This window comes from Mercenaria mercenaria, chromosome 16, assembly GCF_021730395.1.
Source record: "Mercenaria mercenaria strain notata chromosome 16, MADL_Memer_1, whole genome shotgun sequence".
Classification (NCBI taxonomy): domain Eukaryota; kingdom Metazoa; phylum Mollusca; class Bivalvia; order Venerida; family Veneridae; genus Mercenaria; species Mercenaria mercenaria.
This window is the reverse complement of record NC_069376.1, coordinates 60,856,009-60,928,097: the sequence shown is the minus strand read 5'-3', so window position 1 is coordinate 60,928,097 and position 72,089 is coordinate 60,856,009. Positions and strand designations below refer to the sequence as shown.

Here is a 72,089-nt window from a genome sequence, read left to right as displayed (position 1 = left end):
CATGAACACATTTTTTGAGCGTATTGAAACTAGTTATTGGATTTCAGAATAGGTCACATGATCAAAACAAGTGTCGGTTTTAGAATCGATCACGTGATCAAATCAAGCGTCTTTATTATTCTTACGCATAAGAAGAGCTATTATAATTTATATTTATAATGCAGTTTAGTTTTCTTCACATACTGTTGTTAATATAAAATGTGTAGATCTATTTAATCATGTCTGGATCAAAAATATAATTGCAAAATGCAATATGAAAGTTACGTTTGGTAAATACTCTGGAACTTGTTTTCTGTGTTGTCAGGTTGGTCATAAGCTCGACAAGAAAGTTGAAAGACGGTTTGTTAACTCTGGGGTCATTGCCCCCAATAAAGAAACCGGAAGCGAAAATTGTGTCCGCATATTATTTTGCAGGGTGCCGAAATTACATATATTGTGAAACAGAGCACCAGGAATCCTCCGGGCATTTTATCAGTCGGAGAATAATATTCCCGAAATAGCCGCGAATACTTGCGAGGCCTTAACTTTACAGCTTCAGAGCATTTCAGGTAAAGCAGGGGTCTCGATATCAATCCCCGCACCACAAACCAAACTGGCAAACATTCAGATAAAGAAAAAATTAGTCAATAAGTTTATATTTTGTTGAATGACCAGGACAAAAACCTGACAGATTCTTATTAAAGAGGTTATTTGAGTGAAAATACAAAAAAAAAAAAGACGTATACAAATTACTCTTTCCAGTGATTGAAACAAAGTACCGGTAACTGTTTAAGGTATTGGCTATTTCGTCATCAGAAACAGAATAAGAAGTTCTTTATCTTGAAGTGGTGGTATTTTGTCTAACTTGGTTGAATTTCCTTTAATAAACAGTTTTACTAGTCTTGTAATGTTATTTTATACGGTATTTCTGATTGTGACATCGCAAAACTGCAACGCATTCAAAATATGTGTGCGAAGTTAGTTCTGAATCGTAGAAGAAGAGACAGTTCTAAGCAGGCACTCTACGATTTGCACTGGCTGCCGATCGTCCCTTTCAACAAGCGAAAAACTTTTAGTGATAGAAGCTTTAGTACTATAGGGCCAAAGTTGTGGAACAATTTGCCGTTGAACATCAGACAAAGTTCTTCAATTGACTGCTTTAGGAAAAGGTTGAAAACGCATTTCTTCAGAGACTACTTTGCATTATTCTAAGTTTTGACTGAGTTTTAAACAATGATGCTGGTGACAGTGATAGAAATTTAATGTTTGTCTGTGATAATTGTATGTTAGTAATATTTTAAAATATAGTATTATCATTGACTTTAAATTAATAATTGCTATTTTGATTCCTTTTAATTAATCTTATTTAAAATATTTTATATTTAATATTTTATTTCAACTTGTATTGTAAAACGCCATTGAATATGTTTTAAATGTAGAAATAGGCGTTTAAGCAAATAAACCAGTTTCAGTTTCAGTTTTTCTTCAATACTGTGAAGGATTTGTATTATTTAAATCATTTATAGTTAGAGTGATAATACAAAAAATCGTTCAGATAACTCTACATCACTTTGCATGTTAATTGTTTGAAACCATACGCTAAATTTTTTATCGAGACCCCAGCGTCAAAATCAACATGGCGTCTGAAATTCAAAATGGCCACCAAGATGGCCGCCAATTTTCTTAGACTTGATTAAAATGATTATTAAGTAATATTTTATGTTGGCAGTAAGCAGAATGGGTTTTGATAATGAAATATTTATATCTAATTTTCGAAAATTTAAGATTTTAAAAGCCTATATTCAAAATGGTCGACACAATTCAAGATGGCCGACATAATTTGGCCAAAACTTTTGATTTTCAAAATATCTAAAATATTTTGCCCACGTTTCATTTTTCGTTGAAAATCTTATTGAATAAAGTTCAAAAACATAGACTATAGAGCCCTTATTTCACTTAAACGCTAGATGTAGCTTGACTGACAGTTTTCCAAGTTCAAAATGGCTGCCAAGCTTCTTCGTCAGATGTTTTACTTATTGAACATCCATTGGTTTCGTTTATATTTTATGCCCATTTGCATTGGCGAGATGGTGTAATTATTAAATTTTACTGTGAAAACTTATCTCATTCAATGGGTATATTTTCATAATCCACTGTCATCAAAAATGAAAAGGGTGCTCAAATGAAGAAAAAGAGACGGAAAGAAAAATTTCCGTTCATTATCAAAGAACCAAGCAGGTTGCATTTTGGCTTTTTAGTCAATGTGATATATTATGAATTCCTACATTATGAAATGTGTATCACAATGCAAATCAACAAGATATTGACAATAACCCTTTAAATTCAAGAAATTCATTGAAAATGATCCCAATTTTACATGTAAATATAATATTGTTCCACTGTTTTCCATTTCTTTAGATAATGACAATATTAAACACAATGTAAACATAATATTCACTTACTTAAAGACTGAATAGCAAGGCTGATTTACAGAGAAAAGGCATGTTGATATGTGGACCAAATTTCTTAAACCATTATCATTTTATGTCAGTATTAAATGCATTCTCATGCAATGTTGTTATATTTTCTGGTCCTTTGATCTACCCTTCCTCTTTTAGCAAGTTTTATCAACTATCGTCTACACTATGCGGTGTGTGTGGTGGGGGTTGGGGGGGGGGGGGGGGGCAGTTAAGTACAAAGTCGTCATCGGCGAGGTGCAATTAGCGCCGAAATGGGATTTTGGCCCTCATCCCTTTAGAGGGAGGGGGGTCAGAGGGATCTCCCCACAATGAATTATTTTATATACAGGTATGAAGTTGTGGCCTCTTGTGCATTTTCTGGTCTAAAGTTTGATATACGCAGGAGGGAGTAGCCTCCTCATTTTAGCCGGTTCAGGGAGAAATGGCGGCCTCTGATGCATTTTTTGGTCTAAATTTTGCGGTACTGTTGGGGGTGTTCCATCACTTTTAAGGGGGGTAAAGAGGCTCCCTCCCTGGAAAATGCGGAAATATTGGTATTAAATGATGGTCTCTGAATCATATTTTGGGTCTAAATTGTGAGAAGTATTATTTCTTTGCCAAAATAGTCTGGTGCAATTTTGATAAGTATTATAGGTAACTTGTTAGAAACTTTGGAGTAGCGTGCGTCACGAGCCCCCTCGGCTTGGCCCTGGATCCGGGCCTCAGTTACTCCTATAGACCTTATTAGATGTTTCAAAATAATGTATTTATCTTCTGTTTTATATTTATCAAGCAAATATATATTTCTGACATCATGATTTCTGTTACTTCTTGAAAGTTTGATGGAATTTGATGACAGTTTAAACTAAAAACATATTCAGTAGTAAGCTTTGAAAAGTGCTTTTTCCAATGTATTAGGGTTAGTAAGGTTAGTGTTTTCACCTTTGACATTGATCTTGAAGCACAGTACGTATCATTTATAATGCTTAAGGTTTTGGTAAGATTTCTTGGAATTCCTTGAAATTGTCAGTAGTCATAACTTTGTGTTCTGGACGATTAGAATAAATAATTAACATACATATTTTCCTGTTCTTCCAATTTGGACCATGACATAATTATATGATTCTTTACATGATATGTTTTATTAAATGCATGAATGACTACATAAATTTTTGATATCATGACTTGACTAATGATAGTGATGTGTGTTTGACAAATATTTTGACAAAGAATTACGTAGACTTTCGTCATAAATCCAAAACAAAACAAAAATATATACAAAAAATTCTCTTCTAAAATTAATTTCATTTATTTACAAAATTTAAAGAGTGTGTACATTTTATTGACAGCGCTATTGAAATCAGAAATAGGTAAGGTTTGGAAACACAGGAAAAAGTATCTTAGTGCCATTTTAATTTCTGTCATGTTATGTATTTTCGAAGAGTTTTTTGACATCTTGTTTTTTTAAAGTTTTAATAGGCTAAAAATTGTACAAAATTATGTATCGTTATACAATTTCTGTGAAGACAATTGCATATTGTAGAAATTCTGTATGTATTACATATTGACATAACCAGTCAGTGAACTTATTTACACAAATGTGCCCCAGCAGATACTTAAATTATATATTTGTGCGTTTGAATTCCAGTGGAACTACACCTGTTTTTGGTTGCCCCACCTCATCTTTTACTTGTTACTCTTACAAGAAAATTTAAATTGCAGACAATAGATAAAAAGTGAAAGTATAATTACTTTACAATTTTCAGTGTGGTATATTTCTAAATAAATTTTTATGAAAAAGGTCATGCAATTTTGGATCACCCCTTACACATAATTATATGACTATTAGAAACATTTGCATTGGCTGGCAACTTATAAATTTCGTCTCACTATTTTGTCATTCCTCAATAAAATGATATCATTAAAATAGTATTTTCCTACATATGTTTTCAAAATAAAATCAGATATAAAGGTAACGTATTTAAAAGTGTTGTTAGATAAGAAAAACAGCAATACTTGACAAGTACGTTTGTATATTTCATACCTACAGCATTAATTTTAACTAAATGCACAGTAACTTATTTTCGAAATATCTTATAAATATAATGATACAGTAGAATAAGTGTAGTGAAATGGTAACGTAAAATAAGTTGCATATAGTCTTTCCCCAAACTAAACCAATAACAAAGAAATATAATTATGATATTAAAAAGTTTTGTTTATGTTTTGCAGCAAAATTTATAGTGATTTATATTTAAAATCTGCCTAAATTTAAAATCTTTCAAAAAGTTTAAAATAATAAAAAAAGTTTAATGAAAAGGTAACGTAACTTGAGTAAAGTATGCTACATATCGATTTTTTCTTAAATGATGTGTTTAAGAAATATTGTCATATCGTGCAGTTCACATAATCACAAATTCATTCGTATTATTCTTAAAATGATATACAAGTAATGTACATGTTGAATGAATTTACAGAGGGTCAATTTACCTCACCCACCTTAGACTAAGCCTCGCCTTTATTCCATTATAATGCCAAAAATGTTTGTATTACAGGTAAAACCAGTAAAACATAAATCAAATTAGACTATAAAACAATTTTAGTAATACTTGGTTGCTTAATCTTCTGTAAAAAATAGATTCAATGTGTTGATAAAAAACAATGACAATTTTCCTCTCATTTTACAATTATACATGCGCATATCTAAAACAAAAATTGATATTTCCGGCAAAAACCTTATTTGGGTATATAGCCCAACACGTTTGCAATACAAATCAATAAAGAAACAAGAAATAACCTAACTTACCATATTCAAACAAACTTTTTACAAAATTTGTGCAATTGTCATAAAGCTTGGTAGCCATGTGGCGGCCATCTTGAATTTTGGCCGCCATATTGATTTTAAGGTTGGGGTCTCGATCAAATATTAAAGGCAATATGTCAAACTATAATCATGCAAAGCGGTTTGCTTGTAGAATTAACTGAACGATTCGGCCAATTTTGAGCTCTAAGCACTCAACTATTAGTGAAAACTCTGTGTTATTAAAATATTAGTTGGGCATGCTTTTTCGTATTATTTACTTTATTTTTACTCGTTAAAGTTATCCTAGTCTGAAATTGTATCAGATTGCACAGCCTTTTGTTTAAGTCCGTCGCGTTTTCTTGACGTTCTGCGTATTTCAGATTTGTATCATGGCTTATCATTACGTAGGTGGATGATTTTTCCATGTCAAGAAATTAACTGATAAAAGATGCAAAATCTTCATCGACATGAACATGCCTGTTGACCGTATAGTATGGTTTTGGTTATCAAAATCTGTATTTTTGCCGCTTAAAAGGTGCACTAAATTTTAAATTATTTAAAATAATATTTCATATGTGTATATGTGACAGAATATTCACTTATAAGGCGGTCTGTTTTAAATATAACAGATTCATATGTAAAGATGTTGTTTGAGATGGCTATTGGGTCAATTAAAGTACCTGAATGGTCACTTACACGAGTTAGCTCTTCTGTAATATTTGTCATATTGTTCAGGTTAAGAATATCTTTAGATATTCTATGAAGCGAATTTATCTGGTCCTCATTTATATCTCCGACTAATAAGGTATTTGTTCCCTGAAGCCTTTTCAATACAAATATTTAGTTCATCCCAGACGTCCACTGTAATGTGTGGTGGCCTTATAGACTGTACATATAAAAACGATCTACGTTTATCTTAAATTTCAATCCATACTGATTCTTGGAGAAAATTCTTTAAGTCTAATAGTCTTTGAGGTCTTAAATAAGACGAAGCATAGACAGGAAATCCACCTGAATGTGCAGTGATTCCTTTCCTGAATACATATTGTAATATGTCTGTCTCTGTTAAAACACGCTTACGCTAGAATGACGTCACGTTAACGTGCGGTGACGTCAAAGTTTTCATTGCGACCAAGAAAGAGCCCTACTATATTTTATCTAATGCTTTAGATTAGATGCATATTAGAATTGAAATAATTTAACAATATTTATACACTCGGGCGGTAATACGTCGTACAAATTACTTAAAGCACTCTTATGCTATAAATTATTTCTTAATTCAAAACCGTCAGGAGATAAAGAGCTATTGTTTACTTCTGTAGTTAAATGTGTTTTAGTAAAGCTTGGAATGTCATAATCCATGATTGTTTCTTTGATGCAGTTCATTCTGTTGTTAATACTGCGAATGTTTTGATGTTCTATTGAAAGGCAATGGTCCGTATATTTACAGGGCCTGGATTGAGTTCATTATTACCTGACAACTATAATACTCTTAGTAAAGCAACCAGACATTAAGACCTTATTATGTGAATTGTGCACAGGTGATTGAACATTAATAAATTTGTTATTTTGATAAATACTTTCGAAAGAATTTATGGAGCTATAGAGCACAATAGCTTAAATCACATCGCACTGAATATCACATCGCACTGAATATAACGGACAATCGATGAAATACTAAACTTATTAATATATTTAATATATTTAACCAGTTTGTTTTTCAACTGTATAAAGACGCCGGTAACAATTAAGGTTGGATATGAAATAAAACAAAAAAATTTCGCAACTTTCTGTCTACAACTGCAATAAAGCCTTAATTTCACTCTCCATGAAGCTATGTTATTACATTACCTATTTGGTAAAAGTTTTATATCACTGATTAAACTAAGGGCTGTTGTATTAAATGCTTCGGGTAATACCCCAGGGATACGACAGAAGAAGGAACTATTTGTCATTTGGAGACAAACTAATAAAGAAATAAACAGAAAAATAACTGAGCATAAACAAATGCTGGGTGTACAGAAAAAAATGAAACATTGGAAGATCATTTCCAGGATATGTTAAATAGAATAGCAACAGTCAATTGTAGATTTGTGTCTGAAAATATATAACTTTATAAGAGAAATGCAAAACTGGAATTACCAAGGGCATGATCTCGGTCATTCACGTGATCCTACACATAGCAGACGTCATAGTAGACATTTGCGAATTAAGTCTACGTGGACTGTGAACACCTAAGACGATCCATTTTTCAAGGGGACCGTCTCAACATGATTATTTTTATTTATGTGGGGTAGGAAACATTTCTATAATGACGGTAAGGGCTTATTATGTCACCGCACAGGATAAGATTTGGATTTGTCTGTCCGTCCGTCTGTTTGTCAGAGAAATGCTTTGTTATACATATCGCAAAAAGTACGTCAAAACATTTTCCTGAAATGTTATTCAATATTATAAGTTGCGCATCTGCGACGAAGTTGAAAAGATGAACTAGTCTGATCGCAATGTATCCGTATTCCATCGTCGTCGTCGTCCGACATGAAAAACATCTAAACTAGGTCAGCTGGGATCAAAATGTAGGTCAGCAGGTAAAACATTGTGAAAGCTGTCGAAAACGTAATATCTTGCGTCTCCATTCCTTTGTTGTTAATATACGCCCAAAGGGACGTATTTTGTTCTACCCCAGGTGTTCATCTCCGGCCGTCTGTATGTTTGTCTGTCTGTCTGTCTCTCTGTGTGACCGTCTGTCCGTTAGCAATTTCTAGTCGACTCCGCTCTGTAACTCGTGAACCCCTAGAAGGATTTCAAAAAAACTTGATACAAATGTTCTCCACATCAGGACGACGTGCAGAGCGCCTTTATCAGGTGGCTCGCTTTAGGGTCAATGTCACACTTAGAGGTCAAAGGTCATATAACTTTGTTTCGAGTGCGATGTGTAACTCTTGAACTGCTTGAAGGATCTCTTCTACACACAAGGGATGCACAGACATCTACGGTTCTTGAAAGTCGTCCATGTTGTACCACAGAAAAGTGGTCTCGGTTTTTCCCTACGGCCAATAATTAAAAAAGGTTACAAAATAGCCTTCTTATAGTAACATAAAAAGGAAGTAATTCAACAAAAAATATTGTAAGTGAACAAAAAGGGATATTCCAAATAAAAACAAGAGCACCGCAATGCAAAGCAACATAAACACAAAACCAAGTCATGTGACCTTTGACCCCTAAGTGTGACCTTGACCTTAAAGCGAGCTACCTGATACAGGCGCTCTGCACGTCGTCTTGATGTGGAGAACATTTGTATCAAGTTTGTTTGAAATCCTTCAAGGGGTTCACGAGTGACAGAGCGGAGTCGACACGAAATTGCTAACGGACAGACGGACACACAGACAGACAGACGGCAAGATGAACACCTGTGGTATAACAAAATACGTCCCTTCGGGCGTACAATAACAACAAAGGAATGGAGACGCATGATATTACGTTTTCTACAGTTTTCACAATGTTTTACCTGCTGACCAACACTTTGATCCCAGCTGACCTAGTTTAGATTTTTTTCATGTCGGACGTCGACGACGATGGTATTCGGATACATTGCGATCAGACTAACTATTCTTTTCAACTTTGTCGCATATGCGCAACTTATGATATTAAAGAAAATTTCAAGAAAGTGTTATGACGTTAAATCAAATACTTTTTGCGATATGTATAACAAAGCATTTCTCTGACAAACAGACGGACGGACAGACAAATCCAAATCTTATCCTGTGCGATGACATAATAAGCCAGACCTTACCATCATTATATGAATGTTTTCCTACTACACATAAATAAAAATAATCATGCTGAGAAGGTCCCCTTCAAAAATCGATCGTCTTATTTGTTCACAGTCCACGTAGACTTAATTCGCAAATGTCTAGTAATCCCTTAAACGATACAGACTTAACAATAACCGCAAGCGGGATACCAGTCAATGATGGAGAGGACCTTATTACCATTTGCTACACTGGGAGAAGACGTATCGTAAACTACCTATAAGATTTGTGAATAGACTACCATTGATAAAAATCAGCTTCTAAAATGTTGAAGAAAGATTTCTAGTGCTCAGGAACAAACTGAATTTGAAAAATACTGTTAACTATAAAAATGTGTACCTTAAACGTTGTAAGTCACATACTGAAAGGCTAATAGAACTAAATGCTGGTGCAGTGTTGAGAGAATTGCCACAAGGACGCTCATATAGAGTAAACAGATGTATAATCCAGCGTGAAAGGCAATAAGAACACACTGCTGGCAACCAGCATAACGACAAGGAAAAGGAAACATCCGGTCCAAATAGGTATTTGAACGTTTGTGGATGGACATGGGACAACAGTGAACTTAGGTCGAAAATTATTCAATGTATTGATTCGGTTATTATTTCTCTGAGCGAAACACATTTGAGAGACCAGCAAAACTTGGATGTTGAATGTTACACTTGGTTTGGATTTAATCGGGTAGACATTCATAGAAATGCACCGAAAGGATCTGGCGGTGTCGGATTACTAGTTAAAAAGTGGCTTTCATCAGAATATGAAATAAGCATATCAGACAAATCATATGATGGAATATTAGTATTAAACTTTGTTCATAAATCGAGTGAATATAACTTTGTAGTCGCGTCATGTTATTTACCGCCAGAAAATTCTACTCGAGGCCGTGACGCACAAGGATTCTTTGCGCATTTGTTATCCCAAATTTACTTAAACAGCGATAGTGACGCAATATTCGTAACTGGTGATTTTAATTTACGAATTGGATCTTTGTCGGATTTTGTCAGTGAAATTGATTCCATACCAGAGAGACAAGTTTTGGACAAATCTGTAAACCAACATGGCCACACATTCGTAGAATGTCTTAGTGATGCAAAATGTTGTGTGCTTAATGGAAGATTTAACGCTGCAGACGATAAATTTACTTCCGTTTCACGTAAAGGTACATCCGTGGTCGATTATATATGTGTTCTTCACGATATATTTCAGTGTTGTACTCAAGGTACAGACTATACAGTCTATTATAGGGGCCTCCGTGGCCGAGTGGTTAAGGTCTCTGACTTCAAATCACTTGCCCCTCATCGATGTGGGTTCGAACCTCATTCAGGGCGTTGAATTCTTCATGTGAGGAAGCCATCCAGCTGGCTTACGGAAGGTCGGTGGTTCTACCCAGGTGCCCGCTCGTGAAATAATGCACGGAGGGGCACCTGGGGTATTCCTCCACCATCAAAGCTGGAAAGTCGCCATATGACCTAAAATGTGTCGGTGCGACGTTAAACCCAACAAAAAAATGATAATGTCCTACAAGGATTACTAGGTATAAGATCAAGCCCGCCAGACCACTGTGAAATTATAACGGAATTTAAATTGACAATGTACGCCCAAGAAAACAATTGTAGCGGCAACAGCGATCAAGAGATTAAATCACCTAAATACAATTTGAATAGCATACCGCAATACCTTCATGAGCAGTGAATTAACTAGAATAGCTCTTACAAATATCAGCTCAAGTACAGAAATAAGCAGGGAAACACAGTTAGACATCGATACTATTAATGAAAAACTGTGCGATTGTATTATCACACGAATGAATTATTATGTTCCAAAATATAATTCGTCGACGAGAAGAAGAAAGAAATATAAATAGAGGAAACCCTACTAGGACGAAAACCTGGCTAACCTGTGGAATGATATGATTCGTTTTTACAGTGCAAAGGCAATAGACACATCAAAACTACATTGCGTAAGCAATACATTACCGCTAGAAACTTGACATTACACACGACGGAACGTCAGTACAGAACAGCTGTTGCAATGGACATTGAGGATATGTCTTTTACTAATCCGCGAGACTTCTGGGACAAGATACGACGACTGGGCCCAGGGCAAAATAAATCAATACCGATACAGATCGTAAATGAACACGGGCATACTGTCTCAGACGAAACATTGGTCTTTGAGCGGTGGAAAAATGACTTTGAAAAGTTGTATAATCACGAGAAAAACAGTAACTTCGCTCAGTGAGATATCAACTACTGTTATGAGTGCAAAATAAAAATCTCCTCTGGGACTGACGCGATACCTTATGCTGTGCTGAAATTCCAAATAGTTATAAGTGTCCTTCAACAGCCGTTACAAGTGTCCTTCAACAGTTGTTCCAGCTGATCTTCGATACTAGAATTATTCCTTCGCTATGGAGAAAATCGGGTATTTGCCCCATCCTGAAAGACCCTAACAGTGACAACAGATTACTTCTAAATTACAGGGGAATAAGTTTATTATCGTGCTTAAGTAAACTGTATAGTTCATTTCTTAATAAAAGAATTACAAAATATTTGAACGACAGTGAGCTTTAAGCCGATGAACAAAATGGGTTTAGGTCAAACATATCCTGTGAGGACCATGTTTTCACGCTTGACAGTATAATCAGGAACAATAACTCTGTATTTACAGCCTTCATTGATTTACGTAAATGTTTCGATTTCATCGACAGAGATATGGTGCTCTACAAACTCCTCCTAATGGAATTGATGGAAAAGTATATCAGTCTATTAAAACATCTACAGCAAATCTGCTCTTCTTGTATAAGAATAAATGGAAAACTTACTGTGCGGTTCCAGTGTAAAACGGGCGTAAAACAGGGAGATAACTTGTCCCCTACAATATTCTCAATTTTCGTCAATAACCTTGTGAAAGAAATAAATGACCTTGACCCTGGAGTCAATGTTGGTAATACATCGGTATCCATGCTTCTATACGCAGACGATATCGTTCTCATTGCAAAATCAGAACAAGATCTACAACGGTTGTTATTTATAATGCGTTCTTGGCGCAAAAGATGGCGTGTCCTAGTGAACACTGATAAATCAAAAGTTGTACATTTCAGAAAAGGCCGCTCCGCTAGATGCGATTTCAAATTTACTTTAGGGATTAACACCTTAGAATTAGTCGACAGATATAAAATACTTAGGTGTACTGATGCACGAAAAGCAGGATTTAGATATAACTGCTGTCAAAAAGTGCTGGTCGAGCTCTTGGTGGCATGACATCAAAACTCCATTATCTGAAACAGTTTGATTTTAAAACTTATCAGAAACTCTACTTCTCATGTGTAACAACAGTTTCAGACTATTGTGCTTCAGTCTGGGGATTTAAACAATACCAGTCAGCCGACACTATTCATAATCGTGCAATGCGTTACTTTCTGGGGGTTCACAGATTTACACCAACTTTAGCAGTTATTGGCGAGACCGGATGGCTACCAAGCAGGTACAGACGGTGGCTAATTATGATACGGTACTGGAATCGTTTAGTTCAACTTGACAATTCACGGCTAACCAAGCGTGTATTCATGGCGGATTATAGATCAGTCAATACAAATACCTGGTGTTCGGAAATAAAAATGATATTATCCAGTCTCAATTTAATGCCTCATTATAATAACTAGACAGCGGTAAATATGAATGAAACGCGTGATAAAATGACCGAGTACCTTTCCTCCATTTGGGCACAAGATTGTGAAAACGTTTGAAATTAAGAACATATATAACATTTAAAACTGAATTTAGATGTGAAAATTACCTTTCACTGCACTTAAAAAGACACAAGAGATCTATGTTCGCTCAATTCAGGTGTGGAATTCTTCCACTTAGAGTGGAGACTGGTCGATATGTCGGAGAACCCGCAAATGAAAGACTATGTATAATATGTAACAGCGGTGAAGTTGAAGATGAGAGACATTTCTTTCTAGTATGTCCGTTAACTTATATGATGCTACCAAAAGCGTTTTGTTTAGGGATATTATAACAAGTGTAGAATATATTAACCATGATGATAAATTCAAATATTTGATAAATAATCACTTAAGGAAAAGTGCAAAGTTTGTTGTTTGAGCTTTCATGATAAGAAAAAGCGTGCTATATAAGTAGATTTCTGTTACCCTGATTTATACATAAGGCTTATTTTGTAATATTAGCATAACGCACTTGTTTTGATACATTCCAGTTAACAGAATTATGAAATGCATTTACATATTCTTGTTATGTTGCCTTGTTATTATTTGATATATTAAGAAGATGATATAGTATGATATCATGTTACTAGATCTAAATACTTAAATATTTTTGTGTAAATCATATATAAAGACATACAAACAACAACATTTATACCATGGTTTCTTTAACTGATATCATAACATTATCATATCAAATATATATGAATAACGGAATAGCTTAACAAATATTTAAGCACTTTAAATTTAACATGTCCATGTTCACTATTGTATTCTTTAAGTGTGTGTATCCGTGAAATATTGTTAAATAGTTCTGAAAGGTGACATATAGGCCCATTGGGCCGGGTGTTTACAATTTGTATTATTTTATATGTATATATCGATGCCATATACATGTCACTATAATAAAAGATTATCTTATTTTATCTTATAAGCACTTATAATACAGCACTAATTTTAGGCAATTACTTGACAGTTGTATATTCTATGCAGTCATATAGATCTAAAGATAAATAGAAAATACTCTCAACAAGGTAAATGCTATGATTAAGGATGGCCTTAAGTTAAGGGGAATTGAATGTGAGAAAGCAGACAGAAGGAAAAACCGTGATTCCAGAAAACCCGGAGTAGTTATTGCTAGATTTAAATCGCACGAGGACAAGCGCAAAGTGATGATGGCAAAGAAGTTGCTTAGGGATTCTCGTCAGTTTAGTGAGGTATTTATCAGTCATGACAAGTCACTGCAAGAGAGAACTATGGCAGACAACTTTCGCACAATACTTAATGTCATTCGAAATAAAGATCTCGAGGTTAGGGGGGACACGAGTGGTACGATCTGCTAGAAATAATCACAGTGATAAAGATAACATTTCAGCAATGACAGGCGTGAAGACGTGTCTAGTAGGGAAAATATAAATAATAATGACAGACGGGGTGGGGCCTTTGGTATGAGAAGTGAAAACAGAATGAACAGTAATGACAGGCAGAGAGATAATGTCTCGGAAAGTCGGCATGATGACTTCTCTTTTCAGGATGGAAATGACTGGCAAAGTGCCAGATATGGTAGAGACAACAACCGTGATAGAAACCGAGGACGTGGCAACACAGAGACCAACGACAGAGGCGGCAATAGTTGCGAGCTGGGTTTTGGAATGTTAGAGGGTAGAATGTTAACCCAGTTTCTGACAATTTCAACTTGCGTTACTCTTGTATTTTAGATAAGTATTTTGACATTTTAGCACCTGCAGAAACTCATTTGTGTAATGATGAAACATTAAACATTGATGGTTTTGTTTGGTATGATTTAAATCGGAAAATTATTCATAAGAATGCAAAAAGGGCTCTGGTGGGGTTGGATTTTTAATTAGAAGAGAACTTTTAAACAGTTATGATGTGTCTATTGATAATGTTCATGAAGGTATTTTATGGTTAAAATTACAGCATAAGTTTACCTAGTACACTCTTATGCCTTGTGTTTGCTATTTACCACCAGAGAATTCTACACGCCAGTTTGATGTTAATTCTTATGATGATCATTTGTTGTCTGGTGTATACCAATACCAAACCTCTGGTTCTATATACATCTGTGGTGATTTTAATAGTAGGACTGGAGAGCTAGATGATTTTATTGCTGGTATAAATATGTGTATGTTGAATGGACGTGGTACTACTAATGAACAAAATTTTACATCTGTATCAGTAAATGGTTGCTGAGTAGTTGATTATTGTATCGTACCACATGAATATTTATGTAATTTTACAGATTTTGATGTTAATTTGACGTCCGATTTGATTACATCTATAGGAAGTATTGCTAACCTAGCTCCTACTAGTACTCCAGACCATTCTTTATTAGCATGGAATATTGTTGTAAATTTAAACTGGGATGACAACGAACAGTCTGTTGATAGTGACAATAACGAACATAGCCATGTTAAATTTGATTTTTAAAACATGCCAAGTAATTTTCTTAGCGATCAGTCTGTTTTGCAGGATGTAAATGATCTTATCTTTAGACTTGAAAATAATGAAATAAATAGTAGAAATATTGATTCAGTGTATCAAGAGTGGTGTGATATAGTTAAGAGCAATATGTATACCAGTATTCCACACAAAACTGTTGCCAGAAATTTGTCTAGTAACTATAGAAAGCACAGACCAGGTAAACCATGGTGGAGTCATGATCTTACTGAATTGTGGTCCAAGCTATGTATTGCCGAACGAAATTGGTTAAAGTGTGCAAATAGAAGTCTTACAAGTGATTTCAAAGTAGAATATGTTAATATACGTAAACATTTTGATCGGCAAGTACAGAAGGCTAAACGAATATATTGGTATACTATGCAAGATAATTTGTTAAAGGAATGTAATGTTGACAATAGAGCCTTTTGGAAATCCATAGGCAAAATAGGAGTTAGTCATACTAAGAAAAAAACATATTCCAGAAGAAGTTGTCTTGGATAATGGAAATACTTCCTCAAACATTTCAGACGTATTAAATAAAAGGAGAAATAAATTCAGTTCTCTTTTTATTGATAGAAATAAGGATAATACACAAGGGTGTACTTTTGATAATAATTTTAGTTTTGAGTCTGATGACACTAAGTCCTTTAATGAGTTTATTACCGTAAGTGAAATTAAGGCGGCAATATTGAAGGCCAAAAATGGTAAGGTATGTGGCATAGATGATATTCCTTCAGAGGTTTTACGTAATGACACAGCTATTTATTTTTTACATGTTTTATTCAATTTATGTTTTAATAACGGTATTGTGCCCACCTTATGGAGCAAATGTATTATCAATCCTATCCCTAAGTCTTCCACATTAGATCCAAAGGAGCCTATGTCTTATCGAGGAATTGCCCTCGCTTTAGCTATTTATAAGGTTTACTTTGGACTACTTAATGATAGCTTGACAGTTTATATTGAGAGAAATAATATGTTAGTGGACGAACAAAATGGCTTTAGGAAAAAAGAGGAACTGTCGATCAAATTTTCTCACATACTAGTATTAAAGAAAACCGTAAGAAATGTAAACTGTCTACACACACTGCATTCATAGATTTTAAAAAGGTGTATGATTACATTAATCGTTCGAAGTTATGGCTTAGATTACAAAATATTGGTGTATCTGGTAAATTTCCCCTATATTATTTAATCTGTTCATTAATGATCTTGCTGTATATTTTAAATCGGTAAACATAGGTATTCAGATAGATGAAGGTAAAGTTTATATTTTACTCTATGCGGATGATATTGTTCTTTTGGCTGATAGTGAAGAGAATTTACAAATATTGTTAAATAATCTGAATGATTGGTGTAAAAGTAACGACTTGTATATAAATGTTGGTAAAAGCAATATTGTTCATTTTCGTTCGGAGGCGGTTCCTAGATCTAATTTTGTTTTTACATGTGGAGATAATATTATAGAATATGCTGATAGTTATAAGTATCTTGGTTTAATATTGAATGAACATTTAGACTTAAATGTTACAGCTAAGATGGTGGCTCAGAGTGCTAGCCGTGCATAAGGCTTACTCATTGCTAAGGTTAAACTAATCGGCGGAGTTCCGTATAATGTATTTACCAAACTTTATGATTCAGTGGTTTGACCTGTCATTGGCTATGGAGCGGCAGTATGGGGACATAAATCTTTCTCGTGCATCGCTGCAGTCCAGAACAGAGCCATGAGGTTCTTTCTTGGAGTGGGACGATACACCCCCAATCTGGGTGTCTCTGGGGATGTGGGTTGGGTTCCGTCAACTATACGTCAGTGGAAGACGGTGACTAACTACTGGGCCCGGCTTTCCACCACTAACTCTTCTCGATTAAATAAACGTATAGCACTCTGGGACAAAATTAAAGCTATGAACTATAAAAAACTGGTTTTACTTTGTTAGAAAACATTTAAATCATTATGGGTTAGAGCAATACTCTGATTTTACTACACCAATATCCAAATATAATATTGTTAAGCATATTGGTGAAGCTATGTTTAAAGGTCATATAACAGAGTGGAATAATAGTATTAATACTGTCCAAGGAAACTCCGGTAGAGGTGGTAACAAACTTCGAACATACTGTACCTTTAAAAAAGAGTTTTGTGTTGAGAGGTATTGCACTTTGATACTACCAAATTCACATAGATCAGCACTGTGTAAATTTAGATGTGGAGTTGCTCCGCTCCGAATTGAGACAGTGAGATATGAAGGTTTACCTATAGAAAGAAAGATATGTCCGTTTTGTAATGTCAATAACGTTAGTGTAATTGAAAATGAGAGCCATGTTTTGCTTCAGTGTAGTATGTATAATGATATCAGAGATACACTTTTTAGTAAGGCCATAGTTTCTGCATCAAATTTTATGGACAAGAGTAATGCTGATAAAATGAAAATTCTTTTTACTTCAGATGTTTTAACTAGAGTATTAGCCAAAACCTGTTTTTTAATATTACAAAGAAGACAGTTTTATCTGTGTAAATTATATCTATCTAAAGTATTATAAGTGATTTCCTTTTTGATAATATTGGGAGACAACTGCTTACAGTATCAGCCTAGATAACATTTTAAAGCCGAGTATTCCAATTACATTTTAAAAAGTAAAGTTGTGTCCGGTTGGACTGATAGGCAGTTGTTGCTCAATTTTATCCATGGGTATGTACATAGTAGTGTGATATATGTACAAAGTTCACTACTGTAAAAATAATCTTTTTATCAATTATTACTATTATTAACTTTTCTTACATATAGTGTTTCTATGACATGATATTGTTAGAACATAGACTTAATAAGTTGGAGTCATTTTCAGAATAAGAATGTTTGCCTTATTCGAACATGAATAGATAACAAGGGGGTTCATTACTTGACAAGACAAAACAGTTGCTTTAATATAGACCACACTGGGTGTCTGTGATCAACAATAGTTTCTTTTCTTACGAAATCCACCATTATACTGGTAGATTTTGTAGTCATTGTATATTTAAGTTATAAGTCTACAAATTCTTCATACAAGTGCATACATATTCCTCATTTTACGTAGTATGCTTAATAATTGTTAATGGATAGTAACTGACTTAATTAAATAACTTAGTCATATGTTCGTTGAAATATGGATTTGACTTCCACTTATCAGTACTCTCTGAGGTAACTTTCCCTCACCAGTTTCAATTACACACACACACATACACACACACAAAGCACACAGACAGATGCAGACACACATACATACATACATACATATACACATGTCTGTACATTTCTAAGTAATCTGGTTACACACATACACACACCAGTATGTTTTAAGTCAACTGGTAACACATATACACAGACACACACTCAAGCACACACAACACACATGCACACACTTGCTTATACAGATAAATCTGTACTTGTTTAGTAATCTGATTGCTTTTGATGTATGTATCGTTATTTTTACTGTTTTATACCGGTATGTCTCTTATAATTCTAAAATTGAATGGCAATTTACATGTGTTTTTAATGCTGTGATGTTTATTTATTTGTATATATTTGGAGTTTGTAAATGGAAGAGACTGAAATAAAATAAATATTTGAATAGATCGATAGGGTAAAAAAGTTTGTAAAATTAATTGAAAGGCTCTGACCTCCAGATTTGGCTATAAATAAGCTAAAAATATATTTTCTTTCAAACTGAAGTTTGGTCATTTTATGAAAATCAGAATATGAGTTTTTGTTTCTTAAATATTTTTAAAATTCCAAATCAAGAAAAAATTATAACCGCGTCGGAAATCGAATTCCGGACCGCCTCGGCAATAATGACATATTACCGTCATTGTAACCAATAGCGCTATAGCGTTATTAGTAAATATAGATATTTATAATCGAGACAGTTTACGTGGAGTAAGGCGTTACAAACACTTTTCAATTTTCATCGAAAAAGTAGTAAAGGCAGTAATTTCTCATGTATTTCCGTCACATATAGTTTATCAATAATTAAGGTTTAAAGCCTTCTTAAGAAATACAAAATTTATAGCATTTATTTCCATATATCTAAAAATTGTTGGGGTTTTCTTTTGTTGTCGAACGATCTGAAGGCCAGTCTCTTTAAATGCTGAAGGAGGTAGGTTACCTTGTTACAAGGGTAAATTCAAATTAGTTGAACCGCAGCAATATTTTGTATTTCGTGTAATATGATGTTTTAACTGCTACAATTTCAATTTCGTTTATCTCTGTCCCTTCAAGTTCAATTTTTATCCAGGTTTAAAGAACATGACCCTCCCAAGGTATCTTATGTTGAAAGAAGAAGGAAAATACGGATATTTAATACTTTTCAGTGTATATTGGTTTCATTGATATCCGTAAAAGTCTGCATAATTGATAATTTTACAAGTATGCGTGTTAGCTTTCTAGTATAGGCTTAAAATGTATATGTCGCGAGGCTCGTGTTTCCATGGTTACGCATTTTCTTTCATTTTTAAACAACTATGTATAAAAACGGATTTTTCGACGGTTTCAGTGCAAATCTGTTAATGACCAACATGGAATATTTGGGTAATATTATTAGCAAAATACCAAACACTTTACATGGTACCCTATTTTTCTTAAAGTTTAAAGTAACCATGGTGATAGAGATGTTTAAAATAGCTTATATTTTGCTTTTTGTCGTAATTTCTTATAAAACATATTGAATAAAATTATCTTTCTTGTTAATGTAGCTTTAAAACTTATTATTTTTAATGTAAGTAGTATTTTCGTGTTATTTGCATTTATTCAAACAAATTTCACAGCTTGAAATACCTACAGCAGTACCCTTCGTGTGACATTTTTTCATGGAAAAATCGGTCTGCATGCTGCTATTATTCTCATGGATATTGTTGAAATGAAAATAAGCCGAAGCCGAGTTCCTTAAATAGACCAGGTCACGGGCTACGTTTCCATGGTAACATCAATTCAATTTAAGAAACCACAATTTCCTACTGAGATTTGAACATTTTTGGAGTTTAATTTTAGCATATAGGTAACAAAGTATCAACGGAAACTGAAAAATAGGTATTACAAATCAAACTGCCAGTTGTTTTTTATTTGAAAATGGCCATTACAAGTAACCTTTCACCCAACTATATTCCAAAAAACATTGGTTACCATCATCCATTTTCTTACATTCCGCATAACATTTCAATATAACTACATAAAAGAATATATATTCCTAAAACTATGCTGAAAAAAGATTGACTGAATAAGTTTGCAGATGAAGTTGTGAAAACACATTTATTCGGGAAGTGCCTAAATTGTCCACCTGAAAACTTGTAGTATAGCTGTATATTACCTGTATTATAAGAATGATTTGCATGAAGTTTTTGTGTGCGAAATTAACTGCCATGAGTTTCGAACCCACGCGGCAAAAGATTTGACCAGTTAAAACTTTTTTAAATGGGTCAACCGTGTTGTTGTACTTATAAACTAGTCTGACCCGGTTTATAGGTTGGTCAATGCTACGGATATGTGTTTGCAATCGAAATATTTCTATAAAATGCTTCTTCCCCTTCCGTTTTGATCAGTCCAAGTTTACAAACACGTTTGTTTATTTTATGGACTGTATACAAAAATATTGAATTCCTTATGCTATGTTTGTAAACATCACGTTCTCGTTGGGGCATATTAATATATTTTGCATCTATTTATAAATTGTAGCCTCGTTTCTTAGCACTCTTCCGAAAACAAAACGAAGGTGTGCGACGGGTTCGTAAGCAGTTGGAAAATAAACTTTCGATTTGAAATAGGCAAAAGGTTTTTGTTTATTTGTTGGTTATTGTTGAACGTATCATGATTATTGGGTCAGATCCGATGCACTGGGTCACATTTTTAGTAAATATGAATTCTCTGCTACAAACTCTGGTTTTCATATAATACTCGTTCGGGCGTTAGTAGTGGACTTTTAAGGTTTAAACCTAAGTGGGTTGTGAAACAGTCAGTCCCTCGTCCTTGCAGCGTATGCTCATATTTGAAGGGATTACCAATCCATACACTCCATTCTAGGTCGAGTGGTTCGTAACAAGGTGTTGAAACGTTGAGTGTGAAACATAGCTGATAAAAGGTCAGAGATTTAGGTTTTTTGATACCAGCTAGTGTACAATAAGGAAAACATATTGAATTGATTATCTACTTGATGCCTAGTTGATTTATGTTTCAAACAATCATTTACGAATAATTGGTCAATCTAATCAGAAGCAAGGCAGCTGAAGAAAAATTTATTATACCAGTTTTATATAATCAGAAGCAGATAGCTTAAGGGAAATTATATACATTTGATAGAATAACGCTCGATACACTTGACAGAAGTTTTGGTGGCAGCGGTAGGATAAAAGATATATCGAAAAAAATCTCTTACCCACATTCAAAAATGGATAGTGCAGATGGTTTGGAACGACGGCTGGAAAACATGAACGAACGTTTGAAGTACAAAGACGGAACGAAATAAGTAAGCTCCAGACAGAAATATCTTTGCTTGAACGTGAGCTGAGTATGCTTGAAACAACAGATGTCAAAAACACGGCCAAGACAATTGTTTCATGACCATAAAAGAAACGCAGACAGTACGTTTGGTACAGATACGTCGCCTTTGGATACACCTAAACAAAGTAGAAAAGTTCAACTCAAAAGCACAGACCAAATCAAAAACCCAAATCGTTTTGTTTTGTGACCAACAGAAAGAAGCCGAAACAACAAGCTGTATCAACACCAGACCAGGATGCCTCTACACCAGATATATTAGTTCCAACTAAAGCTAGCTTGAAACAGAGTGGTGCCAAGCTGAAACCTGCGACTTTTGATGGAACAGGGAATTGGTTAGTTTACAAGGCTCATTTTGAAGCATGTAACTGGTCGTATGATGAAAAAGGTTTATACCTGGCGATATGTTTAAGAGGGCAGGCACAAGGAGTTTTTGAAAATTTATCAGGAAACAAAAATGATTATAACGAACTGTCAAAATCATTAGGAGAAATATTTGCCCCACCAAACCAGACCGAGCTGTATAGGGTTCAACTCCACGAAAGACGACAATAAGCAACTAAGATTTTGTCAGAGCTTGGGCAAGACATACGGCGTCTCACAAACATGGGGCAAATCCAACAGCCCAAAACGATGCGAGAGAAACTTTGGCCAAAGTATAATTCATGGATGCCCTTATAAATTCAGATATGAGAATTCGTGTTAAGCAGGCTAGACCAATTAATTTAAATGACGCAGTGGGACACGCCGTTAAGCTTTAAGCTTATAACAAAGCCGAAAGGAAACATCTTGAAAGCCTGGTTTTATCCGTTCAGCAGGTGACCAGGATAAAATGTCTGAAACTTATTTTGCTGAAGGTTTGAAAACATTGCAGAACACGGTTGAACAAGTGACTAATTCATTAAAATCTCTTGAAAACAATCAACACAAATATGGTCATAGGATATCAAATAATGGTTTGTTTGTTTGTTTGTTTAGTTTGGGTGTCACGCCGTTTTTCAACAGTATTTCAGTCATGTAACGGCGGGCAGTTAACCTAACCAGTGTTCCTGTTCTCCGCAATTAACTGCCATCTTCCCTACATGAATTATCAGAGGTGGAGGACGAATGATTTCAGACACAATGTCTTTAATCAAATCGTCACGGAGAACATACGCCCCGTCCAAGGGTCGAACTCGCAACCCCGTGATCCGTAGACCAACGCTCTCCCTACTGAGCTAAGCGGGCGGGCTGATCAAATAATGGTAATTTTCAAAATTTTCAAAGACCAAGATTTCACCCATAATTGAAAGAAAAGCATAAATGTTTCAAATATGGTTCTGAGAATCATATCCAAAGGAATTGCTCTTCATTACATCATAAACCTGGAAACAATAGGCAGTCAAATAATTCCATAGGTTCGGGAATTATTGCTGATGTAAAATTTAACGGTTTACAATTTGAATGCCTGATTGGCACGGGTGCTTCTCTTTCCATCATATCATTATCTTTATTGAACAAACTTTTAAACATAACTCTTCAAGCATAACTCTTTGAGACCATACAGAAGTAAGATCTATACTGCTTCAAACACAACTATTGATGTAAGGGGGAAAACAAAAAGAAAATTCAAATTTTCCTGCTTACAATCGTCAATAATAAAAGGTCGTATCTGCTACCTACGACCTACTTACTCTATGATTATCGTTGTATCCAAAATCACATAATATGCAATCTGAAAAGGTCGTAAGTGGCGAATACGACCTTTTCCCTCAGTAGATATTTCTAATAACTTGTCTAATACTAACCTAAAAAAACTTGGACTTACACACCCGGAATACTATGGAGATGTAGTTTATAAAATTCGAAAAAATTAAACCTAGTCCTTATTTTAATCAAATATTGTAAAATGGGTTAAAACGTTTATCAAAAGAGGATACGATGCGCAAATCGTGAAGCACAGTGCATGTTTAGTGATTGACCCCTTTACAGCTAATCGCTACGCTTTCCTATTTGATGGTGCGTTGACTAATAAAGTGTAATACTCCATGATGCTTTTCTCCTAAATCCTACATACAACGGACGGAGGGAGTTGAATTTTGTCTTGCAGCTTTCTTAGTCGTGCCCTTAAAAGTTAGGCTCTTGGTGCTCTGACTTCAGACAAGTTGTTGAGTACATTGGTGTAATTATACCTTAGATTTATCTTAGTTTTATGTTTTACTTATTTAATCTGGTATTTTGACCTCAGTAGATATTTCTAATAACTTGTCGAAAGGTTGGTCCGAACTTATATTATTACAAATTGTTATTTTTGGCTCAATAAACAGGGTCACACAATTACGATTTTATTATCAAGATGTGGCCTTTTCAATGCAGTTTCCGAAATTGTATACGTCATAAAAGGTCTTCAATAACAACTACGACCTAATATGTCTAGAACGTCGATATCATACCGGCTTGTGGGGTATTTATTACCTTCAGTGATAACAAATAATTTATTTATGTTTACGTTTCGGGGATGTCTTTATTTCGGGGTGGTAGAAAGGCGGGGTTCTATTGTATTTTCATTAGTTATATCATACTAATATACGGTTTCTCTATGGCCAAATGTTACATAAGGGATATTCAAAAAAGAGGTTTTCCTTCCAGTAAACAGTAAGCTGATTATGAGCACATTTTAAATGTAGATATTTCTAATTTTCAGTTCACCCGAGCGCGAAGTGCTCAATGTGAGCTATTGTGACCGGTCATTGTCCGTCGTCGTTCGTCGTCTGTCAATATTTGCCTTGTTAACACACTAGAGGCCACAGCTGTAACCCAATCTTTATGAACTTCATGGAGATGTCCCTCGAGCAACATCATACGGTGTCTATATTTCACAACTTATTCGTTTTGCAAGGGCTTGCTCAAAGATAGAGGATGTTAATGATAGAAATCTTGATATCACCAAGAAATTATTACAACAGGGTCACTGTTATCATAAGCTCCGGAAAGCTTTCAGTAAATTTTACTATAGATCGTCGGAACTGTTAGAAAAATACAGTACTAACCTGAAAAACTTGGACTTACACACCCGGAATACTATGGCGATGTAGTTTATAAAATTCGGAAAATTGACCCCTCTACAGCTAATCGCTACGCTTTCCTATTTGATGGTGCGATGACTAATAAAGTGTAATACTCCATGATGCTTTTCTCCTATATCCAACATACAACGGACGGAGGGAGTTGAATTTTGTCTTGCAGCTTTCTTAGTCGTGCCCTTAAAAGTTAGGATCTTGGTGCTCTGACTTCAGACAAGTTGTTGAGTACATTGGTGTAATTATACCTTAGATTTACCTTAATTTTATGTTTTACTTATTTAATCTGGTATTTTTGCGCTAATGTTAGAGCCTTTCTCAGCGGGGATTTTATTTACATTGTGTTGTCAAACATGTTGAAAATAGGGTAAGTGCGAGGCTGGCATGCCCTAAACGCGTTTAACCCCCCAGTTTCCTTTAAATAGGTTACTAACAGTTCCAAGGCTGTGCCCCTATTTTCAACTGGTTTTCTGCCTCTCTTGTATTGTCTGTTGCGTATTTTGTCTTGTTTGTTGTAAGCGTTTTTTCCTCCTCCTCACTCCCCTATCGCCCTCTCCTTTCCCCTTGCATTTGCGCTCCTTTTTGCATCCCTTCTCCTTTACTTTGAGTTAGTTTTCGTGGCTCCCCTTTATTTTGGCTGCCGGAATTCTAAGGTGGTACACGATTGTTTTTTAGGGGTGCGTTTGTGTGCTTGTGAGTCTAATACGGCGCCCTACTATGTTTTTGTATCTTACTTGTCTGTTTTTCTATGTTAGTTAGTTGGGTCTGGTTGTGTGTTTATCTTTGGTATGTGCATGTATGCGCTATTGTGGCGCTATTGTAGTGTAACTGTGATTAAGGAACGTAGGATTTCCTTTGTATTTTCATCCCCTTCAGCTTCCTCCCCCATCCTCCCCCTTTTTACCCCTTACCACTTCCTCCCCCTCTATCTATATTTGGCATAAATATATATGTACTTGTTAGATTTTTGAAGCAACCCGTCTGTAATATTTTTCTATTAGAGCTACTTTTTGTTGTGAGCCTACTTTGCAAATGCGTGGCTCTCAGGCTGTGTTTTTGGAGCCCTGTACTTCCGGGAAATCTAACCTTACTTATTACCTTTTGGTCAGAATGTTTGTCTTGATGATCTCTAGGTCAAGTTGTATACTGGGTTATGTAAAGCAAAAAAAGGTCAGTACCCCAGATCAAAAGGTAATCTTGTTAACACTCTAAAATCCGCAGTTTAAATTTGAAACTCAAGAGATTTGATCAGAATGTTTGTCTTGATAACTTCTACGTCAAGTTCGAATCTGGGTTATGTGGGGTCTAAACTAGGTCATCCGGTCAAATCAAAGGAAATCTTGTTAACATTCTAGAGGTCACAGTTGTGGTCAGAATGTTTGTCCTGACACTTTCTAGGTCAAGTTTGAAACTGGGTCATGTGGGGTCAAAAACTTGGTCAGTAGGCCAGATCAAAGGAAATTCTTGTTTGTTAACACCCTTGAGTCCACAGTTTAAGTTTGAAACTCATGAGAGTTAGTTAGAATGTTTGCAGGTCAAGTTTGAATCTGGGTTATGTGGGGTCAAAAACTAGGTCACTCGGTCAAATCAACAGAAAAGCTTGTTAACACTCCAGAGGCCACATTTATGACTCTATCTTCATGAGCTTGGTCAAAGGAAAATCTTATTGACACTACCCTATAGACCACATTTTAAGTTTGAAACTCATGAGAATTGGTCAGAATGTTTGTTTTGATGAAATCTAGGTCAAGTTAAAATATGGGCCATCTGAGGTCAGAAACTAGGTCACCGGTCAAATCAGAGGAAAACAGTGTGTGTGCAATAGCGTCTTCATTTTTGACTAGATATTCGTGAAATTTAATCAGAATGATTTTCTTGTTATGAAATCTAGGTCACGTTTGAATCTGGGCCATCTGGGGTTAAAAACTAGGTCACTATGTCAAATCAAAGAAAATCCTTGTTTACATTCAATAGGCCACATTTTTTGTCCAGTCTTAATGGAAATTGGTCAAATTATTTTTCTCCATAAGATATCAGATGGGTTAAAAATTGGGTCAGGTTGGGGCAAAAACTAGGTCACTAGGCCAATCGAAGAAAAATCTTGTTTACACTCTTGAGGCCACATTTTTGCTCCAACCTTCATGAAACTTGATCAGAATGTTTATCTTCTTGAAAACTCGGAAGAATTTGAAACTGGGTCATGTGGCATTAAAAGGCGAGTCACTAGATTAAACATGTTTACACTGTTATAATGTGTTACTCAGGTGAGCGGCCTAGGGCCATCTTGGCCCTCTTGTTTCTAAAGTATCCATATTCTGTGGAAATAGGAGTGTGTGATATATTAACATAAAGTAATATTGCAAGAAAACATGTTTAACTTTGATTATTGACGTGTAGATATTTGATATGACATATACTATTCATTGTTACATTTATTCAAAATATAAATCGTTTGTTTAACTCACATGAAGCATCGTCAATGGAATTTAAATCTGCTTTAAACTGTCCTCTTCTACGGTTTTGACAGGATCACACCTTTGGATACGCGGTACGGGCTTCAAACTTAAGGATCGACTGTTGACAAGCAAGTGTATGTTTTCATAATTTTAATCGGCAAATTATAACCACCATAATATTCTTATTAAGCGAGTCCTTTTTTGTGTGTGTGTGCAGGAACTCATATTATTTGACGCGGAAACATAACTCAAAATTCAACATCAAGAACGTGCATAATTACTATGGTATCTAAATTTGATTTACCTTTTACACTTAAATTGACATCAGGTACAATACATATTTAACTGGTGACCTGCGTTTGCATAACCACAAGCATCAAACAATTATTTATTTAGGTAATTTACGAAGGCATTTGTAGCAGAAATAAATTATATATTATTCTAACACGACCCGTTTCCTGACGTCACAATTATTACATCAAACGGCATAGTGGCCCGCTGGAAAAGAAGCCAACAGAAAACAGGCAAATACTTAATGGATGTCGTCAAGTATATACCTTAAAATCCTTAGTAACGTGTTAGAATCGAACTAATATGTCTCATTTAGTGATTTGCTCTTGAATAAAATTATTGTTTGTCGTTCAGATGCGCCCTCGTGATATAATTCTTTCGCATTTGAACTCCAAACAATGATTTCATTAAACGACAAATCACTGTTTGAGATACAACCACGTATATTATTTCTTAAATAACAAATGTCAAAAGCATAGCATTACTGAAATCACTTTACATGAATCAGAGGAGAAAAGCGGATGCGTTTCGTCAGATATGCATTGAAACCAGTAAAAAAGGCTCACCATATCCTCACTATGATCGTCTAATAAATGCTAAAAGAAGATATGCATACATGTATTTACTGTGTCTTCACTATTTGTACAATGTGTACATGATTCATAGAAATATTAGCAAAGTATTTCGTAATGATTATAATCTTTCAAGTGTATATTGTGTTATGTGATACATTGATAAGACCCAGATAAAGTCTAAATACCTATATAATGAAAAAATAGATATACACTCATTGCCAGTGAACTTGTCAGATTTAATTTCTTGTACTAGTTCAACGTTCAGCATCTGTAACAAATAATGATATCTAAAGCTTTTGTACAGATAACCTCTGAATATAGGCAACTGCTGTTAAAGCTGTTTTATAAAGGTCACTATTTTATATTCTCTTTACCTATGAATACTAGAATTTAATAGGCAAATTTACTTGTGTTGAGAGTCTTTTTGTCAACAAAGTTAACAGGCAGATTTTACTGACATGTGAAGTGTGATTAGAAATTAAGCTTGTATCTTGGGCTGTATCTAAAGATGGATTTTGAATCATTAAAATATTACTTAATAACTGCATAACATAGAATTCGATCGGTAATTGCTGGCTTAGAGCTTTGATTAACAAGCTATATATCAAGCTTCGTACAAAATGTAGATTTTCTGGAATTTGTAATATAAACAAAATTGTATTCACATTTCAACTGCCATTTACTGGCTGTCTACAAAATAGGTAAGTTTTGAAATTTCTAAAATAAATATGACCATGCAACCAACAAATAATATTCAGTTACCAGCATTATGAAGCAAACAAAATGTAACGGGTATATGTTACAGCACTTTGTTTTAGGAAACCTACAGGTCTAACTGATCAATGTTGGCTATTATATTATTGTATTATTGTTGAAGTTTCTACATGTATGTTCATGAAGGTTTCAATATTTTCAGACCGTGAACTTGTACATATGCGTTTCTATATAAGATAAATCCTTTCCATCTCATAGACTAAAATTCTGTTAAATGTCAAATACATAGAATGAAACATATTGTTATACTAAAATACTTTTATAGAGAAAGAGGGAGGGAGAGAGAAAATCATAAGAAACGTTCAATACTTGTAAAAGCCGAAATCGTTTTGCATATATATCATGTGTAATGAAAACGTAGGTGAATGTTAGTGAATACTATGTGTTAGATACCTTCTGATTTTTAAAACTCTTGTAAATGACAAACATATCTCTTAAAAGTTAAGGCGAAACGTTCCGGTGAAATACGTATTATTCTCACAAGCATGTATCCACCAAAAAACTTACATGAAAGGATGATGACCACAAAAGCAACTTGACAAGCAGGAAGGAGGAGGGGGGGGGGGGGGGGGGGTAAGGGGCTCTAACAGGACTAAATATATCATTTAATTATCTCCAAAGATTGATTTTCGACACCTTACCGAAAGAAGGAAATACATGTGCCAAACTCAAGCGATAGTATTTGACTGACGCTAGCAAGAGTTCGGACATGAACGGGGGAAAAACAGAAGAAAAATATTTCAGTGTCATTGCAGCCACTTATAGTGTTTTGAAAGATAACCTACGCGTAGCCAGCAGGAAATGTTTGTTGGACAACAATTCAGACTGAGACAAGAATATCAAATACTATTAAACCTTTCACTTTTCCTGAGCTGACAAATGCTTCGTATGAAACTGGGACAATTTTGTGCACAAAGCCATTTTCATGTTTTAAGATCAACCATATTTGTGTAAATGACAACGATATAGCGTGTACATGGGGACCTGTTCACACGATGGCAAAAATATTGCCTGAGCTATAAATGTTATTCTTAAGGAAGTGCCCAAATTGTAATAACGCATACGTACGTATAGGTGTCTATGGATATAAAACAATTACATGAAATATATGAAGACTTAGAATATAGTACATATTTTCATGAAAATTTAGAATAATGTACATATTTTCATGAAGATTTAGAATAGTGTACATATTTTCATGAAGACTTAGAATATAGTACATATTTTCATGAAGATTTAGAATAGTGTACATATTTTCATGAAGATTTAAAATAGTGTACATATTTTCATGAAGATTTAGAATAATGTACATATTTTCCAACTACAAGAGCAATCATTTAGATATTAAATCATCTCCGCAATGTTTTATCCAAAGTAATTACTATTATTCTTTACATAACTGTGCCTTAGCTTCCTTTTAATTACCATACTCAATTAGATCCTTGCTTATAGCATTTGCATTGCACCTGGTCCACATACAAGTTTCCAAGTTTACCAGATTCCAGTTGATGCGGGATTCCCCCGAAACCTTCCGAATTATTCAGTGGTAAACATACAAAAAAAAAAACATTTAAGAATAAAAATACATGTCCGTTTCAAATTTTATGGCCTTATACATTATATGCATTTACTATGTAAATTCCATTTTTTGGTCATAAAATAAAAACTAATTAGAAATATCTATTGTTTCATTTAAACATCATTCGAAATGTTAAAAAATACAGTGGTAAAAGGATATTATTAATTTCCGGATTAAAAGTTTATACGTGAAAGAATATAATCTAATGTTCATTATTTACTTCATAAAAAAGTTGCGTCCTTTTAAAATAGACTCTTAGGAAGCTAATGTACCAATTATTGATATTCAAAACATTATATGCGTTCGAAGATTTGCATTGTATGACACGAAGTAATATTGCTAACGTTTGGACTCTTATGACTTTAAACTTGAACGGACTGCCATCTGAACTTAGGTTACTAGTACGCTGTTTAACATTTTTGTCAGTTAATCCCCGGTCATTCTAACAAATACGAAATTTTACGACATGCTACAATCGGCTATTACTTGTAATCACAAGAAATCGTAGAGAAGTCTGGCCATAAGTCCCTAGTGGTCTGAATGGTTTTGGGTAGTCGCCCGTCCGAATTAAGTCGAAGGAAAGCTTTAAATCATGTACTAAACCATGTCTGCGTCCAAACTGATCAATGTGGTCTTATGTAAGTCTAAAGTCGTAGTGCAACATTTTGCTACATGTCTTTAGTAGTCTAATGTTGTCGTGAATAATTAAAGGACTCTTCAGTTAGCCAACAGTTGCATGACTATCCGTAAGACCAGTCACGACCAGTTGAACAACATTGCATAACCAGGCATGAACTATCGTAACAAGTCGTGCGACTGGTCTTTGACAATGGAAGTTTGTCTTGGGTAATGGTAGGAAAATACCCTCGAGGGCTTGTAGCCAGTCTTGCTACAAGTTGCAGACTAAAAGAGGGACGGATCCTACTGTGTGACTGAAAGGATCACATTGCAGAATGAACCCACGACTGCAAAAATGATATTATTGCAGGTAATCGCACCGCAAATGGGACTGAAGTAATAAAGATGCAGTCTAACATCCAGATGAAAACCTACTTATTGATGCAGACGGCTTTCATGACAATGACGAATGTAAACTGCATAAATATTCGCTGGTTGATCGTCTACAGTCATCTATAAATTCAGGTAACGAATATATGTACATATTTACTGATTTATTAGGGATATATCTAATGCCATTGCTTGTAGCATTCGTACAAAGTCCGGTCAAGCTTGTAAACGCAGCAAATCCTTATTGACTTAAGTTTTGATCTGTTTTTAAAAGATTACGTTCAGTCCGTGTGTTATAAAGAATAGGGGTGATTACATACTTAACGTACCCTTGAGTTCTCTAAAAAAATATCCGTTGGGAGGAAAGAACGCAAGCTGATTCGTTTACACGGTTAGACCAAGTCTGTCCACGGGAGGTAATGAGTAAAGTGCAACACCCATTCAACCACTATCACCAGCTTCAGCAGAACTTGGACAAATCAATCCTCCGTTTCTGTTTTTTGTTTCTTTGTATAAGATTAATGTGTTTTCCACTGGCAAATCCGGCTACATGCATACATATATACTAGTAGACAGGCGACACTCTGTATACTTAACATAAAGTAAATGATTAGAACAGAATAAGTCTGGGGGCATTTGTAAACAAATTCAAAAACTTATTAAATAAATTGATAGCCATTCTTTGTGATGTACAAGGTAGTAACGATTATTGTTTCAGGTCTGGTATAATTCGTTAAATTAGATTTATCTCTTCTTGTGAGGAAGCCATCCAGCTGGCTTACGGAAGGTCGGGGGTTCTATTCAGGTGCCTGCCCAAAGAAAATACAAAAATACATTTATTGTACTCTCTATTTTCAGCAATAAAGATAAGTTTTTTCTACATTAAAATGTAAGTAACTATATAAAAGTAAAACAAACGATAGACTATTTGTTTCTTTAAGCAATAGAATATGAATATACATATTAATAAGTAAACGTTTAAAGATCAATTTAAGATTCTTATGCAAAATGTCGTCTTTTGTTTATCATTCTGTAAAAGTTTTGGCATTTAAACTTGGACCTTGCAAAGCCGAACATCACCAGTTATACGCAAGGTGCCGATGCGATGGAAAGGTATTCTGTGCGCAAAGTCGAACATAGGTTCATTGTTAATTGCTACCTGCAAAGAGAAAATTTAAGCGTCGATCTTTCGAATTTTGAGATCGAAGCATTACGTGTTTATGTCACAGGAAATCGAAACTTAAGAAAGGAAAGAAGAAGTTTAATTCATGTTCATTTTCATTTTCATGGTTTTGTTATACAGGTTTCTGTAGATTCATTGTGCAGGAAACATTTTTGTTCTTTTTCTGTAGTAAAAAAACAAACAAACAAATTCAATAAAGGTCTATCATCGCAAAAGCATTGAGACACGTTTCAAAATTGTTATATCCTTCTTGCATCAGATTCTGGTGTCTAATTTATAGGAAACTCGTGTTGAAATGTCATTGAGTACACTTTATATTTAATTCTTTTGATGGAGGACTTATTACTAGCTTTGTGTCTTGGTCTCAGTTAGTTTAGTAAATAGTTACCCTAAAGCCGGACGACTGAACAAGAATGTTCATATCAAAGAATGCATCTGCTTGAAAAGGAAACTTTCCATTCAGTGCCCTTTCCTCTTTATTCCAACTACCGTTACAGTATGTGTTCCTTACAGTTACACCCTCGTCCTGCCTGACGCCAATATGAAAAATTGTGGCGCCTTGTCGACCCTCAAAATTGACGTTAAATCTGTAAAGATATCAAAACGCAGCTACGGTAAACACTGTTGTCGTATTCATTGACGTTGGATAAATGAATAAAATTCATACCTTGATCAAAATTTTAATTCTTGAATTTTCTGTATTAGTTTTATGATAACAGAACATATTCTTTATTACCAGTAGGGCGTCCGGTAAATTCGGACGATTTTTAACAGTTCGAGTTTGACAGGCTGCTGTGAAGGTAATTTTGATTCGCTGCTTAACAAACCCAAGCAGTAAGGAGAAAGAATAACTACAGATGCGATATCCAATCATATTTAGGTTTGTAATTTGAAAATGTTGTCACACAATCGATTTCATTGGCCTTGCCTTCAGTCGGCATAACTCGGACGAGGTAGGAAAATTCGGACACATTGTAGGAATAATTCGGACATAATAAAGTACGTAGGAATAATTCGGACACTAAAATTGTTTTTAAAAAGCAAAATTCAAACCTCTGAAAAATATATATATTCATCATTATTTATATGCAGTCAAACCTGTCTATAAAGACAGCCATCGGGAGAGTCTTTATTAGGAGGTGGTCTATATTCACAGTTTAAAATACACGGAAAATGTTAGAATGGGAAACAAAATATGCGGTCTTTAGAGCCAGGTGGTCTCTGTTCAGAGATGGTCTTTAACACAGGTTTGACTTTAACTGTTTTGGTCAAATTCGAAAACAATGTAGTACAGGGAGTCTGCACTGTCCCTTAAAATTGCATGTTCGAATTTTTCCTACTATAAGAAAACAGGTGTTTTAACTCGGACACTTAAACTTTTGTCTTATTTTAGACAATCCTTTGATTTTGGTGAAAGCAACAGATATTTTTGAGTTTTAACACATTTATCTTCCATTTTGAATACAAAGTTAAAAGCAATACTAAGATAGTATGCCTGATACATGAATTGAATCCTCTTCGAAAAATCCCGCTTTCAAAGATATCTTTAATGTTCGCAGAAAGTATGAGTACTACGTCATTACTTCAGTTGTTACGTTACATCCGATATTAAAATGTTTGGTGACTTGATTGTATTTTAACTGAGACATATCAATTTCACAAAAGAGACATAAATTAGCCTTATCGGATGTGAGAACATATAATTATAGATCTGACTTTAAAACTGTACGAATTATGCCGATGTCCGAATTTACCCGGACACCCCCTAACTTAAACAATATAATGTTTCTCGTTACATAGCTTATATAGTATCAGATAGTGAAATAAATACATGTGCTTATAGAGAGTGAACTAAAATAATAACACTAACTTGTGATATATAATTGAACTATATATGAATGCAAAGCAAATGGAACATTGCTGTCGTCGGAGCCATGGGTACAGTACTAGCATAGATATTCACGATATATAGATATAACATAAAGCATACTTCAATGAAACTTTAAAAGAATATGGTTCCTACAACTATCAAAACTCCTTGAAAAATGAGATAATACAGTAGTGTACAATTTTGCCTTTAAGTGTGGTTGATATGAGGATTTATCAACCTGTAAAGAGTGATATCGACCGAGGGCGTAGTCTTAGCTTATCTTGATATCACCTTTTTAAGATCAATAAACCCTTATATTGACCTTGATAATAGGCAACACTTGTTTTATTCATTAATACAGTACTTTGAAGGATAATTTGATTGCAGAGGAATCAAATGCGAAAATTTGCATCGGTTGGTCATTTTTTTTGCAATAGATACGACCTCACATTGAATTGACGTTAAAATGCCATGACGTCACAAATGGATGTCAATACGTAATGTTTGGCTCCACCTACGAGTCAGTACGACCTTTTCTTATTAATCACTTGACAATGTTAGACCAATGTTGTAGAACGATCATGACAATTACCGTCCCGCATTCTTGGAAGGTATTCCGCTGATATAAAACATGTGTCCTGTTTCAACAGACGATAACTTATGTACGAAATGTAGTTCCTACAATGCACAATAACAATCAATATACAATAAACAGTCAATGTACAACAAACAATAAATATAAATAAACAACCATTCTAACACGACACGCATTATTTGCTATATAAAGATATAGCAAACAGCCTATATATGAATCTCCGATAAAATATGGCTGGCTGATACATTTTACCCCCAACGATTGTAACATGAGAGATTCTACTTCTGTTCTATTACGTACGAATTATTCCAGTGCCAAATGGTTGTAAACAACATTTCAAAAACGTAATTATGATAGAAAGTCGTACTGATTTATCTGAAAGGCCGTAAAACATGTTTTGATCTCTAGGATTAGCTCAGTTATGATTCAGCGTGACGTCATAAAAGTATGAAATTAAATATGACGTATGACGTCATACAAAAGTTAAGCTCAAACACGGACAAAAATTGATGATTCTGTTATTAAATAGATTTAGTTTGTGAGCTGTAAGATTACTTGTTCTTAAATACTTCTCAAAATTTTGATAAAAAAAAAAAAACGTTTCTAAAGGTTCCGTTGGTTATGCAACACTTTCTAACCATGGGGGCAAATTGTAACACCATATGACCCGAATGACGTATTACGCTGAAAATGTAATACTGTAAAATGCGAATTATTTGCGTTGTTAGAATCGAAATAGAACATGTTCCAATAATTTTATCAGTTAATTAAATATGTCGTTCGGATGCGGAAAATTATATCACTCGTGCTAAGCACTCGTGATTTAATTATTACACATCCTAACTCCTGCCCATATTTTATTAACTGATAAAATATAGAAACAGATTTATTATTTCTTAAATCCAATTTTGGTGAAAAATGTTTCGACTTAACACTGTCCTCCATTGCCTAACTGTAATTTTATTAGCATTTTTACCAAAATTATAAAACTGAAAAGTAATGGATAACTGATAATTTTACATACTTATTTATAAACTTATAATGATGAAAAAAGACATTTAATTTTCCCATCGGAAAAAAAAATAGATTAACATGCCCAGTCCATGTATAATAGAATATATAAGACTTACAGGATTATAAATTGCTGTGCTATCAAAGTGTTGACCACCAGACGCTTTTGATAGTTGATTCTATAAAGAATGTAAAAATATATACTTTAAGGTCGATCCACACCTCAGGACCGGAAAATATAGAAGTTTAACGGAAAAGTGTGAAATTTGGCTCAGTTATAGATCAAACTCTATATTTTCAGAATATATGTATTTTTTTTTATCTGACGCTTTTGCATTCACGTTAAAACTACTGCTTTAGACAAACTTGTTCGACTTATATATGATATATATTTCTTAACTGAACACCAGTCTTTTTTTATTCACTGCCTTTGCTTTAGGGCAATTTCTTTCCGGCTGAAAATTTAAACCAAAGTTTTACCTTTAATATTATGACTAATAAATCATTTTTAAAAATTCATTAAGACTAATGTGATAAAGCTTAATTTTCAATTAATTATTATGCAGGCACATTTTAGACATGAGACATAATCATTATATATTACATACAAACGGGTAGCATGGCTGTATTAAAACAACAATTTATAACTAAGTTTATCAAAATTTATTTGTTTAAAACATCTAACATTTCGGCAGTTTTTTAGAGTTTATTCTTTTATTTCATTTTAAAATAGAATGAAAATTCACACATTAAACATATTAAAATAATGGTTATTTAAAAAGAATCTGCATACAAATAATAACATTGACATTCAGAAATACACCGTACATAAACATTTAAACTTTAGACATGTACATTATATCTTTAAACAATTAATCCTAGAACACAAAATTGAATCACCCAGTAAGAAATATAATTTCTTGCACACTGGACTGACGTTTCCGTTGATTTTACCCATGCCGGCAAAACCCATCTGCCCCCACCCCCACTCCCATGTCAGATGACTCTCTTGCTGTTAATGACCACTAACGGTTCATGCACTCATTATATATATTGTTTTTGTAAAATACAAAAGAAAAAATCAAATATAGTGATAGTTTCTAGCCTTTCTTTGATTCAGAATACGTTATTTTACGGTAAGAACATTCCGTTACACTATAAACGATAAAACTTAAGTGGAACTTTGTTATTGTGCGTCAGTGAAATGTTATGACGGCATTTCTGCTTACGGACGCTAATTTCCCGCTCTTTGTGTACATACTCTACTATAGAAAGAGTGCTACAAAGAAAGTATTTCTATTTGCTTTTTTATTCTATTATATGAAAGAAAAATATTCTGTCAGAATAAAAAGCTTATATGTAGATCTATACGATATGAAAGAAAAATATCAGTCATGTATTTATGAATCGAATAGAAATATCCGTCCTTCGGCCACCATCGCATGGGCAGTAAGTCGGCAATCCTCGTTACCGGCAAAAGCGCAGGTGCGCTCGGGACGGATATTTCTATCCGATGCGTAAACACATGACATATATTATTAATCTAAGGCAGACTTTGAGTGATATATGGATTGATGGAAAAATAGAAGGATGGACAACCGAACAAATAGTTTGAATGAACAGATGAAAAGCCAGATAAAGGGACTGACGGACTGGTATGGATGAATAGACGGACAGGGCTTCTGCCTGACATCATACACATACAGAATACCAGTATAACAGGTTTCCATTCTAATCGACACTTGCTTCAGTCATGTACATACCTACATGACATAGCTAACCGCACGTTTCAGGGAAGATTATTCATAACAAGTTATTTTCATCTTGCAGTTTTTAATTAAGGACATAATTACAGTTTACAGTTTACAGTTTACAGTGCTGTCTTAAATGTACTGTATATTAACTTCCACATATTAAATGCACAAGGAAATACATGTAAATGGACAATGTAATTTAACACGCGGCACAGTATGTAAGAGATCAAGCAAATTATTGAGTGTTTTACAACTTTTTACCAGGAAAAAAATAACAGATACAAAGACGTAAATTATTTTTTTTATAAAAAATGTCTTAGCCGCAACGTCGCATGGGATGCACATCATAATTGTGTATTATGAAATACTTGCTGGCCATAACTGTCGCGAGTGGATGTACAACAGAATGTGTACCGTTGCTGGCAATCATGCTCACAAAGTTTCAGATCCTTTCTCCAAGAAAATGTGCAAGTCCATTGTTTATGTAGTTTACCACACACTATTTTGCTATGAGGGGCCGTAAATCAGTAAAGCCAAGACACCAACCGTCAAATTGACTCCTAAATAACCGTCCCACAACTTTATCGGAGGTAGGGGAGAGGTGCGGTCAAATACTGAGTAAAGCTCATCTTGATCATGACACCATCTCTGTGAGGAGATTCAGCTTCCATTATTGATACAAGTATTCAGGTCTCGATGAAATATGAGCCGCACCACGAGAAAACAAACATAGTGCATTTGCGACCAGCATGGATCCAGACCAGCCTGCGCATCCCGGATAAGATACTATCACAGGTTTTTGCTTATTTTATTCAGTAACTATATGCCGTAAACAGAGACTGATAGTGATGTTTTTAATCGCCAAGGGAAGCATTAATTCTTCATTTTAGATAAATAATTTTTATATCTTTGTAAAGAAAAAAGAATGACGAACACTTCAATAGGATAATAAATATTATGTGTTCATTCTAATTAAAACAATATTTGTTCAAACATTTTTTCCTTCTTTGTTTCTATTGGAAAATATCAACCAGATAAAAATCGATATCGCACTGCCAGGTGATTTCAAGGGGGATAATTTTACCGATAAGACGACAAATTTTACCTAATTGTTGATCATAATCATGATCCGCGCAGTCTGGTCAGGACCCATACCGTTCGCTAACAGTTTCTCTAATGGCAATAGGGTTTGAAAGCGAACAGTATGGATCCTGACCAGACTGCGCGGATATGCAGGCTGGTCTGGATCAATGCTGGTCGCAGATACACTACGTTGGTTTTCTTATGGTGCGGCTCAATTATAAATAGTCAGCAACCGGTTTAACTTAGCCAAGAATATTTAAAACATACTAAGCTGCTTCTTAACATAATTCATAAACTCATAAACTAAACTATGTGACGACTTTGATATAAAATATACATATCTACTGCCAGAAGCCACTGAATAACATTCCAGAGCCAGGCAAACATTTTCGTCTTCTAAAGACCCCTTTTCTTTAAGTAAAAATGATGGTTTGTTAAACAGGAGCGTCTGAAATAACTGTCGTTATTCGGAATAATGTTCCTGCAAATCACAAATCCTTTTCTTCCAGTTCGTCCGTGTACTACTGTTTCGGGTGCATTGTTACACATAGATGCGAAGCTTCTCATTTTAATAAACTGTGTGGCTACTTTAAGTAAAATATACTAAATCAGTTTTCTGTCACACCGTTTAGAATCATTATAAGAACACTACCGTGATGTAGGAAAGTTATTCTGTTACACGTAATTAGCACTGTAACGTCACAGTTTCTACAGTCTATTAACTACGATTTTCAAAGATTTTTAGCAAAAAAAAAACAAAAAAAAAAAACAAAACAACAAAAAACAAAATAATTCTAACGAGCACGTATCTTTTTCAATTAATCATTTTAAAAGGCGGACCCTGCAGCAGGCGCTTTCAAAAATGAAACACTTTGACCGCATGGAAAAAATGTTATAGGACACAAACAGGAAACAAAGGCAATTTTAAGTCTAAAACGAAAACATCCAAAGAGACTCAGTTATGTGAACCGGTGTACACTTTTATCCAAACCGTTTCATTCGTATTTCTACTACACTCAAAGTGTTGTGTCCTATTGAATATTTAGCTGTTATGTACCTTACCTATACCGTAGATTATCATCAAGTATATTCCAAACGATTAAATCAAAATAGTTTTATTTACAATAATAGCAAAATATTAGAATGCTTGGCATGAAATTGAACTATTCATACGAGTTTAGAAGACAAGTTTAAGCTCAATACCATTCAGATCGCGATTCCAGTGTAGAGATTACTTCTTTAGGCATTTGCAGGGTTATTGAACAGAGTTTAGTAACAAAATTAAAAAAATAAAACCACACATAATTGTTATTGTTGTTATTTTTGTCTGTGTGTTTTATTTGAGCGGACATATTTGACAGATTCAAACACAAAGCTACCGTCGTAGTTACCATACAGTGCCCCATAAGGCTTTAAATATTAAAAACAAATGAAATAGCTGTCCAAACAGATGCTATACACATGTACATTGTCAAAAAGGAACTACTTTTAATACTGTACATGAACGTTACAGCCATAAAGGGAGGTAGCCAAAAGAATAAACTCAAATTAACTTTCTACTGTATTCATCAATATTCAATCTTTGCTAAATATTAGACAAAACAATTATTGAAAATAGGATTAAACAACAAATTAACAGTTTTTGTATTCATGGCGGAAAGTGTCGCAGCCATATTGCAAATAAAGGCATTATGAATCTTTAATAGTAAAACAAATCATTATAAGGCGGACGTATTAGAATACTAAACAGTAGTAAATAGAAGGATCCGAGCGTATTTAACATATTAACGTACGAACGTTTAACTTGTTTTAGATACATTTGCGTAGTTTTTAACAAAAATATGCCTATTTCATATTGTACATTATTTTATAATTATATATATAAAAAGATGCATATTAAACGAAGGAAATTAGATATAAATCATTACGAATGGAAAATAATAAAATGAATATATTACCGGACTGTCTGCAGAGTAAGCCATGTTTCCTTTTCTGAGAAAATACAAAGCCTAGTTTAATCTTAAATACGGCTATTAATCAACAAGTGTGAAAAATAAACTTTTCTTCCGCTGTATCAGTCACTTATCTGTCGACATCTTAAAACTTCTTCGTTTTATTTTTCCGCGTAAACCAAATATTAATTACAATCATGAAACATATGTTATGAAAGTAATAGATAAATAAAAGGTAAAACTACCATATAATTAAGACATTGTTTATTAAAAACAACACTCCTGTGACCATTATAGGTCATTATAGGTCTGACCATTGGCGTAGCCCCTAATAAATCAATTGCTCATGGTCTTTGCTTAGCTCAGAAGAAAAAGAATTGAAAGCGACAAGGTATAGTTTTCCGTGACAATGTGATACGGCGTGACTCAAATCATCCGTTCTCCCTGCGTTTTGCATAGCAGCTGTCTGTTACTTGCGAAGAGTGCTTGTATAAAATCCAGACACACTGTTTGTTGGTCAACTGACCGCAGTAACATAACTGAAATACTGCTGAAAACGGTATACCATATGTTAAATAAAGAAACCGAAAGCATTTAGTGCAAACTCTGTGTTATTAAAATATTACTTGGGCATGCTTTTTCGTATTATTTACTTTATTTTTACTCGTTAAAGTTATCCTAGTCTGAAATTGTATCAGATTGCACAGCCTTTTGTTTAATTCCGTCGCGTTTTCTTGGCGTTCTGCGTATTTCAGATTTGTATCATGGCTTATCACTACGTAGGTGGATGAGTTTTCCATGTCAAGAATTTTACTGATGAAAGATGCAAAATCTTCATCGACTGAATCATTTAGAAGACAAAAACATGCCTGTTGATCGTATAGTATGGTTTAGGTTATCAAAAATTGCATTTTTGTCGCTTAAAAGGTGCACTAAATTTAAAATAATATTTCATATGTGTATATGTGACAGAATAATCACTTATAAGGCGGTCTGTTTTAAATAGAACAGATTCATATATAAAGATGTTGTTTGAGATGGCTATCGGGTCAATTAAAGTACCTGAATGGTCACTTACACGAGTTAGCTCTTCTGTAATATTAAATTTTGTCATATTGTTCAGGTTAAGAATATCTTTAAATGTTCTATGAAGCAAATTAATCTGGTCCTCGTTTATATCTCCAACAAATAAGGCATTTTTCCCTGAAGCCTTTTCAATACAAATATTAAGTTTATCCCAGACGTCTACTGTAATGTGTAGTGGCTTATAGACTGTACATATAAAAACGATCTACTTTTATCTTAAAATTCAATCCATACTGATTCTTGGAGAAAATTCTTTAAGTCTAATAGTCTTTGAGGTCTTAAATAAGACGAAGCATAGACAGGAAATCCACCCGAATGTGCAGTGTTTCCTTTCCTGAATACATATTCTAATATGCTTGTCTCTGTTAAAACACGCTTACGCTAGAATGACGTCACGTTAACGTGCGATGACGTCAAAGTTTTCATTGCGACCACGAAAGAGTCCTACAATATTTTATCTAATGTTTTAGATTAGAGGCATATTAGAATTGAAATAATTTAACACTATTTATACACTCGGGCGGTAACACGTCGTACAAATAACTTAAAGCACTCTTTTGCTATAAATTATTTCTTAAATCAAAACCGTCAAGAGATAAAGAGCTATTGTTTACTTCTGTAGTTAAATGTGTTTTAGTAAAGCTTGAAATGTCATAATCCATAATTATTTCTTTGATGCAGTTCAATCTGTTTTCAGTACTGCGAATGTTTTGATGTACTATTGAAAGAAAATGATCCGTATCATTTACAGGGCCTGGATTGAGTCCAATATTACCTGACAACTATAATACTCTTAGTAAAGCAACCAGACATTAAGACATTATTATGTGAATTGTGTACAGGTGATTGGACATTAATAAATTTGTTATTTTGATAAATACTTTCGAAAGTAGAGCACAACAGCTAAAATCACATCGCACTGAATATAACGGACAATCGCTGAAATAGTAAAACTTATTAATATATTTAATATATTTAACCAGTTTGTTTTTCAACTGTATAAAGACGCCGGTAACAATTAAGGTTGGATATGAAATAAAACAAAAAGATTTCGCAACTTTCTGTCTACAACTGCAATAAAGCCTTAATTTCACTCTCCATGAAGCTATGTTATTATATTACCTATTTGGTAAAAGTTTTATATCACTAATTAAACTAAGGGCTGTTGTATTAAATGTTTTGGGTAATACCCCAGGGATACGACAGAAAAGGGAACTATTTGTCATTTGGAGACAAACTAATAAAGAAATAAACAGAAAAATAACTGAGCATAAAGAAATGCTGAGTGTAAAGAAAAAAATGAAACATTGGAAGATCATTTCGTGGATATGCTGAATAGAATTTCTAGCAACAGTCAATAGTAGATTTGTGTCTGAAAATATATAACTTTATAACAGAAATGCAAAACTGGAATTACCAAGGGCATGATCTCGGTCATTCACGTGATCCTACACATGGCAGACGTCATAGTAATCCCTTAAACGATACAGACTTAACAATAACCACAAGCGGGATACCAGTCAATGATGGAGAGGACATTATTACCATTTGCTACATTGGGAGAAGACGTATCGTAGACTACCATTGATAAAAATCAGCTTCTAAAGTGTTGAAGAAAAGTTTCTTGTGCTCAGGAACAAACCGAATTTGAAAAATACTGTTAACTATAAAAATGTGTACCTTAAAAGTTGTAAGTCACATATTGAAAGGCTAATAGAACTAAATGCACGTGCAGTATTGAGAGAATTGCCACAAGGACGCTCATGCAGAGTAATCCAGCGTGAGAGGCAACAAGAACACACTGCTGGGAACCAGCATAACGACATAGAATAGGAAACATCCGGTCCAAATAGGTATTTGAACGTCTGTGGATGGACATGGGACAACAGTGAACTTAGGTCGAAAATTATTCAATGTATTGATTCGGATATTATTTCTCTGAGCGAAACACATTTGAGAGACCAGCAAAACTTGGATGTTGGAGGTTACACTTGGTTTGGATTTAATCGGGTTGACATTCATAGAAATGCACCGAAAGGATCTGGCAGTGTCGGATTACTAGTTAAAAAGTGGCTTTCATCAGAATATGAAATAAGCATATCAGACAAATCATACGATGGAATATTAGTATTAAACTTTGTCCATAAGTCGAGTAAATATAACTTTGTAGTCGCGTCATGTTATTTACCGCCAGAAAAAATTCTACTCGAGGCCGTGACGCACAAGGATTCTTTGCGCATTTGTTATCCCAAATTTACTTAAACAGCGGTAGTGACGCAATATTCGTAACTGGTGATTTTAATTTACGAATTGGATATTTGTTGGATTTTGTCAGTGAAATTGATTCCATACCAGAGAGACAAGTTTTGGACAAATCTGTAAACCAGCATGGCCACACATTCGTAGAATGTCTTAGTGATGCAAAATTTTGTGTGCTTAATGGAAGATTTAACGCTGCAGACGATAAATTTACTTCCGTTTCACGTAAAGGTACTTCCGTGGTCGATTACATATGTGTTCTTCGCGATATATTTCAGGGTTGTACTCAAGGTACATACTATACAGTCTATTATAGGTGCCTCCGTGGCCGAATGGTTAAGGTCGTTGACTTAAATCACTTGCCCCTCATCGATGTGGGTTCGAGCCTCACTCAGGGCGTTGAATTCTTCATGTGAGGAAGCCATCCAGCTGGCTTACGGAAGGTCGGTGGTTCTACTCAGGTGCCCGCTCGTGATGAAATAATGCACAGAGGGGCACCTGGGGTCTTCCTCCACCATCAAAGCTGGAAAGTCGCCATATGACCTAAAATGTGTCGGTGCGACATTAAACCCAACCAAAAAAAAATGATAATGTCATACAAGGATTACTAGGGATAAGATCAAGCCCGCCAGACCATTGTGCAATTATAACGGAATTTAAATGGACAAGGTACGCCCAAGAAAACAATTGTAATTTCGCTGCCATCAAGTTCATTTTTCAGTTTTTGAACCGCAGACCTTGCATCCTGCGATCCATATTCAATTTCAATTTCTTTGCCCACAACAGTTGCTTGGCTTCGTACGCAAGTCTTTCTTGGAATTTGGTCAAATTGTCTTGGACAAATATTCCATTACCAGATGACTCCCTAGCAGAGTATATACGTTGTCTTGTGTTATCTTAATTAGTGAACATAATGATCACTTTCCTGTTTGTGCTTCCTTTAGGAAGGCCAAGGAGATGTCATTTGTCCTTATCATAGCTGAACTGATCGATTTGTTCTTGCTTTTTGCGTGATTAGGAATTTTGGTCTCGATATTCGGAATTCCGAAAATGCCAATAACTTCAGTGAGTTTTTCAGCTGAATTCTCTCATTTTTGAGAATATATTTCATCTCTTAATTGCTTTGTTTCTTCTTGCACTGGGTACTGATATTTACACTTTGCGTTTAATTAATTATTTCATTTAGAAAATAAACTTAAATAGATACAGGATATTTGTTTGTTTCAGTATAACATCAAAATGTTTTCACCGAGTGATCGCCATTTACGAGTGGCGCATCAAGGAGTAAAAATATATTTTGTGGTGTAAAGTAAAGCGACTTATTCGCATGAAAAATTTTCATTCAGAATTGCATGTGTCATCAGGGGCGCCCCTTTAAGGAAATGTGGACATGCAACGTTTGATTTTTTTTCTGCCGAATTCAAGACAAGTGACGTTAGTACATACATACTTGATATCATTCTTGTATCTCATATTTTTTAGGACATTGGAAACAACCGTAAACATTCCTTTTAACATACAATAACAGTGTCGCGAAATTGGTCCTCTTCGCGCTTCACGTGTCTTTGGGTAATTAAAGCAGGAATTCGATCGTCTAAATTGCGAAGGATTTGTTTAGCAAATAACTGTAAAATATAACTTGTGTATGATATAAATATCATCAGAAATTGGTAATCTTACCTCGATGCCAATGACAATGTCCAGATGTAAGTATATTCCAGTAAAATCATATATGAAATTATTCGTAAAAGTGGTATACTCAACAACATCACTAATTTCGCGGTATTTGAGTTGCGCCGCCTACGTGGTGTTTACCGGGGAAGTTCGTGACCTATTTTACTCATGCTGGCGAAAAATGTTCCTACCTGCAGTTACATTGCTAAATATCTGTCAATATTTATTAAAATCGTATTTTTCACATATCTATTGCAAAAATCCATGAATTAAGCAAATATTTGCAATGTTTATAAGTTCGTCTACCAGCTGATCGGCATTTGTCCTCATTAATTATTTCGCATTATTTCGAGAAGGGGTTGTCACCTAAAAGCATTTTAACATATATCTCTGGCGTTGAACTATTACTACAATTTATTTGGATCTTCGATGTTTTTGTTATCAAGAAAATAATCGAGGGCTGCCATAGGGAGCACATTTCTCGGGACAAACGGGTACCTTTGACATGGAATGCATTAGTGGCAGTTTGCGCTATTATTCCCCGAGACACTGCAAACCATTACGAGGCCATTTTAGTTTTGTCATTGTTTTTATTTGCTTACTATGGCCTTTTCAGAGTGAGCGAATTAGTCGCTCCAAAACCCGGTTTGGGTGGCCAAATGCAGTTTGATGACCTATTAATTAATATTTGGAACAGACGATCATATCTTAATAACATAAACTTATTACAAAAGTAATCAGCGGGGAAATCCAGTACGCATAAAGCTATCAAGAGTAGATATTCATCTTTGTCCTGTTACAGCTTTTAAAAATATATATCTATAAGACCAAAGGTCCGAGGTGCCCTATTATGTCACGAGAACGGTTTACCAGTTACGAGATCTCAGTTTTCGGGATTCTGAATAAATACATTTCAAATACGAAATTACATTACGGAGAGGTAACTACAAGGGAGGCAACTACAATACATTTTGGTTAAGTGGATTTTCTAGTTACTCTCCCTTAATAGCGATAATAGGATAATGTATCATGTAATATGTTTCATTCTTTAGACATCTGGGTCCTCGGGGACTCTATCCCGTATTGGGCTGGTGTAAGGGCCAAAGAGACTGGGAAACACAATCTTGGTTTGACAGGTAAGCACATTGCCTGGTGGGGTGTCAGAGGGCTCGTTTAGACACAGCATTGAAGCGTCAGTTCTTCTTTATTCGCCGTCCGAGTGAAAGTGATTCATCTTGGAGGAAATGACCTAGTATCTAAATAGATATACCAGATCAAGAATATCATAAATCGTGATATATTTGTCTGTAGAAACAATACAGACATGTCGCAACAACCAGTACTTTCAACCAAACTATAAAAGTATTTTTTCATTACAACCACCTAAAAATTATGAAAGTTTCTTTTTTCTTTCTTACAGCACAAATTGCACAATGTTATAAACATAACTAATTCTTTTACAATTCAATGATTGGTTATATGTTATACAGATGCCAGCAATAATAAAGATACTTAAAATTTAAACTAGATGTTTGTCCCTGGGACACTTGTAACTCCCACTTACTGTCACTGCAAGACTGAGAAAACTTAGGGGTAGGAATATTTCAAAGCATCAGCAAGAATCCAAGATAAAAATAACTGAAAAAGTCAAATAAAATATTCTTTTTACTTCATGTACTTTTTTTTGGGGGGGGGGGGGGGGGGGGGGCGTGGGTGGGTGAGGGTAGCAGATCCAAAAGAAAACCCCGTGTGCACAACTACACATGCGCAATAATATTGCTATAAACTTTCATGCCTCTAAGTCAAATACTTTTTGAGATTGTGCGACACAACTTTTAAAGCCCTTATGCAAATATTTGAGAAAATCAAGGACCATAACTTTAGTCTTACTGAGTTAAATCCAAAGCAAATCTCTAGGTGCACACTATTACATGCTGAATAATTATTATCTGTACTATTTATTATCATTGAAGGGGAAATTTTAAAGCCACAATTGCAGCAGTATGAAGTGATAAATAAAGGAAAATGTACTCTCTCTCTCTCTCTGTCTCTCTCTCAATAAATTTACAGCTTCGTCGTCGCGTTTAATAAATTGATCTTTTATGTTAGGATACAAGATGTTCTTTTGATATTTTTTTTACATTTGTAACAGCTTAGGGAAGCAATATGACCTGTAATTCTTTCTTCACTTTCAATACATGCACCTTCCTCTTTAATATATTAAAACATCAAATAAACTGAAGAGGAAAAGTTTTTTTTTTGTTTTTCATTTTGTTACTGTTGCATGTAATAGGTGGTGCAGTGGTAGAACTATATTGTCCAAATTTTCAGAATCTATCCATTCATACAAGGGACTTGGTGCAGTCACTAAATGTAAGATTAATTTTACATATCAACACATCTGAGAAGTAGAAACTAAACGATTTATTTGTGGAAACAAACGTTCATTTTATTTAGCAATTCCCTTCATTTTTCAAACGTTTTGGAACCAAATAATCTGCATTCTGAAGAAAAACAGATAACATGAAAACATTTCAAGTATAAATGAAAGTGAGAGAAGCAGGACATAGTAAACAGTCATTATACCCATCGATTATTGTAGAAAATTGGAATTGTGAATAATAAAAAGCAATGCAAATGCATTCGTCCTTCTTTATAAAGTAACCTAAAAATAAAAGACTGTGGTAATTTACTTTAAATAATAGGGCACCCCAAACACAACGAGAGTATCAGGCGTTACAAAGTAGGCCCGCACAGCTGTGGAAAGATAAAGCACACAGGTAGGTTGCTTCAAATATGCAACAGCAGGTATATTTTGATTATAAGCACAATACAATAGAATGGATTAAAGGTCAATACAGAAGTAGGGGTGTAGGGAGATGTGAAAGAAGTATGGATGAATTATAAACAGGAATAGGGAAAGCCAAGCTCTCAAAACAAAGTCTCTATACACCGAAAACCACAGCAGCACAAACATGGGCGCGCACGACACACACACACAAACACAGGCACGCAGATAAAGACAAGACACAGGGGCATCGCTAGTCATGGCCGGAGGCCAGACAAAATGATTGGCACCCAACCTCACTCACAGCAAAAGACAATATGGTGTAAATGCAAGGGTCCATTGAGAGGGTAGAAGGGAGAAAGTGAAAATAACTGCCATTGATATGATTCCTTCTCTTAAAGTATCTTAAACCAGACGACTTTTAATCTCTTTTTTGTCTTTCATAATTATTCTAGGTAAAAATGTTGAAAAGAGACAACCTCAAAAGTATGATTCGACAGAGATATTGAAATTTATGATACAGATCTGGATTTTATCTTTATAAGTGTGGATCATTTGAATACGACGCACATTATAAAACAAACTAACTAACTAATTATGTTCTCTTCTTACCATTTATGATACAGCTTACCTAGTTTCCATCAATCATTTTTATTAATTCGTATACAATTTTGCATTCTATCAACCCTATTACAAATATACTGTGTAACAATAGTGATTTGTCGGAAAAGCGCATATTTCTGTACTATTTATTTATCTATAACGGATGTCGATATGGCATTAGGTTTCACTATGTTATGTTCAATAAATAGGTCCGATTCGTTATATCAAGCAAAAGGCCGCTGTGAGCAAGGATACAGGTAGGTGTTTATTGAAATATCGAAAAGTGCTCAATATTTTACCAGAAACATGTGGACTCTGGCATGGCTGTATCATATAAATTACAGATACATTTACCAACGGGGAAAAAACAAATTTATAACTTCAAAAATACCTTTTTATGTCTTATGTGTTGTTATTTTATTAATATGTTTTTTTACAGAACTTTGAAAGCAGCAAAAATTATATGTAATCATTTAATTCTGTAACATTTATGTGCTTTAGATAAAGACATTTGTAAATATCTATGTCTTAAAAGCCATATCGTCTTTCAGACAATAAAGATTCACAAAGGAAAAAGAATCAATGATGGTATTAACTATATGGGGGAGGAATATGAAAACCTGCTTTAAATCGATTTCATTAAATTAAATCACCATAATATCTAATGAGACAGAAGTATTTAGAGTAAATCAGAGGTATGGTATTGTGTGATAATAAGATGCTGCTCGGTGCAGTCTTAGATCCGTGGTGTCATATACGAACACAATGATGCAGATAGAGCTTCCAAGTTAAAACAAAAAACGTGCCATTTATTTCAAAGTTGAAACGATAAACATGCATGTTTCAACTGGTTGTAAGGGAAATAAATCTTCTTAGTGTTGAATTTCATGTTTCTGTTTACATTCTTCTATTATCGAATTTATAAATTGATTGAGATACAGTCATATAATATTATTTAAACGCCTCATCTAAATTTTGAATTACATTTTGTTTATCTTATGTGTTATTTTATTAATAAAATCGCCGTTTTAGTTCCGAATAGCAGTTGTGAGACCTCTCCTTGTACTTTGATTCACTATTGTCATATCTTATGGTCCTATGGGATAATGGAGTCCATTCGATTTACTGTAATAAAATTCCACTTAAGTCGAAGGAGACTAGGGCTGTAGAATAATTTGGATACTCAACCTGAATAACCTTCCATTGTTCTAAGAAAGACTGTTCGAACTGATTTTTATGGGCGAACGAGTTGTCACGAATAAACTGTATGCCTTCCAAACTGTAACTTGGGTGCTTATTCTAATAGATTTTGTGACACCAGTAAGTAATTTATTACGTTAAATCTATACAATGCCTCTGGTGGTTTTAGTCTTTTTGCAAGAAAGTCGTAAAACACATTCACTGGAATTGAAGAAATGACATATAAACCTTCCTGGCAGTTATTGTTCTTTATGCAATAACTTGTCTGAATATTACCCAGTGTCTGATTGTTATCGATCAGTCACCTGGAGCTAAATATAATAAACCCAATTTTCATCCACAATTACCAAATCAGAAGTTTTTCTTTTTATCTTATTTTATTTTATCTTATTTATTTTATTTTTTTTTTTTACTTTTTTTTTGACATACAATATTTTATAATATTTTCAGTAGTTTTTATCGCAGTCTAATTACGTTTTGACTTTTAGTCTGTTTTCAACACAAAGGGGCCCATCTAGTTAAAATCTTCTTTAACTCAATTGGTCAGTCAGGATGTGGTGGACGGTCCCTTCTGAAATGCATATCTTGTAAGCTACTTGGGAGATAGAATAGCGAGAATCTTTGCCTGAAAAATTTCTAATGGCAGCAATGTTTTCCTTTGTTGCTGCAACAGAAGACCTGTCTGAGTGTTGGCTGTCTTGAAGACCATTTTTTCCACTTAAAATTTGTTTTGATTCGACGAAAAACTGTTCTTCATGTCAATACAGAACTACCACGACATTATTCGGAAACTATGTTTTATTTATTCTTGGTTTTGGAGATTCCCGCAAAGTAACCAGGCTAAACATGTAAGCCCCCGACTTTTTCTTCATATCTCATAATATTAATGATATATAGGAATTGAATAAGAGTGCCTATAATTTTAAAATTGATAACATGGTTAATTATAACCGGATGAAATCGATATGTCTCAAGTATATTAAGTAAACATCCGTTATTAAGGACATAAAACTCATGTGCTGTAATGTACAATGGATTCCGTGAACGACTTAGTAACAGAATTTATTGAATCACCCTGGTATTTGAAATTTTTTTTTTAAAGAAAATCGTTCCCGCGAGGCCACAATCAATTCTGTAATCATTTATAACAATATGTTTGTAAATCGGGTAAAACCTTTGTAGAACAAGTGTTTCATAATAAAGCTGCAGAGGCTGGTTATAATTCAGAACTCAAATGCGAATTCCCTGTCCATTAGCCTTAAATAATAGCATCTACACAGCTCCGCATATACACAGCTCCAGATACTGATACGGTTTTATAAAATTTAACTTTAAGATGTTCAAAGACAGAGGAAAATGGAAAAAAAAGTTAAACTATAACAGAAATCTCTGAACTGTGCATACGGACTCTACTGATGATTACATTTACTACATACATAAAAAAAAACGTCTAAACATTTAGAGAAATATGAATAGTTGCATAGATATACGTATAAAAATAATTTCTGTTGCGTTCGTTTAACTGGAAAACTAACAAAAACTGTTAACCTAACACATTACACTATAGATGACAGTTTGAAATCTGGGAGTAAATGCCAATGTTTTATTGTTTTCCTGTTTTCAGCATTATTATCAATATAAATATATTCGTTCTCACTTTAAGACGTTTAACTAGTCTTATTCTTGTTTCATTTTGTATCGTTTACATTATTTACTGCAAAAATGACAAACTTTTACATTTATAGTATTCATATTCTGTAAAGCATGTAGCTCTTACTCAGGTATGTAAAATAAAAAAGTTGAAACCATAGGTCGCCCAACACGAGACAAACAAAACCGTTGCAGGATCGGTTTGATTGAGCCTGTTTATGGCAGTAGTAGAATTGAAAGCTACCGTCCACGCCCTCTAGCCCCGTGTTGAGTAGACCCAACATTTAAACATTTCATAAGTACCAGCATACAATTAAGAACATCTGCAGACGTGTTCATACGGCGGTACACACGGAACCTTCAATAGTGCAGTGTGTGCAATTCCATCAAACGCGGCGTATGGTCTCCAGATAAAATAATGGTTTTGCCCTAAATGAAAAAAACTGTAACGGAAAAATACTACAGAGGGGTTGCTTCAAAAATTCAACAAGTACATTTAAATTGTATGCAAAATATAGATAGAGTTGGGGGGGGGGGGGGGGGGGGGGGGGGTAGAAGGGGAAAGTAGAACAAGGATGAACATACAAAGGGAATACTACGTTCCAGTTACTCTACAACGTAAACCACAATAGCGCAGACATTCATGTACCAAAGATAAACACACGCAGCCACACCCAACTAATTAACAAAGACAAACAGACAAGTAAGATAAAACAATATGATAGGGCACCGCCCAAAACACACAAGCACATAAACGCACACATATAAGCAGGAAAAAATCCTGTTCCGCCTTTGGGTTATGGCAGCCAAAAAATAGGGGGTACGAAAACTTACTCGTAGTAAAGGGGGAGGGGATGCCAAAAAAGGAGCGCAATCGTAAGGGGAAAGGATGAGGCCGATTTGGGGAGTGAGGAGAAGGAGATAAAAAAGCTAACAACAAACAATACAATATACGCAACACAAAATACAAGACAGACATAAAACCTGTTGAAAATAGGGGCACCGCCTTAGAACTTATATAAAAGAAACTGGGGTTTAAACGCGGTAACTTGGCTTCAAATCTTTTTTATTCATCGTGTTAATTGTGATATTTCTTTGGGTATCTATTAAAAACAGTTTGTAGTATTATCAATTGTTCATTAAACAAAAGTAAAAAATATCAGTGATAACGTATCCGCGACAACCTATTTTCGGACACAACCCGTATTCGGCCGGCCCCGGTAATGTTTTAGTTTTCCTGGAAAACACGCCCCTTCCGGTTTCCCACACGCATGCTTTGTTTACAAACACCATACAAATGTCACGCTGGTAGTTTTGAAGAAAAATGGAAATTAAAAGGGTATGCAAATGATAAAAACTTACATACTGTTATATTTTTAATTTTTTCACTATATTCCCAAAATATCACGTCCAAAATATGTGTTTTTAGAAATAAATCCAATGTTTTCATGTTAAAAGCTCTGGACGTCCGACAGATGAGGTTATTTTACAGGCTCCGCCCCCATTATTAAATTTTGCAAAAGAATACTTCACACAAAAACTTACCACTTATAGACCAGTGTACCTTACGAGGTTTTCTTAATCAATTGGTTAATGAAATTTTAAATAGTAGTAGCAAAGTTTTTTTCTCTGTTTCTTTTCAGAATCATGTGCCCACTAGGGGATCATACTGACCATATGATGATAAATTGTAAGGGATGGGTACAGTTATCATTTTGTATGTAACAGTGAGGGTAATCAGAATAGGAGACACGTTCCTGTGTCCTATTTGTGCTGATCCCACCAATTAACTCCATAAACTAACACTGAAAATACTTTATAAATACGTTTTGGGTAGTTTTCTTGTTACTAACAGTTAAATTTTATGTTCGAGATTTGTTTGAACTGTTTCTGACTTTTTGTGACGTAAACTTTGGAGCGCAGTATATTTTGAAGCAGGTGTCCGAAAACGGGTTGTACAACTTCCGGTTAATGGAAAAGTGGGTCAGCCATGTTGGAAAGGATATCTAAAACATGCTGCGGGATGAGGTTTGTTTACTTGCGTATTTTTTAGGATAAATGATTGTTGAACAAACCTCTAGCATTTATAATTGTTGTACATTTCCGTAGCGATATACCGTTAGGTGTCCGAAAACGGGTTGTACCGGGATATATTGAATGTGCCTTGCTCCATGGAATACTTAAAAAAAACATGATATCATTTCAAAAACTTGTTCGCAAATTAATCATGATCATTTTTATAGTTTAGTTTAAATTGCCCTGTAGTGATTTGCCTCCGACCTTTAACGAACGGTAAAAAAAAAGGTAAATGTAAAATTTCTTGATTAACGTGTGTAGTGGACAAACGTTCCCACCTGGATGGATGAAATAACTTATTTCTAGCCAAGCCTACCACAGGTGTCATAATTATACTCCTAGCATCCAAGTCAGTCTGATGCAGCTAGAAACAGAACTAATTTAAGTAAATCACGCAGCACTGGGAAAACGTATAGGGATATCAGTCATGACCGGGAATCAAACCCGGACCGCTTGCGTCGCAATGCAACCTGATAACCACTGCGCCATTGATTCCATGTGCTCCACTGTGGCGTGCTGTGTACATTCTTCATGTATGTATCATTGCATTTGTTTGCGTTATTGTGTACTTGAGCTCAACTTGAAAGTGAACACATTTACACATACCCGTGTTGTCACGTGGAGTGATGTATTGTCGGCTGAGTAGTTTGAATGTGGCTTTTACAGCAGGATTTTTGTCCTAAGCTAAATCAAGTCCTAGAATTACCTAAACTTCCAGTTGCTGATCTGTTAAACAAACATCAATCAATTATAAAATTTGGACATTGAAGGGCACTCGTCTAAAACACAAAAATATGCAATAAAATAAAAATCATAGGTCACTGGTATTTAAAATGTGTTATTTGCCCTTGAAAACGTCATTTCCGCCAAAACAGACTGACATGATAATTCCTTATTTGAATCAAAGATCTATAAAAATATATATACTTCTTTGTTTGAATATATATACATTTTGATATCAGTACAAATCAAACAAATCCATAGTGTTATCGATTTATATATTGATTTATGAACACGTATTTATCATGTTTATAAATCTTTCAAACATGTGATGAATTATGAAATTAATTATAATTTGTATTTGTCTGGAAATATAGCAAACATAGCTAAGGTAAGAAAAATAAATTTGAGTTTTGATCAACTTAAAATTTATATAGGAATGGCTGAAAACAGAAAATAAAGCACTTAAATAACTTGTCAATTTTCGATGGAAATTCCACTTTTTGTTTCATTAGGGAAGGAGTAAATACGCAATAAATGGTAAAATATAGATCATTATACATGAAAACTCCTTAATCTTATTCTTCTTTACTTCAAACAACTGACATACCAAAACGAAAGCTGACTAGTATGAGAAAACAAAATGTCGGTAGCTATTTAAAAAGGAACATTCTTAAATGTGTTACATATTTCTGTCACTGTCATAATAAACCATATATTTTTAAAGAGTTAATATTGGTCGAGTGTAAGGACCTCATACAACAATTCAGATTGAAGCAATCAGAATTGAGACAGAAAATTTCAGAATAAACAAGGCAAGAATTGCCTAATGACATGCACGGCAGTCTAATTGAATCCTTTCACATAATGCTAACTTTCATAAAAAATCGTTAGGTTTCAAAAGGGGCATATTCTTTTAACTTTCAGTCGTAATTATGGAATTTGTCTCAGAATGCTCATTTCATGATGTCGTAAGCATTTGAAAGTGAAAGACTTCTGTTGGGTTTGAAAGCATTCAGCCATATAGTTAGGGCAAGACTTTGAAAAATACAAAAAAAAAAAAAAAAAATGTTAAGAACACGGTCTTATACATTATAGTTTCCTTTACAACACTTAGCGTGAAACATTTCACTAAAGTCTACATTGTTAAAAAAAAATGAAAATGTCAGTTTCCCATTGACTCCCATTATGAAAACTTGAGTGAAGTGATTTTTTTTCATCTAGAAGCACACACCTATCATCCGAATTGTCTTTATATATTCTGAAGTTTCAAAGATTCGGGATTTTTTAAGTAATTTCTAACAAGCAGAACAATCTTAACACATTACTGGACATTGCGACACACACAACTCAAATCTATCTATTGATCGGGTTGTTATAAATCTTTGCTAATAATAAGGACTTACGTAAACATCGTAAGCACACTGGGAATATTCGTAAATCTACATTTTAAACTGATAAAAATAACGGAATACCACGTTGAAATAACTTATTATCTTTTAGAGGAAAAACCTAGTTTCTGTTTCATTACTAAGGATAAATTGTAATATCAATAATTGTAATAATAACTGTATACGTATTAATTTCACAAAGCAGACGTCATTCTTAAAAAGCTCACAAAACACATAAAGGATATTTGTTTATTTCAGTTTAATCTTTTGTTTAGGAATGCAAGATAATTGAACATAATATGAAAAACAAAAACGGAATTTTCATTTCATGTATTTGAAACTGTTTTTGGCAATGTTGACCAGGTTTTTTTCTCGATGCAATGTCGCGTGCACAATGTGATTAATTTCATGACATAAATGCATTTTATTTATCAATTAGAGTAGTGTTTTTTTTATACTTTTCAACCAAACAAATAGATAAAAGTTCACGATTCTGCTGTAAACTTGAAGCGGCGTTATTAGTAGAATTTTCTAAACGTGTGCACACTTTCAGATTGTAAAGATTTCAGCATAAATCTAAGTGTGTATGGCAAGCCAATTGTCCAATAATTACGTGAACCCCTGTTCACGGTCGAAAAACTAGGATTAACGATCGATAAACTAGGTTTTTCGAACGAAAAACTAGGTTTTTCAAATACTAACCTATATTTTCGAGTGAAAACATCAGATACCGGGCATAAACCATAGTTTACGCTCGTGAACCCAGGTTTACGTTCGATAAACTAGGTTTCTCGATTGAACTATGAATTTCGGTCGTTATCCTATGTTTACGACCGTAAACTTGGGTTTACGAACATGAACCTACGTTTACGAGCGTGAACTATGGTTTACGACGTTATCCTATGTTTTCGCTCGAAAAAATAGGTTAGTATTTGAAAAAACCTGGTTTTACGTTTGAAAAACCTGGTTTATCGAACGTAAACCTACGTTCACGCTCGTAAACCCAAGTTCACGTTCGTAAACATAGGTTCACGCTCGAAAATATAGGTTCAGGTCCGTAAACTATGGTTCACGGTCGTAAACATAGGTTCACGTCCGTAAACATAGGTTCATGGCCGTAAACCCATGTTCACGCCCGAAATTCATTGTTGATTCTATAATCCTAATATATCAACCGTAAACCATGGTTTACCTTTGATAAACTAGGTTTCTCGATTGAACTATGAGTTTCGGTCATTTTCCTATGTTTACGATCGTTATCCTATGTTTACGCTCGTAAACCCTTGTTCACGGTCGTAAACCATAGTTTACGAACGTGAACCTATGTTTACGACCGTGAACTGGGGTTTACAATCGTGAACCTACATTCACGAGCGTGAACTATGGTTCACGGCGTTGTCCTATGTTTTCGCTCGAAAATATAGGTTAGTATTCGAAAAACCTAGTTTATTGATCGTTAATCCTAGTTTTTCGACCGTGAACAAGGGTTCACGTAATTATTGGACAATTGGCTTGCCATTAAGTTACAAATGGATAAACACGATTTTACGAAGGTAAACTGTAGTTCACGGCCGTAAACCTAGGTTCACGCTCGTAAATATAGGTTCACGACCGTAAACAAAGGTTTACGGCCGAAATTGATAGTTGATTTCATAATCCTAGTATATCAATCGTAAACCATGGTTTACGTTCGATAAACTAGGTTTCTCGATTGAACTATGAATTTCGGTCGTTATCCTATGTTTACGACCGTAAACTTGGGTTTACGAACGTGAACCTACGTTTACGAGCGTGAACTATGGTTTACGACGTTATCCTATGTTTTCGCTCAAAAAAATAGGTTAGTATTTGAAAAACCTGGTTTTACGTTTGAAAAACCTGGTTTATCGAACGTAAATCTAAGTTCACGCTCGTAAACCCAAGTTCACGTTCGTAAACATAGGTTCACGCTCGAAAATATAGGTTCAGGTCCGTAAACTATGGTTCACGGTCGTAAACATAGGGTCATGGCCGTAAACCCATGTTCACGCCCGAAATTCATTGTTGATTCTATAATTCTAATATATCGACCGTAAACCATGGTTTACCTTTGATAAACTAGGTTTCTCGATTGAACTATGAGTTTCGGTCGTTATCCTATGTTTACGATCGTTATCCTATGTTTACGCTCGTAAACCCTTGTTCACGGTCGTAAACCATAGTTTACGAACGTGAACCTATTTTACGACGTGATAAACTATACAGTTACACTGACTTGGTCGTTTATCCTATGTTTTCGCTCGAAAATATAGGTTAGTATTCGAAAAACGTAGTTTTACGTTCGAAAAACTTAGTTTATCAATCGTTAATCCTAGTTTTTCGACCGTGAACTAGGGTTCACGTAATTATTGGACAATTGGCTTGCCATAAGTGTGGCGTTAGAAGATATGTTAAATTTATTTTGTATTCTTGAAATGTGAATTTAATTATTTTGCCAGCATTTCAGACATAACCAACATGCTATTTTAGGTTTTCGACAGTTCCTCGGAAAGGATATTGAAAGTATTACATGCATTTAATCTGATTTTCTTATCAAAATATGAACACAATTTATAAGCGTTTTAACATTGCAGAAAGTATGACGCCCAACATAGGAAATCAAACAAATGTCGTTCTGCCTGTACTTTTGAGCATCTTGTTTGGTAAGTTGTGATTTTACTTTTCATAAACAGGTATTTATGACAAAGAATTTCAAATGGGTTTTAACATGAATAGGAATAAGTGATTTTGACTATGTCTCTAACGATATCGACATCATTATTAAATAAAACGAATGATTCGCTATGTATATTAAATTGAATACCGTTGATTCAACACTAAAGATACATATCACGGAATATTTCAGAAATATTACATTTATTATTGCCATGTGCTTATCAATATGTAGAAAAACTATAATCAAAATCTGTATTAGAAAGTTAGAATGTATAAGTGATCTTTAAATGTTTCATAACCACTATAATTAATGAAATGCATCTTTAAACAAATAAAACCAGAGCAATTACTGAAGGTGATAAAGTACCCCTCCCATAGCACGCACTGACCCAGTGCATTACAATTTTGGATTGTATGTTATATTGACGCAATTTATATAGTTTAGTAACAATAACAAAGTCCTATAACTCTCTCTGAAAAACAGTTTCTAAAATAACTTTACATGCATCAGTACTTTTGTAAAGTTTCATTAAATTGTGTGCAATAGTTCAGGAGATTAGGTGCGCACAAAATTGCATATGCAGGCTGATAACATAGTAACAAAAAACAAATTCCCATAACTCTGCCGAATAATTATCTAAAAGAACGTCACATGCACCATGCACAATTAGTGTTACTATTATAGTAGTCATACTGATCTAGCAAGCTTTAAGTAGAACGCATAGAAATTACATCTGTATACAAAATGTAAATTAGTTTTCAAGTTTACAATTCATCAATGTAATTTCTATCTCCCCAATTTCAGCATTTGTAGGGGGAAGTGTGACTCTTACTATGTTAAGTGATTTTGCTGACAAAGGAAGCATGAGGTGTAACAGCAAGGCCGTGTTGATGTGTAAGGTTCAACCATATTCAGTTGCAATGACATGGGAGATAGATGAACGACCAGCTGCTGACTGCACGTTTGGTTCATGCAAGACTTATATAACCAATATGGTAAACTATGCGTTTTCCTTTGATACAAGCAAGGGGATATTCAATATTACCTTGCATCCAGTGACATTTTCTGACAACGGGAGGACGTTCAAATGTGACGATGGATCTACTTCTGCTTATATCAAGGCATTGGTAAAAGATGAGTGAGCGACTCATTCAAAATAAAAAGCTCTTATTTGCAAAGAATTTTAAACAGAATGAATGTTTTTAAATAAGCGGATAAAAATTAGAAATGAAAGTGCATGACTCGAAACGAAAACTAAAATTTCAAAATTAAAAATAAAATGTACAATAGATATCAAAACGATACACTGATATTGTAACAGCTCATTGTGTGTATATACTATAGACAGCTATATTAATTCTATTAAGAGAGAGAGAGAGAGGGGTGGGGGTTATAATTAAACATATACCGATATTGTATTAATGTAATTCTTGAAAACATTCATATACTTTTGGTGTAACTTCTTTTCATTTTTCATAGTTGTACCTGATAACAGTGCTACTACTATCACCTCTTTGAAAGGTTCGTCCTTTACTGAAATAAAAGCAAGGACAGGATGCCTTCATCCGAGTTCAAGTGTAACGTTTGAATGGTATTATTTCAAGGTTAGGTTTGTTAGAATACTTTTTAAAAATGTATCTGGAGAAACATTATTACAAGTCAAATAAAAATATACTTAACGAATGCTTTAGCTTGTAAAATATGACAAGAATTACAGATGAATTATTATAAAAAGAACTTGCATGTTGAGATTAAGTGCATATACGATTAATAACACCTTATTGATTTTACATCAAGTATGGCTTTCAGCTGCTGACAGGCAAACGTCGACTGTATCTATGTTTTTCTATGCCCATCAGTAACAGGTATGTTTACTCTATACAGGATGGAGGCGATCCAGTGGTATATACGGAAAGCCAGTCCAGTCAAGAAACTGACGAGTATGGCTGTACAGGCGGACCTTGTGGCGGGAAAGGGGTTGTCAAGGTAACAAGTACTCTCAACATAAAAGAAGATCCTGACGGAGAGGAATATTATTTCCAGGTTCTGGTGAAACATCTTGATAAAACAGATATCATAGTGAGGGCAAACAAGCCTTTTAAACTGAAAGGTATATGAAAGTAAATTGTTCAGAATATTGGTATAAAATAGAAAGCGAGGACATTCCACATGTCGCCAAACCGGACAATAATTAAGCCTATTCAAGGATGGTAGTGGAAATGCATTCTGCCATCCGCACCCTCTAGACCCTTAAACGCCTTAAAATCATTTCGTTCGGTTCATGAAGATCTCTGTCAGCAACTGTTTACAAAACAAAATTCTAATATACCTGTCTCTGTTAAAACACTCTTACGATAGAATGACGTCACGTTAACGTGCAATGACGTCAAAGATTTTGTTGCGACCAAGAAAGAGCGCTTCTATATTTTATTTACTGTTTAAGATTAAGGGTATATTAGAATCGAAATAATTTATAGCAAAACCGTGTTTTAACACTATTTATGCACTCGGGCGGTAATACTTCGCACAAATAATTTCACTCGGGCTGCGCCCTCGTGAAATTATTACGCCCGACGTATAGCCGCCCATCGTGTATTAATAGTGTTAAAGCACACTTTTGCTATAAATTATTTCTTAAATACAAAAAGAACTCTTAGTTCAGTCATAATATGAGCTTATTTTTATTATTATTGATACGAATTATTTTCAAATAAAGTTGTTATCATATGACATATCCATGCCAAGGGTTTCATCTAAAAAGTTATAAAAAAAAACAACTTCTTATTAGAACGATCATCTGTAACTAAACAATGTTTATGTCATTTAATACCTTTTCTTGAATCAAGAAATATTAGCTATAAGCCTATAAACTATATTTTATATAGCACTTCATGACCAGAGTAGCTGGATATGGTAGCGTCCTGGTGCCAGCAGAGAGATTTAAATTTGTCTTACATACGACTAAGTACCCCCTACGTAGGAGTTTGTTTGTTTGTTTTGAGTTTAAACACCGTTTTTCAACAGTATTATAGTCCTGTGCCGACGGGCAGTTAACCTAACCAGTGTTCCGAGATTCTGTACCAGTACAAACCTGTTCTCCGCAAGTAACTGCCAACTCTCCCACATGAATCAGAGGTGGAGGACGAATGATTTCAGACATAATGTCTTTTATCAAAAACTTACACATTATGAAAATCGAAAATATTGGTAAGAGTGAGATTCTTACTTACTCCTTGAATACTGATAAAAGTAAGTAGAAAAGTAATAAATCAAATATAAAAATGTACACTTATCTATTGATAAAAAGTTAATAGATAATTATTAAATCAATTAAACCAGCACTGTACTTAATAAGCTAAATAGAAAACTAAAAAATTAAATTAAATTTAAAATACTTATCAATTGATAAAAATCTAATAAATAATTATTAAATTAAATAAACCAGCACTGTACTTAGTGAAAATGATTAAGTAATAAGAAAAAAATGTTCCAATCAGTTGAAAATATATCTTAAAGGACAACAAATGCTTCCTGACAGCAGCCTTGAATCTACTTTGGACAGGGATATCTCTAAAGAATTGTGAGAGGTTGTTCCATAACTGAACTCCCTTTGAAGCGAAAGACATTTCCCCAAACACGAACTCTTTGTTGGTAAAATAAGGCCAGTATCCCTGAAAAGATAACTACCATCACAATCAACAAGGTTGGATTGTGCAACTACGCTTGACCTGGTATTGCGAGTATACACAGTCCTTAATGGGACAGAATTTTCCCCAGGGTAGTCTGGGGCAGAACCATACCTGATTTTGTGAACGTGACACAATATGATCTGATCAACCCTCTTAGAAACTGGCAAACAATCCAAGTAGACAAATTGTTCTAGCCCAATATGAGACCTGTTATCCAAGTTAAAAGTCAACTTTGTCCATGTTGAAGCGAATAAAATCAGAAAGATGATTAAGGCTAGTATCATTTGAAAACCCACGTCTAAATCCAGACTGGAAACTGCAGAGAAGCTTTTTTTCGTTAAGATAAGCTTCCACTTGGTCATAAATAACCCGTCCAAAAGCTTAGATATAATACTGAGTATCTACACCGGCCGAGATAATTGCCAAATTCGGTATTGTAGGAGATACTAACATCTATGTAGGAAATACTAAGTCCTACGTAGGAGATACTATGTCCTACGTAGAAGATGGTATGTACTACGTAGTTGATACTAAGTGGTTTGTAAGAAAAATTTAAATCTCTCTCCTGGCACCAGGACACTGACAAAGCTGAAGCTATCACACCAAATAAAGCCATTTTAAACGTATTAATGTTTTGAATGTATGAGACATCAAGAAACTGTGTGCCTTTCTCAGTTAGGAATTTGATTGCTGACGTAGCCGGGTATTTGATTCAAATATTTTAAACAAGCAAATTATAATACATGTTTGTAAATATTTATATCTTTATTAAAAGTATCTGTTATTTTAACCAAAATACAAATATACTTAAATGATTCTAATTTTGATATATCGCTTGTAGTGATATTGTATTTTATAAATGTTACTAGATTTTGGAGCTGTACATATGTTTTACTCTTCCATTTTTTTAAATTTTCTTTTGTTTAACCTAAAATTCTAAAATGGACTGGTCCATCATTCAGTTTCGGCAGACGTACCATTTATTATTTGAATGGGTGTTCAAAGAAAAATTACTGATTAGATAGCGAACAGTGCAGACCATGATCAGACTGCAAGGGTGTGCAGGATGATCTTGGTCTGCATTGGTCGCAAAAGCAGAATTACTTGCCACCAGCAGGCTAAAGGTTGATAATGTATCATGAAAGTAAATATGCTTACATGCATGTATTTTTCGATTACAGGAAAGGACGACGTTGCAACTAGTACAGTTCCTCCTGTCCGTGATTCAAGTCGAGCTGAAAAGGCTGAATTGAACATAGAACTCAAGTTTCTGTCTCTTTTTGTGGCATTCTATTTAATAACGAGCTTTGATGGGTCAATTCTATGTCGCTAAGATTGTGTACAAATGCTTTTAAATGTTCTACAGAGCAAATCCAGGAAAACACATGGACGTACTTGAATCTGTGATAATGCGGCTGCTTTTTCTCTATTTACCACATTTTGCATGTTATTTTTATCTATTCATATCTAATATTGCCCTAAAGATCACTTTGAACAGAACTTTGACTCTAAAGTCCACGAGTTTCATGTAAATGTACATTTTTATTTATATGTTCTTTTCTTTTTGTGTTTTATACGTGTTTTACCGTCGTGATATAGGCTTTGTAAAAGGCGCGTTTATTGTTGCGATATGAAAGCCTATTTCTAGCAACATAAAACATAAATAATGCAACAATACATATATGAAATATAAACAAAGGTGCTTCCGAAAACTGGGAATGACTCATTATTGTCAAACTACCTTCCGACAGTCTTTAAAAAGTTTATTATAAATGATAACTATATCAAACAGTCAAGATTAAATGATTTTGCCGAAAAGTATCAGTGCACAACAGCAGGCTTCATTAAATGTTGCTACAAAGGAGAAATCGTCAACCTCTTGTATTGAATAATTGATACAGCTGGAAAAATTACATTTCCGGTTTACTGTTTGTCTCCGATTTCATAAAGGCATTTTACAGCTTAGATCATAACTTCATTTTCAAATGCTTAAATCACTTAAACTTTGGCCAAACTTTCATATGTTTGATTAGCTTCTTCTACTAAAAAGGAAACAGTGTAATTATTAACAATCGTTATATGTCTTAAGCCTTCCCTGTCGAAAGTGATGTTCGACAAGGACGTCCTATGTCGTCGTCTCATTTATTGTCGAGCCCGCTTGCGGTGATCTCGATATAGTCGCAACTTTCGGTGTATGTGCGTCCGTGCGTCCGTCCGATTTTGTCCGAACCAAAACTTTGACATGCATGAACCAATCTTGTTTATATTTGGCATGAATGTTAACCTCAATTAGAAGGCGTGTCAAGTGCAAACCCCATGTTCCTATCTCAAAGGTCTATGTCACAGTTGGAGGTCAAATGTCAAATTTAAGTTTGTCCGGAGCATTTTTTCTTCATGCATGGTGGGATATTGATGTAACATGACATGAATGTTCACCATTATGAGACGGAATGTCATGCGCAAGAAGCAGGTTCCTAGGTCCAAGGTCACTTATCAAGTAATATCGCAAAAGATAACTGATAAAGAATTCAAACAAACTCTTTTGTAGATGATACAACAAAATCTTAAACGGCCAGTACGAAATTTTTGAAAGACTATTAGAAAAAATAAATGAATCTTGGTTTAATTAAATACATCGAAATCCACATTACGAAGAATATGGTCTCTAAAACACAACTATATTATATTGCCCTAATAAGGAATAATATGTGCATCAGACCCAGCAAAAGCTCTTGGAATGAACTTTTGCAATTATAATGATAGTAATATATCATTTCAAACTTTGAACCAACACTGAAAAAGATCAAAAACTGTTTAAAGCAATGGCAACACCACAAATTGACAATCTAAGGAAAGGTAAAAGTAGTAAAACTGATTCTCTATCAAAGCTAGTATAAGCATTTACAGTTTTGCCCCCGAACATTATAATAGATATTTACTATTCTATATTTAGTTTTATAAGGGATAACAAACCAGAAACAACAACAAGAAATACTCTTATCCAAAATCATGAAAATGGAGGACTTAAGCCCACTGATGTGCATACATTCTAAAACTGTATCAAAGCATGTAGGGTTAAATGGTTATTTAGAGAAAACAATACAGGACCTTGGAAATATTTTATGAATCAAACAAATTTATTCATCATAGACTGACTGCTTTAATCATACATGCATACATGTTTAGCAATTCATACATATTACACCAGTACTTATGACTGTCAATATACATGTTGAAATCAGAAGTGTATAGTGGAAACTGTAACTTAATAATTACGTGTTACAACTCTCTTTATAAATAAATAACTCTGTTCTACATGTATTCATTCATTACTCTATATTTACTCTATATCCTTTTCGTTTATATTGAAAATAATGACGTGTATTTTGTATGGGCAGCAAAAGGTGATCATTTTTGCAGTTTCTCTCGTTGTGTCCGAACTTAATGCAGCAGTAGCATTTAATTGGATTAGGAATATAGATTGTAACTTTTGTCATGGAGTATCCAACTTTTATGACTGAAGGAAGAAACGGTATGCCGAAAGTAAGAATGATAGTGTTTGTGTTAATTTCTTTTCCTAATCATTTTGAAATAACTTGGCATAAATGTTTACCGTAATGATAATGAGACAATGTGTCACGTGCAAAACCCAGACCCCTAACCCCAAGATCAATGTCACACTTAGAAGTCAAGTCAAAGGTTAATAGGATCTGTTTCATGTCCGGTTCGTAACTCTGCCATTCATCAGGGGATTTCGAAATAACTTAGCATAAATATTCCCCATAACGAGAAAATGTGTCATGCACAACAACCAGACCCCTAACTCTAAGGTCAAGGTCACATTTAGAGGTTAAAAGTTAACATTATCTGTTTCTTGTCCGTTCCATAACTCTTCCATCGGTGAAGAGATTTTAAAATGACTTGGCATTAACGCTCCCTATATTGAAATGACGTGTCAGACGCATGACCAAGACCCCTAGCTCCAAGGTCAATGTCACACTTAGAAGTCAAAGGTTAACATTGTATGTTTCTTGTCCGGTCAATATCTCTGCAATTCATCAAGAGATGTTAAAATTACTTGTCACAATTATTCCTTATAATGAGTTTGTGTGACCCAGACCCCTAGCTCCAAGATCAAGGTTACTTTTGGAGAACTTTTTTTTATCTGGTCACAAAAAAAGATTCATACCTAAACTAATCTGGCATGTTTTGCGCAGACAACTGTAGCATTCTTGGGCACACTTCGGGGACGTTTGTCACTAATAGTGGCAACTCTTGTTTGAGATTCAATTTTAAATACTTAGTATATTTTGTGATTTATATTTACTTGTATTGTTCCCTATAAAATGTCAAGGTCATTAGTGGCTGTTTGTCAAGTTACTTTAAAGACGCACCACAAAATAACTGTATTCTTTTGTATTTCCATGATGGTAATTATACATTTTTTGCATGAAAAAGAAAATAGAAAATGAAAAATAACAAGTGTCTAGTTACAATGTGACAGTGACATATATAAGGCTAAGACAATGTGTTTAATGTCTAAATAAATCATTAAAGTAGTGTAGTAGTATGCACGGAACTTCATGTATTAGGGTGAGATTAGACCACACTTAGTTTCTACAGTGTAAGATAGTTATTATTCTATGTTTATAAAACTATACTGAGAAGAGAATGACTGAATAAGTTTGCAGATGAAGTCGGACAACAGGGCCTTTGTCCACCTGTCACCTTGTAGAATAGCTGTATTATACCAGTGTTACCAGAATTGTTTGCACCAAGTTCATGTGGGAGGAAAAAGTAGGTCACTAGGTCGTGGTGGGACTTTAACACTTCAAGTAATTTCGTGAATACCGATGGTTAAAAATAAATACTATAGCCTATTTATTAACGGTTAATGCGAATGCGACAATGTTACACACTGTTAGTCACACAAGATCTACATGCAGATATAGACTTATCATAGTACGTTACGCGGAAAATATAAAGTGGTAGTATTGGACTGGGAATTCATGGCATGGGTACAGCCGTTCTGCGCATGCCCGGAATGATTATCAACTGGAGCGCACGGTAAAATTGCACATTTTTAGCACGCGTTTCGTGTATAATATGCACAATATACAGACTAAAGGTTAGGGATAGTATCGCCATGGTTACAAAACATATACATTTAAGATATTTTTTGTTCAAATTGCTTGAGTCCGGTATATATCGGAGTCTGTGATATATCACAGGCGCACCAGATCTGTTTAAGGCACAGCCATGACAAACAATATGGCGTCCTTAGACGTCGTCAATAGAAACAAGAGACGTCACTGTTAAATAAATGACGTCTTATTTACTAACGAATAAAAATGATGTGACGTCGTTGTTAAACATCTCTGTGGTATAATTGCGAACATATAGAAACTGGCATTTATTACAAACCTACTGACAGCAAAACATACCTACTGTTCCAGTCATGCCATCCGAAACACACCAAAGTCAGTATACCATTCTCACTAGCAAGACGTCTAAAACTCATAGTATCCGATGAAACAAACTTATGAAAAGAGTCGATGAACTGCAAAAATACCTGATGAAAAAAATTCTCTCAAACTTCAGAATGATTAAATGAAAACATCAGAAAACCCGTAGTAAGTAAATGCAACAGCTCAAATGTGGTCTGTGTAAGCATATTATAAAAGAGGACTCATACATATTCAGATGCGGAAAGACATTAAAGGTGAATCAATCAATATCCTGCGATTTGAAAAACGTCCCGATCAGTTTAAAAGACTAAAAAGTCACTACTGATTTGTGAGACATGAAAACAGAGATTTGAGTATATATATGGAAATGTGGTACCAGTACAAATGTGCAAGGGATGTCAACAAGAATACATAGATGAAACTTCAAATCTTCGAAACAGAGCGACCTTACACAATCAACACATCTGTGACGCCACCAAAAGGGTACATACGTAAGCGAACATATTGACGTTTGTGCGGGACCTAATTTCCGAAATATAAAATATTTTCATTTTTCAAAATGTTCACGAACAGTATAGTCAGTAGAAAACAACGAGAAATAATGTTTATTAGGCAGCTTAAACCTTCACTAAATAGAGACACATACAAATCATACCTCACAGAGATGTTTCACAACGACGTCACGTCATTTTTATTTGTTAGGTCAGATACCACCAATTCAAAAAAGTACAGGGAACTTACTGGAAATGAGGTAAGTGTATACCTGGGAATAAGGTAACGTCTGTGCGTTCTGATTGGTCAGTCATGTAAACAAACCCAGGAAGTGATTATTTTTTCAAAACTGATATGTTTACACTGCATTTACAGTATTTTATTATACATTTTGACAAAATTTGCTACATTTTATGTGTATTGAAAAAAAGTTTTATCCAACGAATTTCTCCCGCCATTTCAATGATGTAAACAGGGGGTCATTCACACGAAAATTACTTAAATAAAGTATCACTATTCATATGTTTTTCGTCCGATATTTTGGTAGAACTAAGATAGTTCTTGAAAAACTTGTAATTAGATATACATGTTTCGATGTATGGAAGGCCGTACACGCCATATTGTTACAATGTAAGCCTATGGGAAAACAATTGGTGGTCACTAACCGTTAGTAAATTAGACGTCATTTATTTAACAGTTATGTCCCTTGTTTATATTGAAGACGTCAGAGGACGTCATATTGTTTGTTTACCTCCCGATAATCATTTTTGAATCCGGTTGAGAAATAAATCAAATATATAAGCTCAAAAGGACTTGGCTATTTCCTTAAAACCCTTTTTAAATATATATATGAATGACACCGGTGTTCTACGCTGTAACCCTTCACCGTATCAAAGCAGAAGCAGAGGCATATAGCGCTATTGGTTGCGACGACGGGAAAATGTCTTTATTGCCGCGGCGGTCCGGGGTTCGATTCCCCACGCGGTCATCTTTTTTTCTTGATTTGGAACTTTTGAAATATTTAAGAAACAAAAATTCATGTAATGTTCATAATAAGACCAACCTTCAATTTGAAAGAAAGATTATTTTAGCCAAATCTGGAGGCATGCTGCTTTAAGCCTATATCCTGTCTTCAGCATCATTTCAAATATATCTTATGGCCATCTTTCACTAAAATATTTTTAATTTAGATATATACTTCAAATGTATAAAGTATAAAAACCCTCATCTACCTAACTATATAAATAAAGTTTACGTATAGCTAAATGTCATGCAGTAACAGTTGATTATTGAAAACAAAATGCTTGTTTGCTTTTTGTTTTGTTGTTGTTGATGTTTTTGTTTTTGTTTTTTTGTTGTTGTTTTTTTCATTTGCAGTAAACATTTATACTGTGTTTAAATATACATGTATACAATCTGTACTATTTCAAACCTTCTGCATAGTCCTGTTAATACACATAAACTTGTTGATTTTACATAAGAATAAACTATATGAAGTAATTGTTCATGTTTTTAGATACGAAATTAGGATCCAATTTTCAGGAAATTAAATTATCTAGAAAATATCATATATTCTTAAAATGTTTTTAGAAAAATGCACACATATCCTGAAAATATGCCACCATAAAAATCATGAACTATAAACCGTTATGCTCAGTCCCAGTTGGCTGTAAGAACTGTCTACCCTGAGTCCAACTATTGGCTGAATATATTTAAAGAATGTATTTTTACATTCTAAATAGAATCAACTATCAAGAATGTCTGGTGGCCAACGCTTTGTTAGCGCAACCATTTATAATCCTGTAAGTTTTATATATTTTCATCATACATGGACAGGGCATGGTAGTCTATTTCTCATCTGAGAAAATTTAGTCTCATTTTTATCATTATAAGTTTATGAATATAGACTTGTACTTCTTTATACAATGTAGCCCCTTCCGTAAAATTCTGTTTTGTAAACAAGATGAAACGAAATATTATTCGATTTCCATTACTTTTCAGTTTTATAATTGTGATAAAAGTGGTTATAAAGGTACAGTTAAGATATGAACGAAACATTTTTCTTGTTTATTTGTATTAACTGTTTATTGTACACTGGCGGTTTATTGTATATTGATTGTTATTGTACACTGGCGGTTTATTGTATATTGATTGTTATTATACAATGTAGGCGGCACCTTTCTTACATAATTTATGGACGGTTAAAACAGGAAATGTGTATTATGTCAGCGGAATACCTTTTACGGATGATGGAACGTAAGTGTCATACTCATACTAAAACATTGGTCTGAACATTGTCACATGATTGATAACTAAATGTCGTAATGACCTGTAGGGGAGGGGGTCAAACTTTAACGACAAAACAATTTGAGGTGGTATCTTCTGTAATTATGGCCAACCGCTGAATTCAATTAAACTTTCGGATACAGTATTAATTAATAAAACATGTGTTGCCTTTTATTGATGTCGTTTTGAGGATTTATTGACCTGCAAAATGTGATATTAACCTAAGGCTACGCCCTCGGCCGGTATTACTATTCACAGGTTGATAAATGCTCATATCAACCACACTATAAGGCAATAATTGTACAATACTGCATTATCTCATTTTGCAAGGTGTTTTGATAGTTGTAAGAACCATATTGTTGTAAGGTTTCATTTTTAAAGTATGCTTTAATTTGTCATAGGACTAATACAGAAAATACAAGGCTGAATGTTTGAACCAAGGTATTTCATTTTTCTAACGTCAATGAACAGTGTTTATCGTTGCTGCATTTTGATATCCCTATTGAACTGGAATCAATTTTATTGGAAAAGGCATAACTTTATAACTTTTCAAATTGCCGTCAGGCTGACTAGGAGTAAAATTGTCAGGAATGCATTTGGCAACGGCAGTTGGAAGTAAGAGAAAAGGGTACCGAATGGACCGTTTTCTTTTCAAGCAGATGATATTTTATTTAAATGAGCAGTCTTGTTCAGTCTTCGGGCTTTAAGGTAACTCTTTACTAAACTGACTGAAACAAAAGACACAAAACTAGTAATAAGTCCTCCAAGGAATCAAATATAAAGTGTACTCATCGGCATTTGAAAACAATTATTTTTTATAACTAAGAAACTAGAATCTGATGCAAGAAGAATATAAAAAATTTGAAATGTGTCTCAATAATTTTGTAACGATCAACCTTTATTGATTTTAGTTGTTTTTACTATGGAAATGAGCAATTATGTTTCACACACAAGAAATCAACAGAAACTTGTATCATTAAAACCATGAAGATGAAAATAAATATGAATTTAACTTCTTCTTTCTTTCCCTAAGTTCCGATTTCATCTGACATAAA

At 34.4% G+C, this 72,089-nt stretch overlaps 2 protein-coding genes across 2 annotated transcripts; one reads left to right on the top strand and one right to left on the bottom strand.

The window, feature by feature from the left end:
- Window positions 1–32,348: 32,348 nt before the first annotated feature.
- Window positions 32,349–41,103, bottom strand: LOC123540743 (galectin-4-like). Its single transcript, XM_045325998.2, has 5 exons — window positions 40,964–41,103; window positions 36,288–36,347; window positions 35,155–35,240; window positions 33,081–33,279; window positions 32,349–32,668 (listed from the first exon to the last, which is right to left on the bottom strand). Exons 1-5 carry the CDS (start codon window positions 40,985–40,987, stop codon window positions 32,558–32,560), a joined length of 480 nt encoding a protein of 159 aa, XP_045181933.2. The 5' UTR covers window positions 40,988–41,103; the 3' UTR covers window positions 32,349–32,557.
- Window positions 41,104–55,533: 14,430 nt separating this feature from the next.
- On the top strand, window positions 55,534–66,105 carry LOC123540345 (uncharacterized). Its single transcript, XM_053527220.1, has 6 exons — window positions 55,534–55,553; window positions 59,017–59,085; window positions 59,904–60,233; window positions 60,579–60,703; window positions 60,984–61,209; window positions 63,970–66,105. The coding sequence occupies exons 2-6, from the start codon at window positions 59,022–59,024 to the stop codon at window positions 64,119–64,121; spliced, it is 897 nt and encodes a 298-aa protein (XP_053383195.1). The 5' UTR covers window positions 55,534–55,553; window positions 59,017–59,021; the 3' UTR covers window positions 64,122–66,105.
- The last annotated feature ends 5,984 nt before the right edge of the window (window positions 66,106–72,089 follow it).

What these genes read in the sequence shown, in the direction of transcription:
- LOC123540345 (XM_053527220.1), top strand. Translation starts at nt 59,022, where the DNA reads ATGACGCCCAACATAGGAAATCAAACAAATGTCGTTCTGCCTGTACTT. An exon ending in ACTTTTGAGCATCTTGTTTG is followed by an intron (nt 59,086 to 59,903) that starts GTAAGTTGTGAT and finishes CCCCAATTTCAG; the next exon opens with CATTTGTAGGGGGAAGTGTG. An exon ending in TTGAATGGTATTATTTCAAG is followed by an intron (nt 60,704 to 60,983) that starts GTTAGGTTTGTT and finishes TACTCTATACAG; the next exon opens with GATGGAGGCGATCCAGTGGT.
- LOC123540743 (XM_045325998.2), bottom strand. Translation starts at nt 40,987, where the DNA reads ATGGCTTACTCTGCAGACAGTCCG. An exon ending in GCACAGCAATTTATAATCCT is followed by an intron (nt 35,241 to 36,287) that starts GTAAGTCTTATA and finishes TGTGCATTGTAG; the next exon opens with GAACTACATTTCGTACATAA. An exon ending in CCTTCCAAGAATGCGGGACG is followed by an intron (nt 33,280 to 35,154) that starts GTAATTGTCATG and finishes ATATCTTTACAG; the next exon opens with ATTTAACGTCAATTTTGAGG.